At 38.5% G+C, this 57,299-nt stretch overlaps 1 protein-coding gene across 3 annotated transcripts; it reads left to right on the top strand.

Annotated features, from left to right (window-relative positions):
• The first annotated feature begins 6,492 nt into the window (after positions 1-6,492).
• Positions 6,493-33,307, top strand: qrfpr (pyroglutamylated RFamide peptide receptor). 3 transcript variants are annotated; one of them, XM_031901573.1, is made up of 7 exons: positions 6,493-7,075; positions 7,126-7,477; positions 18,055-18,213; positions 19,103-19,164; positions 27,934-28,169; positions 30,586-30,683; positions 32,809-33,307. In XM_031901573.1, exons 2-7 carry the CDS (start codon positions 7,138-7,140, stop codon positions 33,180-33,182), a joined length of 1,269 nt encoding a protein of 422 aa, XP_031757433.1. In that variant the 5' UTR covers positions 6,493-7,075; positions 7,126-7,137; the 3' UTR covers positions 33,183-33,307.
• Positions 33,308-57,299: the final 23,992 nt, after the last annotated feature.

Raw genomic sequence — 57,299 nt, 5'->3', positions numbered from 1 at the left:
TCTGAAACTGCAGATAAATATTCTACTAGTGAATGTGGGCATAATCTTGACATGCCTCCAGCCATTTCTTGGAGTGAAGACGTTCAGAGAATAAATGAGTGGTAAGCTATAAGAGAATTAAACCGCAATCTGTAAAAGGGTGTCACAACTATACATATTCATAGGCCTTTTACCATATTTTACAGAAAGGTAGGCTAGTGCCTAATGGTTATGGTTTTCAAGCATTCAATGTAATTATTTGGTTGATAGGGTCTTGTTTACTTTAACCACTAGGCTGTGCTTTAAAAAAGAGACTGGAATATGAATAGGAGAGGGCCTGATTAGAAGTAATAAAAAGTAACAATAATAATAAAATTGTAAGCTCACAGATCTATAATTCTTTAGCTGCCCCCATTTGAAAGCAGGAAAGATGTAGAAGAGAATATTAAATTGTTCAAAAACTATAAATAATATAAATAAATGAATATAAATAATGATGATCTACTATGTAAATACAGCCATAAGCACTCACAGAAAAGCTGCACTCCTCTATCAACAGAAACACAGGATTTCTTGTCTACTTTTTCAAAACATATTCTTAGGGTATTTGATTCCCCTCTCAGAAAAATCTTTCATTCCCGGGGACAGAGTCTGCACAGCTCTCTTCTCTCTCCTGCACCCCCCTCCCATAAGAATTCATAAAACACACTCCCCCCCTCCCATAGAAATGTGTAATCTGAGCTACCAACGACTAGAGCTGCAAGTGGGAAGCTACTTAGAATGGCAGCTGCTATCTTAAACAAACAGAGAAAGCTTCTAGGGCTCTTTATTCAGGTATTATAAAGCTTTCTGCAGAATAAATACAGTGTTCTAGGTGGCACTAATGTGCCCGCTGCCACCCCCACCCTTGACAAGCCTGGGGTGTTATTATTACTTATGTGGTCACAGTAGTCACTTTTGTATTTTTGCCACATTATTTTCACAGTATGCACACTTTATGCATGTTTACATCGTACTGAATCAAGTAAATTAAAATGCTGATGTGATTCCAGCAAAAAAGTAAGCCTATGTAGGCAGATTTAAACATGAAAGAGATAATCAAAGTCCTGTTCTTTTCTGGTAAAAGAACTATTGCATAGTAACCCCTTGACACTGTTGGGCTGATTTGTTAACATGGGTGGTAAATTGCACCAATACAGTTTCCCATAGCAATAAAATCCCTGTAGCTAACTTTTCAAATCTTTTGATGATTGGTTACTATGGAAAATTACACTGGTGTGAATTAGCATCTATAATAGTAAATAAGCCTCTGATTCTGTGGAACATTTCAAATTGTATAAATCTTTAAAATCAAGTATTTAGAAATAAACAAAGTACTTAACATACAATTACATTTTCAATATTGAAGTGGAGGCTTTTTAAAAATATGAATGCATTTGGCACTTGCCAGAGGGCACAAGCTTCTTTTTGATTGTTCTGATTTTATATTTTTTTGAATTTAAACATATTACATTTATAATTCAAGTATAAATATATGTATAACTTTTAATTTCTTGAAATAGGGCAAAGATAACTACTGTATATGTCAGGTTTAAGCTTTTCCCATTACTTATATAGATATTAATCTACAGTAGACACTGCTATTAAAGGAAGATTATCTCTGGCTGATACAAAAACATGTCACTTTGGGTCCAAGAATGCATTCCTGGGGTTAGACAATAGCTAGAATTTAATACTAAAAAGATATGAACCTGCCTTTTGTCAAATGATTAGAAACATATACACTTCTTTCCAGTTAAGGTATATTGATTGCTAAACTCTACAATAAATACAGAGTAGTCTGTTCTTAGTATTTCAATATAATTTAAACAATAAAATCGATATGCAAGATAGGTCTGCATTGTATATACCATACATTGTGTTAAATAGAAGTGTAGAAGCTATTGTATAAACACTACATACAGTAGATGCAAAGAAAAGGCAAAATGTATAAAAAAAGGTTTACATTAAAGGACATATTTAGTATCTGCTAATCTTGGTATATTGCTCGTATATAGAATGCAGTTTTGCCAAATATGACACTAATGATTTCCAAAAGGTTATCTATCTATTACATGCAGAAATGGTTTTATATCCCAACAGGTAATTAAAATAATGAATGTTTTTTTGCCTGTTGATCATGGAACACCAGGAAAAATGCCTGCCATTCCTGTGGGCTTTGCCACCCAAAATTGCAGAAGAAAGCAAGAGGTATAAAGGCATTGGGAGCTATTGATGGAAATTTTTTATAAAAAACTTTCCTTTTACTCTGTAATAAACCTGGTCAACCGTCTTTTGTGACTCAAAACGCCTCTCACCACCTTATGCAAAGTTTATACATAATTGATATGTATTCACATTTTTACAGTATTTATCAAAAGTTGCAGAGATAATGCGCCACAAAATTGTCAGATATGTATTTGAAAAGCCTATACAGGTATGGGACCTATTATCCAGAATGCTCTGGACCTGGGGTCTTCCAGATAAGGGGTCTTTCTGTTATTTGGATCTCTATACTTTAGGGGGAGTTACTAAAACTCATTTTTTAGGATTTTTATTATTTATTATTAAAAAACCACATATAAACTTATTTCCAGAAATGGCAGTCATTTATCAAAAGAACTAAAAAATTATGAGTGGGAAAAAGTTGTGAAAACCGCAACAGTTTTGATGTATCACACAAAAGCCAAACACCCAAAAACGCAGAAAACCATGAAGCAAAGAAATATCTTCCAGTTGTAAAAGGGACATTTGCCATTGACTTCTAGATTTCAACAGGTTTTAGCTGGCAAATTATCCCTTTTGGAATTGTCACGGTTTTGTTCAGGTTTTCGGTAACAAAAACCTTAAACCAAAAAAACCCAAATGCCCCCTTAAGTGTTTAAAAAAAAAACAAAAAAAAAACTTTAAACATTTAATAAACCCAATAGGATTATTTTGCCTCCAATTAAGGTAAATTATATCCTATTTGGAATCAAGTAAAAGGTACTGTTTTATTATTTTAGAGAAAAAAGAAATCAATTAAAAAAAAAACGAGTTACTTGATTATAATGGAGTCTATGGGAGATGGCCATTTCATAATTCAGAGCTTTCTAGATAATGGGTTTCTGGATAACAGATCCCATAACATATATTCATATAAATTAATTGAGTTCTTTTGGTGAATTTTTGTAAAGCATCATCTCTACTTTTGACTATTTTTTATTGTTTTCCAAATGTCCCCACATACTTATGGATACATGCATGCAATGTAGATACATTTTAAATCACTTTATGCTCCTAACTTGAGACGCATGGGTGAGCCTAAATAATCTGAGGTTGAAAGAGTGGTGGTATAAGGTCTAGATAGATGGGAGAAGGGGGGAGGGAGAGTTAAATAATGTGGGGGTAGAGGAGGTAAATAAATATGCCCTTTTCCTCTCTCTGTCCTGAAATTTTTACTTCTAGTTCCAGCAACTGGGCAACAATCTAAAAGAGAAGCAAAATGTGTTTTTTTCCTATTGTATTTCTATTATCTGTTCCCTTTCCTATTATTCCTTGAGGCAAACAACATCTGGTGGCTATAGTCACTGACTCTTATCAACTAAATAGCAGATTAAAGGTCAGAGTGGATGAATGTTGACAAAAATTAACTCAACATGAATAAAAAAAAAAAAAAAGAGCAGGTTAGTCTTACCTTAAGGGTAGATTTATCAAAATGTGAATTTTGCAGGGTTTCATTTAAGATTCCTTTTTAATTTTCCTAAATTTAGGTCAGGTCTATCAGACTGGTCTATATGGTCTGATTAATTTTACAGGCCAGTTCTATTGATCTGATCAAAATCGATATTTATCTTTGACCATTTATAAAAGTGTGTGTGTATATTTATGCCAGACTAACAAAACATCAATTATTCTTCATTATATTATTATTGATACACATACAATACATATACATAAGCATATGTTTTAATCCCCTTTGAGACCTTCTACAACCTTGAAGAACGACTCAAGGTTTACATTTCCGCCCTGAAGCACCCAGGACTTGATAACCTTTAAAGAGTGTCACCATTTGTTGTCACTTATATATCATAGGATACCCAGAATATATTATATATTTCCAGGATTTGGAGTCAGCTAAATACAAAAAAATTATGGATGGACTCGGCATATCCTTTTTATATATAAATGTGTAAAAATTCATAATTGAATAGATTCATCTTTTTTTCCAACTGTGGTTTTTATTTCATAGTTTATCCTTAATGTGACAGATTTACTAGACTGACCAATCTACAAAATGTTTCCTAATGATTACAAAGCCACACAAAAGAACACCAATCATATGCAACTTTTCAACAATAAGTTTAGAAATTAGTTTATAGCATTTGCCATTTGTAAACTTTTAGCATGTAATACTTTACAGTATTTTTCATTTCCTTTATTACACTTATATAGGTGCCAACTCAAAACATATATATTGTAAAGTATAAAGCAATAAAATATGGGCAGTAAAGTATTTGTAATACTATAATTCTTTAAACAAGGCACTGCCTTAAGATGTGGAGCATGCAATGAGCAATTTCATCCAATACTAGATCAACTCAGGGATACTGTATTAGGGCTCTTATAGTTACCTAAAAATTATAGACTCACTATAGCACCCCACTCATGTTCAAATACTGTAACTTAGGGCCTATTATAGTCAGAGCTTACTCAATCTTGTACAACATTAAAAGAGCTATTTTCTTTTTATTTACAGCTCATGCAGTAGGGCATTTGTAAATTGCCAATCACACAGGGGTGTCTTGCCCTACTCTCTCCTGCGGTGGATCTCTCCTGTGTTCAACCGCAGGAGAGAGCAGGATGAAATGCAGCTAATCACTCCCTATTGGACCGTACTCATTCAGGTACAAGCAAGTACAATGCTTTCCACAATGCAGGTAAAATGCATGAAGAAATTCTCACATGTAAAAGTCTAAGCATTGCATCAGTATACTCGCCTGAACATAATTGAGCAGAAAATGCTTCCAAAGGGGTGCCAAGCTGCCCAGGTGCATTTACCCTGCCCAGACTCTAAAGGAGGTGGGATAACCCAGTGTGCATCCTCTCTTGTTGTCTTCAGAGTGCACTATCATTTAACATCTGTATCTGCATTGTGAGTATAACCCTGTTTATTAATTTGTCTCTGACAATAAACCTGTCTATAGTTGAACTGCAAGCAGTGTCGGACTTGGGTGGCAGGGGCCCACCAGAAAACTTTATACTGTGGGCCCACTCTTCAAAAATGTTTCCTTCACTCTTAACTCACCTTCTTAATTCTCTTAATCACATCTCTGTGCATATTATTACCTATCCTCCCTTTCATTTCTTCTTTGTTCTCATATAGAAATGAGGAATGGCCATGGTATAGGCATGCAAAGCAAATGGCTGGGTGAGCCTTTAGGCCCACTGACTCCTGGGCCCACCAGGAGTTTTCCTGGTACCCTGGTGGGCCAGTCCGACACTGACTGCAAGAACCTTCTGGTTTCCATCTTTGCTAATCTACACTGCACACAGTATTGAGTTGTAGTTAAGCTAAACCCCCAGCTCTGCAGGTCTCTTCCATATACTGAAGGCCCATCCTGTCTAAAAGAGTTGCATGTACCCCACGCTCTAACGCCTATCCTAGCAGGGGCGGGCCAAGCCGACCGGGCGCCCTAGGCAACCCGGTCGGCAAACTCCGCCCACCTCCCCACCCCCCCGAACGGCGCATGCGCGCCAATGCACAGGAGGAGGTGCAGGGGGGGCGGGGCGGTTAGTGCGGTCATTGCCTCCGCCACTAATGACAAGCGGTGGAGGCAATGACAAAGTAGCGCTAGGGGTAGGCAGGAGAGGCTCCTGCCTCGCGCCCCTCCATCGTTGCGCCCTAGGCAGCTGCCTCTTCTGTCTACCCCTAGTTCCCGCCCTGTATCCTAGCCTGGGTTTTACTATTTTATAGCCAAATAGGGGTTACACTTGCATGCTGCTAAGTGCACTGCCACTGCTGCTAACTCAGCTAGCCGCCAAACCTAAAGGTATGTCTGATTTATGGAGTGCACCTGTGTGCTGCTAACCTAGACTACTGAAGCACAGTCCCGAACCGCACTCTCCTCAGGACTCTGTGGCGTGGGAAATACCTGTCCCGCCCCCGGAGTGTGTTTAACTAACTTCCATTGCCTGCTGGTACATGTAGGGCTGCTGAGAACAGTTTAGCGCGCTGTCTGGTATATATATCAGCAGCCCTACATGTACCGCCTCTGGGTAATGTAGTTTTCATTACGTTATTGTTTGGGGCTTTTTGTGAAATGAAACTACTAACTATTGGGCAGGTTTTGAAAGTTCAAACTCGCAAACTAGCCCAAATCCGTAGATTGTCGGGTTTGGACTTTTAAAACCCGCCAATAATTTTTAAAAGTAGCCCAATTTGGCAACCCTACCGCAGAAGCGCAACTTCTGGATAAAGTAGGCGGGGCATCGTGTCCGCTGTGGGCTCTGATTGGCGGTCGGAACCAACATATGCAAAGCCGCGCGTTCCCTGAGCAGGTTGTGCCGATTGTCAAAAGACTCGCAGCTCTTTAGCTTCTCCACTTGTTTCCGTTTATCTGTGTGACTGAGTCGTTTCTGCTCCAGGGCTACTCGTTTGGATTTGGGTACTTCCTACATGTGCCACAGTATTGCTCTCACTGCCCTGCTCTAATGTTCTACATGGAACGCTGCATTAGTTTGCGGGACGGTGCATCTGTACTGCGTTACTGTGAGTGTTTTTGACATCGGGGTAATTTGAGTGGTGCTAATTGTGACACTGACACGTTGGTGTTTCTTAGGATTCCGTACAATGTGCTGCCCAGTCCTCCTTATTAGTATTGTCAATGTCAACCTTTCCCGCTATTCCATGAGCGCATTCTGCCGCCTCACGGGGTTTTGCTGAGCCCTTTCCGTGTCCTATAGGATTGCGCCTATTGTACTCAATCGGGCACAGGATGGCACCGAGGGACCGACTAAACTCTCCAACATCTCTCCGTGATTGCTGCCAGCTGACTTAGTTCCCACAATAACTTGGGTTTATGTTCCCCCATAGGGACTTGTTGGATATTTCATATAAGCGGCTGGAGCTGGTACCCGATGCAGTCGCTCAATATCACCCCCGAGCAGTTTGCCAGGCTCCTGCAGGAGAATAACGTGACCAGGGAGCAGTTCATTGAGCTGTACCAGCTGCAGCCTCTCGTTTATATCCCGGAGCTTCCCTTCAGGACCAAAATCGCCTTTGTGACAATCTGTGTGCTGATATTTGTGCTGGCACTGTTTGGCAACTCTCTGGTTCTTTATGTGGTGACCAGAAGCAAAGCAATGAGGACTGTTACCAACATCTTCATCTGCTCTCTGGCTCTCAGTGATCTACTCATTGCCTTCTTCTGCATTCCCTTTACCATGCTGCAGAACATCTCCTCCAACTGGCTGGGAGGTGAGTATTGCCCCATAGTATTTGCTTTCTATTATATGGCAGTATTGCACTGTAGTATATGTTTTTATTGTTTTCACCTTATATTTTCTGAGCATTAAAGTTATGTGACAACATTACTAAATCTCTGTACAGATGATGTCCCTCTACTTGTGATAGTAAAGGCATAGTACCTTACTTGACCAAGGAAAGATCTGATTGATGGGCATCAAGACTTTTGGCCAGTATTATTCTCAGGCTAGTGAACAGGCAATAAAAGTGCCCTGAGGTCCAGATGTGCCACCTTGGATCTACAGCCACAAGCACAGAAAATCCTTAATTGATAAAAGGCCAAACCGCAAGCAAAAAAACATCTTAAAAAAAATCTTAAACATACCAGCTTTTTAAGAGAGATTGCATAGCACTATTTTCTAAGCCCCAAGGAACCATGCTACATCCCCGACACTGGACCCCTGCAAACCACACCATCCCCACTCCCAAGTACTGCCTGTGTTTATACCTGTTGCATTTGGAACTGCCATCTCTGGCTGCCTGATGTCATTTTCCCCGCCCTCTAGGGGCCAGGGGCATGTGCAGTTGAAACTGATGCGGCCCAGACTTCAGCTGTGCAACATCTTCAGAGTGTTTTACAAAAGGGATCTCAAGCCAGCTCCCTGTGCTACACTACACTACTACTGAGCAAGTTGGTCAATATTGGTAAGTGAGGGCTGTGCAGTTAGAGAGAGGGGCCCACAGTATGCAAAGGTATCCTTGTCCATAACATCAAAGTAAAAGAAGGCAAAAACATCAAAGTGGATACAATGTATGTTATAGAGCACTTCTAGTTGATTATAATGAGTGGGCTGTTAATTTGAAGAGATGCTTCATTTAAAAGTTACAGTAGATAAAAAAGGTCTGATGACTGGCTTATGATGCCTGTGCCAATTCATTAGAACAGCCCTCCCCATAGTAAGCAACTGGCCTGGCCTAAAGCTAATGCAACACTGAGAAGCAAAGTCACATAAATAATAAGCCACAAACCAGTAGAAAGCAAAACATCCATATGGGTGCTAGGCATTACATAGGATCTTGAATAACCCTGGTGTGATTATGTCATCAACACTTATTTGCCACCTCAAAAATCCAAGCATTGCAAAATTAATTATGTAGAGACTTCTGGATATTCTGCTCTTTAAGGAACAGTAACACCAAACATTTTTGAACCCTTTTCCCTTACATCCCCTTTGGATTTTTAAAAAATCTTTAGCTTGAATTCGACTGGCAAAGTGCCTCACAAGAGAAAGGCAAAAAGGCAATGACCTAAAGCACCTGAGCTTATTTTTTCAGTGTCTGCAGCTTAAAATTATGTTTCTATCTTTTTGGACAGCTTTGGGGGTAATGATGTGACCCTGAAAAAAAGCTTAGGTTCTTTAGGTCATTAGCGTGAAGCAGTACCTCCAAGTGTGACTCCTGGCAAGAGCAAGCAGAAACAGTATAGTCACCTCTGGAGACCAAAGTAGTCTCTGTGTAATAAATTTAGAAGGCAACAACATCCTGTAAATTTAATTTGTTTGTAGTGCTCTGACAAGTGTAAGTGATAATATAACAGATTTATTATATATACTGAATTCCGTGGAGTGATATTCACTGCAAGGGTTATACAGAGTTTCAACATCTCCAGAAAAAGCAGAGAGAGTTATTGGTATTTCTGCACTGTGTTTTACACTCTGTGGGAAAATCCAGTTGTTTGGTCTAATTTTCCCAAGGATATACATTGATCGCAGAGACACCAAGATGCAATTCTTTCCTAACTTTTAGAAAAAATATTTCAGATGAACAAGAGAATGAAAAGAATCAGTCACTCACTGGCAGCGAGCTGAATTACAATAGAGCCCCTTTTAAAAATCAGCGTAAAACGCAGCATATAAGAATATGGCTTACCAGCACCAGGCTGGTTCTAGATGATGTAATTTCAGGGAAACCATAATTTCTGTGGATGTAAAAGCAGGATCCTACTATTTCTCCAAGTCTAACCCTTTTTTTGTTAAGTTATGAACAGTATAGTTGGCCAGTTATAGGCTGACTGACTTGATCTGTTCATTTAGTCTCTACACGGAATGAACATTTTAGGGGCCATTTACTTACTGCACCACAGTTGCAGGCCAGAAAAGATTTTTCCGCTGTAAGTTGCACACAAAATCCCATTTATTAAAGGTATGTTAAAAGCGTGTCTACATGCGCTCCTTGCACTTCAGTATAGTTGTACAAGGTTCCAGCCACGCCACTGCCTTCACATTAGATTTTTGTACCAGTTTCATAATATTTTAACCCATGTGACTACATCCGACTTGTGCAATGTGTTTTGTTGATCCAACACCATCCAAAAAAAGTGATTGCGGAGTTTAGCCCTTAAACTACCTCTGGAAGTTCAGTGATGATGGAATTCTGGGAAACACCACTGCATTGTGAGTAAAATAAAAAATATGATGATTTGTGTCCAAAATTGCACTTTGCACACTGCACTTCTGGTCATAAATGACTGACCTTGTGTGTATGTTTTACATTATTACATAAGCATAATTGAACTAACTAGTATCTCAGGTCAAATGAATAACCTTTAATATTTTATCATTATTGGTCCCTTAAATAGTGACTTTCCACTAATCAACACTAATGAGCAGTGCAAGCTGTGCTAAGATCTATACAGCTATGCAGTTTAATCACTTACCTGTCGAACACTGCAGTCTCTAGGTGCCAACTGTCAAGTACCTGACTGGCAGCACAAATGATACACACACACACACACAGAGCTATACAATCAAACAAAACATTTATAAAAGCTATAGAAAACATAAATACGCTTTTGAGCTTTAGAATAGGGCTTATGGTGATTGCACATACTAAATCTCTTCCAACATGGACAACAAAATGGGCAAAAAACCTTGTATTGAAGTTGATCCGATAAAACATTTGAAACACATAATCATGTAAAAATGTGGTTCCACGATTCATATGTTTTCAGGGAACACTTTCGTACACAGGAAGAAAAGTGGAGGAAAACGGATCCACTCTTATGCACACACCCCTGTACCTTTGTTAACAGGCCCAGTGCCAGCTTTTTTGGAATAACACGAAATGGATATCTACACGAAAAATGCATACATGTGTGTTTTTGTGCTGATATTCACTCCAGGTAGCTCCACATATGCCTGTTAATGAAGTTCCTGGGGGGTGTGCATAACTGTGAATCCACTTTTCTCCTCCTCTAAAAAAGAAAAAAAAACTACTGTGAAGGAAAGCGGACAATCTGCTTAGTGTGCCCTTGCCCTTAAGACATTATGGGGCCAATTCACTAAAGGTCGTTAACGCTTATCGCATAGTTTTTTGTGTTAAAAAGTGTACGATAATTTTACTGATTCATCGAAGTCATTTCGCATGCCTTAGCACTCATATTGCATGTGCAAAAAAACGCATTATCGCAAAGCGGTATCTGCATCGCACTGCAGTAATTATCGAATAGAAATAATTTTAACGCATAATTCACAAACACATATTAAGCGTTAAAAGCATAAAATGTGGCGATAATTACTGTGAAACTTGACGCCTCCCAGGAGTATGTGTTACTAAACAAAATTGCAGCTGATGATTGTCTATGGTGACAAGATGGAGTTTGCAGTCGGATTTTTTTCAAGTATGTGATCTTCCTAGAGTGATGCATCCTCCAGTTTTCAGGGAAATGGTAATTTTCAGAACAGTAGTTTTCAGAAAGTAACTGCTGCGTGCGTAATAGCGTGTGTTAATATCACGTGCTACGAAATAATGCATTAATATATTGCATGGTTTAAAATAGCGCATGAAAATGTCATTGCCAGATAAATAACAACAAGAACATCGATTCGTAATTCAGACAAGTGTCCTTTTAGTGAATCGATTGTTAACTCGCAAAATATAAGAAGTGATAATATTTTTAACGCGTTTTTCCGGACTTTAGTGAATTGGCCCCTATGCCTCCCATTCTGGAGAAGATTTAGGGTGAAGACAAGTAGTTATTAGTTGCCATGACTTTTTAAATATTAGGCACCCCCCAGTGATTGTAATCACTTACTTGATACCCTAGGCCTGTGCCCTGTCTGCAGAAAACAGCCCAACTCGGAGTACTTGTGCACAAGCGATCCTTTTCTTCATTCTTAACAATCCCAGGGCTGGCGCATGCGCAGTGGAGTGAAAAAGCCGGCTTTTTTTGTTAGAGTTCGGCATTTCACTCTACAGTGCATGTGCAAGTGGCGTGAAGAAAGAAGAGGATCACTCGCTCACAGGTACCCCGGGCCGTTGCAGTTTTCTGTTAACAGGAGTACCAGCCTGTGGTATTAGGTAAGTCAGCGCTATCCAACTTTTGTGGTAGTGAGGGCCAGAATTTTTCTGGCCTACATGGTGGAAGGTTGATAACTGAAGCTAGTTTTGGCCACTCTCTTTTTTAAACCACACCCACTTTAAAACCACACCCATATTAACAAAAACATTTTTAAGACCATATTCACATTAATGGTGGTAGCACACCAAAAAGACAAATGGTTGGTGCTTCCTGCAAGGATATCAAGGATATGAAAAAAGTTCATATTAAGCCACACCTTTAAATCCAAATGCCTTTCCTGTGGATAGCACAGCAACCCTCAGCACATAATTACACACCTTAGGGACCATATAATGACTATTTCCAAATGCCAACAAACTCCTAGAACACTGCCAGGTTCACTTCCCACAGGTAGCATAGGGCAGGCAGAGCATGGCACACTCAGGCAGCATAGGGCAAGCAGAGTATGGCACACAGGCAACATAGGGCAGGCAGATTATGGGGTGGCCTTTGGTGCGCTGATCGTTTTTATGGGAAAAAGAACTTCCCCTATAATCCCCTCTAATGTACTTGTACAGAGTAATCGTGTCCCCTCGCAAGCGCCTTTTTTCCAGAGAAAACAATCTCAACTATGATACCTTAGTTTAAATCTTCCATCACCTTTACCAGTTAAATTGCACATCTCTGTACTCCCCAGCTCATTAATATTATTCTTAAGGTTTGGAGCCCAAAACTGCATTGCATACTTCGCTCCTAGCCCCTAGGCAACGAGCAGAGGTGGGTAACGAATGGCCCCTGGGCGCGATCCCCCAGGGGCCCCATAGGAAAAGGCAGGCACGTAGTTTCTATATGCCTGCCTTTTCCTACTCTCCCCCCTCCCTTCCTGCGCACCCACTCACCGGATTGAGACATCCCGGGGTCCCTCTTGCGTACCTCCTGCGATCTGCAGCCTGCTTGTCCCAGGTTAGTTTCACATACACACACTCATAATTCATAATTTTGTATAGTAACTGCTAAATTCAGGAAAGCATTGCTGTTTGGTACTTAGGAGTTGGAAGACATGATTACCCATTTCGGATTTGGCAGAATGTGTACCGTATTTTTCGCCGTATAAGACGCACTTTTTCTTCCCCAAAACTGGGGGGAAAAGTTGGTGCGTCTTATACGACAAATATACGCACACACCCCCCGTGGATGGAGGTGAGCACGGGTGTGCATGGACAAACACTGAAAACAAACGTTAAATAAAATCTCAAAATCTATCAGAAAAAAAATATAATATATGGAAGAAAATGATATAAACGATAAAATTCGTACCAAGTTGAACTATAAGGCCCGGGTGTGGACACCCCGAACCTAACACAAGTATGAAGAGCTGAAGCTCATAAAGTCTAATGGTAATCGATTCCACTCACCCAGGTCCCAAAATGGTCTGGGTGCTCAGGGCCCCGAACCCGTAGCCAAGGTGACAATTCCAATATTCAAACGAAAGAAGCTCCAAGCACACCGGATTAAAAAGGAAAAAAGCTCCAAGCACACCGGATTTTTTCCTTTTTAATCCGGTGTGCTTGGAGCTTCTTTCGTTTGAATATGGGTGTGCATGGACACGCGTCCGTTCAATCGCGCATACCTCCCCCGTACCTCCCTCCACTTGTCCTGCCGACACTTGAGCTGAAGCTGAAGATGTAACGTGCACGCACTCACCTCCGTCCACAGGGGGGCAGGGTGCATGCGAGCGCGTTACATCTTCAGCTCAAGATCACTACACAGCCAATCACAAGTTGCTCAGTACAACCCAGTCGCGCTGCATTTTGGGATATGTAGTTCTAAGGAGGCGATTGGGGCACGGATGGGCTTGTCATGAGTGGCAGTCTCCGGCCGTTCTTAAGGCAGTGGGGGGCAAGGGGAAGCAGGATGGGACCAGCAAGGGGCAAGTCATTGGTGAGTAGGAGTGGAAGTATGGTGGCCATTGTAACTGTGTAATAAGAGTGTAAGCTCTTCGGGACAAGCCATTAGTTTAGTACAAGTAACCCCTTCCCCTGATCTACCTACCAGCGCCTATGCACCAAGCAAGTGCTTTTCACACTGCCTTTTGCAGTATTTGGTTCAGAATCTTTTTTTCTAGATTTTCCTCCTTTAAAATTGGGTGCGTCTTATATTCCGGAGCGTCTTATATGGCGAAAAATACGGTACTTTTCAAAAATATATGGTTTCCTGGGGTAAACCTAATGTTCCAGGATTTTTGGCTTTGGAGTCTAAAGTTTGCCGTATTCTGCTGTAATGCTTTAAAAATTTGGTAATTTACTGCTGGGAGTTTTTGATCTATAGAAGTCAGAAATCTCCATAAAGCTATACATATCTGGTATTGGCACGTTCGGGAGACATGAGACTTTCCAAAAAAGTTGAATTTGTCCATAAAATAAAATATGTTTCTGGTATAAATCCCTATATCATGAAAAAATATAATTTTTTTTTCAAGCTCTAAATCTTGTTCCAGAAGTGGAAATATACAAAAACTCGGGCAGATTTGGAAAGCTTGGGTTCTCATGAAAAAGCAATATATAGTTTGCCTACCTAAACTAACCCCCCCCCCCGTAAATGCCCCTAAAATGAGAGAGCATGTTTACAAAACATCTGGCACTGGGGGGAAAATATGAAATTCTGCTGGCACTTGAGGGGTTAATCCATTCAGAAGAAGATATTAAAGATAACTTCTCTTTAAAATGTTTACACTGCCCCCATTCATACCCATGTTATTATGTTTAATATCCGCTATGTAATAGTTTGTGCAACTTTAATACATAGGAGTGAAACAGCTGTCAATTACAGGAAATAAGAATCACAAGGGCAATGTGTAACCTCTTTGTATAAACCCAGATATGCTGATATATATCCATCTACAGGTATGGGATCCATTATCCAGAAACCCTTTATCCAGACGGGCATCTCCCATAGACATTTTAATCAAACAATTCACATTTTTAAGAATTATTTCCTTTTTCATTGTAATAATAAAACAGTACCTTGTACTTGATCTCAACTAAGATATAATGAATCCATATTGGTGACAAAACAAGCCTATTGGGTTTATTTAATTTTTAATGATTTTTAAGTAGACTTAAGGTATGGAGATCCAAATTACGGAAAGACCCCTTATCCAGAAAACCCCCAGGTCATGTGCATTTTGGATTCAGCTTCACCGTTCACATTCCTGTATATACATATCTATATGGTTAAACACACAGACTCACTGTTAAATTTTACTCACTTTGGCATTTCTGTACAGATGCTGCCCTTGTTTAGTCAATGTCATAAACAGAGAATTCACCATACTCAACGCAAAGGCAAGTGGAGAAAGGCAGTTTTGGGGCGTTCTGCCAGCTTCTATTTTTTACCTCAGCAGCCAAAGTCAAACGTTTCATAGCCCTCGGGGGTTAGTTATGCCCTTTTCTACATGGGTTCAATAAACAGGGCTTGTTCTGAATTTTAACTTTAATCATAAAAGTGTTTTCTTGTTGTTTCATGAGCTATAAGGGCTCTGGCACACGGGGAGATTAGTCGCCCGCGACAAATCTCCCTTGTCACAGGCGACTAATCTCCCCAAACTACCATCCCACCGGCGAAAATGTAATTCGCCGGTGGGATGGCACACGCTGCGCAGGTGATTTCGGCAAATCGGCGAAGTTGCCTTGCAAGGCATTTACGGCGATTTGCCGAAATCGCGCGTGCCATCCCACCGGAGACTTATATTTTCGCCGGTGGGATGGTAGTTCGAGGAGATTAGTTGCCCGTGACAAGGGAGATTTGTTGCGGGCGACTAATCTCCCCGTGTGCCAGAGCCCTAAAGGACAACAAGGAAACTGAAGCTACTCCATGTTTGGTCCTTGTGAGGTAGATAATTAGATTAACAGTGAACAGATGATCCCCCTGCATAGTGAACTCCTGCAACAAAACAGTCACAGTAAATGGGAGGGGGTTGTGTATTGGTAATTTAATTATCTAGTTTTCAAGGACTAAACATGAAGTAGCTTTGGTATCCCTGTTTGCTCTGCTTTGTGCAAGAAATAACAAAAACCATGATTAAATAAATAGGAAAAACTACCTTCAGCATCTTGCATTTATGTTGATTAAGGGGGTATGCTGCCTTCTAAGTCTAAAGCTGGCCATACATAATAAGATACACTCATTTAGCAACCTAAGGTGGCCAATATTGGACTGATCGCATTGTTTGACCCAAGGGTTCCAAATGATTGTATCACAACAGGGGGCATACAGACCGTCAAGGTGAGGAGTGCATCAATGAGCCGACAGGAAACTCAAACCTGTCCAATCCATATCTGTCTGATATACACAGATAGATAAGCTGCCAAATTACCGAATTACCATCTTAAATCTGCCTGGATTTGGCCAACGTTACTTTTAACCAGCTTAAAGGAGAACTAAACCCTAAAATCAAATATGGATAGAAATGCTGTATTTTATATACTGAACTTACTACACCAGCCTAAAGTTTCAGAATCTTTATTACAGTATTGATTCAGGCCTTCAAGGCTGTGCACAGGAGGGCACTGTCTTGGATTTTGTTAGGAGTGTCAGTGACATTGCACATGATCAGTGTGTGTTCTGGGAAGCTGTTGTAAAGCTAAGCTTAGGGGTCATAGCAAATGATGATACTACAGGACTGATAATTAAATTCTGATGCTAATTATGCTGGTTCCAAGGCTGTTATATAATGAGAATCTGAATTAATTAGTAATCCCATTTTGTGCATATTTATATTCTATATATATACAGTATAATGTCAGTCAGTCCCTAAGCTCAGTAACTCACAGCAACACAGAGCACGTGCAGTGAAAAGGAGATGGGGAGTTACCGGGGCATCTATGGGGGCACAGATCTTCCCTGTTAAAGGCACTTGTCTTGGGCTGGTAGAGAATTTCAAGCCTAGTTCCTTGTTGAGTTTTCCTTTAAGTCTTAATGGTCTTTTGCGTCTATATCTTCTCTGTACATTAGTATTTTTAAAGGAGAAGGAAAGGCTAGTAAAGAGTTAATCCCAAGCTGCAGGCTTACCTTCAGTTGTCTCAATAGCGCCCTTAAGTCTCCCCAAATTGCAATCGTTCAGATGATCAGAAGCCAAACAGGAAAAAAAACGCTGAGCTGGGTAAAGAAAGTTCCCATAATGCATCGCTCCTGCAAGGACTCTATGACCAGGACTGTAGGCGGCGCATGCGCAAACGACCCTATGCAGCACAAGCAGGCGCCACCCTTCAGCCCCCGCTACTGCACAGACAGGCAGGTGCGCTCCGGTTGCCATCGCGATGTGCGCCTGCTTGTGCTGAAGGGGAGCGCGTGCAGGGAGACAGAGTTTCTTCAGTCTGTGCAGTAGTGGGGACGCAGCCAGCAGGTGCGGGGACGGGAGGGGGGGGGGTGGCGTGGGATCACAAAGACACAGCCTGCAAGTGCTTCAGGAGGGGATGGGGTGCTGACAGACTCAGCCTGGCTGGGGACGCATATGCAGTACAGAGTAGTGAGGTAAAGGAAGTGGGCATCCCTATTAAAAATGGCGGGGCTGTTCACTGAAATGAGTCTGTAGTATGTAGTAAGTGTAAATTTTTCTTTAGGCAAGCCAGAAATATAGCGTTTCTACATAGCGGTAGTAGTACTATTGAATAGTGTGCTTAATTGATTTTGACTTTCCTTGTCCTTTAAGAGAAATTCTCCATATTCATTAGGTTGTTTCACTTTGCTAATATATATACAGTATATATAGCCTTATGTTAGGTTGGTATGTTTGGGAAGACCTCCTCAACCTAGTAACTGAACAAGATCTGTGCCAGTTAAGTTAGCACTGAGTAGACAAAAGACCCATAAAGGCCCAGACATATTCAGAGCTGTAACAAATCCCTCCAATGCTAACCAGCTAAAAGCTGACCCTGAAGTGACGCAGATCATACAATCTAATATCTGTGGCACTGATTTTCTCATTTTTTTCTTTTCTTCCCAATTTTTGTTCTTTCATTTGACTTAATTATAATAATACAATGACAAAGCTGTATATTGACCTATATATTGTTCGTTGTGCAAACCTCTGTAACTGGTGCATGTTTAATGCCATTTTTCAAATGGAAAAATTAATACTAACTATTGGGATAAGTAGGGGATAGTTTTGATAAATTAACTTTGTTTCTCTTTGCTTGGGAAGCACAGGGGCATTAAATAATAACATATTTTTTTCTTAAACATCTTGCAGGAGCTTTCGCTTGTAAGATGGTTCCATTTGTTCAATCTACGGCCATTGTTACTGAAATCCTTACAATGACATGCATTGCTGTGGAAAGGCATCAAGGGATTGTACATCCTCTGAAAATGAAATGGCAATACACCAACAGGAGGGCATTTACAATGCTTGGTAAAAAGGATTATGCATGTTTCTTCTTATATATAGATAGATAGATAGATAAGCTGTACTTTGAGTTAGCATACAAGATATGGTAAACCTTTTTGAAAGTAAAAGGTTAATTTAAAGGGCATAAAAACCCTTCATAAAACTGTCCCACTGCACCCCTTATTTCTATAAAGAAAATGAACAAAAACGTAATAACAGAATTCACCAATAAGAATGCTTCTTAGCATCAAAATGTCAGTCATCTTGTGATTATGCACATTTTTCATAAATAAACACTTTTTGCATTTGATAAACACAAGATTGCAAAATATTTGTGGCTTTATGATGTTACACTGTTATTTAATATCAGGAGGGAGGAAATACTGCTGTTTCATTGTTCTTTGTTCAAAAAACTGTATTTAAAGATTCTAGCTCCAACTGTAGGAACAAAAAATAAGGGGCCACATTTACACGAGGTGGAATTTTCATTGGTAGATTATTTTACATTTAATGGAAGGCAAACCCGTATAATTTTATTGAATAATGGTTTCCATCAATCATGATGCTGCTGGAATACAGCTCACAGTATGCATTATTAATGTGTGGTCGAACAAACCGTGTTTAGATACCTCTCACATTATCTGACATAACTTTGTTAAAAAATAAAAAATACACATATACCATTCTTCCAATTTTCCCATGTTATTTGCATTTAAAGGGGCTCTTTGAGTATCGCCATAGTAATAGAGAGTTGGGATTTGTTAAGTTGCTGGGGAAATACCTGGTCTGAGCCATGGTTACTTACCATTTAATTAATTATTGTGGTCCAGATATTTTCTAAGGTTTATGGCATTTACTAGATGTATAAGGACATAAGGAATATTTGGTTTAAATGTGTTTTATATCCTTATAGGTATCGTGTGGTTAATTGCAGCAGTGGTTGGTATACCGATGTGGCATGCACAGCGCCTAGAGGTAATTATAATTGTTTTAAAGAAGAACAAAAGCTTGATAAAAAAGAGGATAGAAATACTGCAAATTATGTTTTGAGACTCTGTACCAGCCCAGGGCAACCACAGCCCTTTAGCAGGGAAGATCTGTACCACTGAAGATGCCCCAATAGCTCCCCATCTTCTTTTCTGCTGATTCACTGCAAATGCTCAGTGCTGCTGTCAGTTACTGAGCTTAGGGGCTGATGCTCAATGTACCGCATTTACAAAATGTAAAATTTACAATATAAGGCTAATTAGTCATAAATTCAGATTCTTATTTACATGGCAGCTCTGACACCAGAGTATTACTGCATCAGAATCGACTAAATCAGCCCTGTAGCATCAGCTTCTATAGCAGATGAACTTTATTTTCTGCTTGATAATTTGCAACAACCCTTAAAGGAGAAGGAAAGGCTAAGTCACTTGGGGGTGCCAAAATGTTAGGCACCCCCAAGTGACTTTAATCGCTTACCTTGTACCCCGGGCTGGTGCCCCTGTTAGGAGAAAACTGCACCAGCCGGGGCACCTGGGGTGATGCGCTTCCTCATTCCTGTTTCTGTTAAAGTTCGGCTTTTCACTCTACTGCGCATGCGCGCGCGGCAAAGAAGGAAGCGATCGCAGCTACCCCGGGCTGGTGCTGTTCTCTCCCAACAGGGGCACCAGCCCGGGGTAAAAGGTAGGCGATTAAAGTGACTTGGGGGTGCCTAACATTTTGGCACCCCCAAGTGACTTTGCCTTTCCATGCCCTTTAAGTTAAGCTTCTCAACCGCAGCCCTGGCCTGGATTCTAAAACTTTAGACTGGGGCAGTAAGTTCCACATATAAAACTATATTTCTATATTATATTTCAATATAATATTATATTGTTTTTAGGGCTTAGTTCTCTTTTAAGTTCCTGACAATACACTATTACCCAAAACATTACTTTTGCTATCATTATAAAAGTGCATTTGTATTCTGCTTCCGCAATGTAGCATCCTATCAAAGTAAGTAATGTGACATTTGTATATGTACTGAAATGCAACAAAACCGTTACAACAGCTATAGGGAGAGAAAGATTTTAGGTTAAATGCAAAATTGCCATATCTACATCAGTGTTAAAGTGAGCATTTCACTGATCACTACATAATGCAGAGATGTTCTTTATTACTGTCTATATACAATATTCAAACATTTATATTAAAATTGATTTCTTGCACACACAAGTAGGATTAAATGGTAAATATAGGTACATACCAAATCATTTTGAATTCTAATGGGGGAATGTAATAAAAGTCATAAACGGAAAGAAATGCGCACAAATAAGAATAAAATTCATATTTCGCAGTGTAATATTGTTCATTTGACTGTTATTGCATTGCGAATTATATTTGCGCATTGCGAACTTTTTAAGGCATGCTTGAATCGTTATCATTTAAAGCAAACGTAACAACTTTTTCATTCCACTGTCAGAAGTTGTCGCTAAATTACTTCCGCGTTTACAAAGCAAAGGCAAATTTGTTTGCACAGAGGCATACATTTTCGCATTGGGAATAATTTTCCCATTACTGACTTTTATTACATTCCCCCCTAAATGTTATATTTTAGTTGTGTTTCTCCTCTAATTATTATGCACACTATTAGAACACTTTTGAATTAATATCCCTAAGAGATTTAAAACAAAACAGGAATGGAATTTTAATGCGCCTTTAATAAAAATGTCAACACATAAAACACTGCTGCATAGCATTTAAAATGGGACTCAAGTCCCATAGGAGGGGTAAGATTTAAGGAATGGGTCTTCAATAAATAAACTTGTTCTGCTTAAATGAATATAAACAGTGTAGTAATGCAATGCATCCAAATCCAGACACAGTTGACTTATGTGTGACAGGCTTAATGTCTTTTCCCCTGGGCCTTTAGTGCTTAACTAAACTCTGTGGCGCATCACGCCTTAATGGGCACCCTACATTTGTTTCCTCACCCTCAAAATTGTTTGAGGGAAATAATAGGTTTTTTTTTCTTTTTATTGCCCCACCCACCCAGTGGCAGGCCACCTCCCCAGCTGTGGGCCTCGCACACCAACTTTCTCTTATTATGTGCATGTGTGTGACATCCCACGCATACATATAATAAGGGCACCACTAAACATGGCTGTTGTTTTGCCATTAACATGGCATTTTTTTTTCACAGAGAAAAAAACAAATTGAAGAATTTTTGTCTTAAATGGACTTAATGGAAAATCCCAGTGTTGTATTTCAGAGCTCTCTGGAAGATGGGTTTTTGGTTAATAGATCATGTGCCTGTACTTATTGTAAAGGTGAAAAAAAATATATATCTATGACATAAACTCATTATTTAACTTATTTTACATGAATATGATATGGCTAGTTAGAAATTTATAACTGGTTTCTTTTATATTTGTGAGTGCCCAGAATTCATGTACATGTATGGGATCCCTTATCCGGAAACCCATTATCCAGAAAGTTCCGAATTATGGAAAGGCCATCTCCCATAGACTCCATTATAAGCAAATAATTCTAATATTTAAAAATGATTTCCTTTTTCTCTGTAATAATAAAACAGTACCTTGTACTTGATCCTAACTAAGATATAATTAATCCTTATTGGAGGCAAAACAAGTCAATGGGGTTTATTCAATACTTGAATTATTTTTAGCAGACTTAAGTTATGGAGATCCAAATTATGGAAATATCCCTTATCTGGAAAACCCCAGGTCCCGAGCATTCTGGATAACAGGTCCCATACCTGTATATGATAAATGTTTATGCAGTCTGCCAATGTTTTCCTTAGATTACTCATTTTTATTCTCACATTCTTGTGATTCAGTTTGTTTGACTGAATATTTGCTTTCACGGCGGTGTTAATATGCAGACAAGGGAAGGTTTCCGGGGATGTCTGCTCTGGCCTCAAAGACCTTTTCAGGCCAGCATTTCCATAGTAACAGAGTAGAGATATACATCCCAGCTAGGCTGTAGATTATACAGTTAGTAAACATATATGTCAGTCCAACCTGTGGTATTTGAGAATCAAAAAGGTTCATTGCTTGTGAGTCCTTGAAAACTGCAATTGGGCAGCCTGTTGTTTGTACTAAATTGACCACTTAGGGTGGTGGTTTAGGTAACTACAGGGGGGCTTCTGTGGAGGAAGACACAATATACAGATAAAACAGGCTTTAGTAGTGCATTCAGCAAAACAGTGCAACAGGAGACCTAAATGTCTTTCCCTTGCATTAAATTGTGCTCCACTGCTCTGTGAACTAATATTCTGTGGCTCTGTGTGTATGCATGTTAAGTCTGATACTTTAGCCTTTGTATTATGTGAATTAATTGCTTTGGGAGCATGTTTGACTGGGACAGTACCCCAACTACATAAGGAAGGGTATCACAAACGGCCAGGCTTAGCTCTAGAGGCACTGATGAAGGTGTCTGCCCTGTACATGTCTGACCCTCTGTGTGCTACAGGCAGAGTAGAAATTGTGTGAGATAAATGCGGCAAATTGCAACATTTTTAGACGATTTTCTGAAATGTCATAAAAACCAATAACTTTAGGAAAGCTCTGCAGATTGGTACTTTGGTGTAGAAAGGACTCTTTACCCTTGTTGGATTTGTCAGAATGTGTACTTTCCAAAAATATATGGTTTTGTGGGGGTCACTGTATAGTTAGGGGAAGTTTCGGCACATAATACACTGACAGGGGGCTCTGTGTGCAAAAGCTGAGTTGGCAGGCGAGAAATCCTTATGCGCTATTTTCATTTTGGGTTCCGTACATACCACAGACTTTGGTATATCTATGTATATTGGGCATCAAACTGTTCAGTAGACCTTAGGTGTTCCTATTTGGGGTGATTTGCCTTTATCTGATCTTTATCAAGAAATTGTGAGAGATAAATGCGGCAAATTGCAACATTTTTATGCGATTTTCTAAATGTCATATAAATCTGCAAATTTAGGAAAGCTTTACAGCTTGGTACTTTGGAGCAAAGAGAAATGTTTACCCATTATAGATTCGGGGGGGATGTGTACTTTTTTTAAAAAATATATGGCTTTCTGGGGTGAGTGTACTTTTTTTGTAGCATTATCCCACATAAAGGATGTAAATGTGTTGATTTTGCAGGAGCTGAAATGATAGATCATATGGGGGTATGTTCCCATTGGGGCCCCTACATGCCACATACTTAGGTAAACCTATACATATTGGGCATCAAACTGTTCAGTGGACCCCTGGCGTTCAAATTGAGGGTGTTTTATCTTGGTACCTAACACTATGTGGGAGATAAGATGCTGCAAAGTGGAAGCTTTGAGGGGATTTTTGGAAATGTCATCGAAATTGCTAACTTTATAAAAGCTGTGTGGCTTGGTACTTTGGAGTAGAAAGACATGGGTACCCATTTTAGATTCGGGGGAATGTGTACTTTCCAAAAATATATGACTTTCTGGGGTGAGCGTACTTTTTACTAACTTTATCCCACATATAGTGATGTAAATGTGTTGATTTTGCTGGAGCTGAAATAACAGAAATGATTAATCATATGGGGAATGTTCACATTGGGGCCCCTACATGCCACATACTTAAGTAAACCTATACATATTGGGCATCAAACTGTTCAGTGGACCCCTGGCGTTCATATTTAGGGTGTTTTATTTGGTTACTTTATGACCTGTAGGAGATAAGATACTATAGGTTGGAAGCTTTGAAGCGATTTTTAAAAAAAAAATCACAAATTTTTATAAAAACCAATAACTTTAGGAAAGCATTGCGACTGGATAGTTTGGAGTAGACAGACAGTTGTGCCTATTCTGTATTCCCCAGAATCTGTTCTTTCCAAAAATGTAAAATTTTCTGGGATAAACCTTCTGGTAGTGGAATTTTCGACCTTGAAATCTAAAGTATGCAGCTTTCTGGAGCAGTGCTTTGGAAATTTGGTAGTGTACTGCTGGGAGTGTTTGACCTATACAAGTGAGAAATCTCCATAAAACTATATATATTTGGTATTGGCACGTTCAGGAGACATGGGACTTTCCGAATCAGTTGTATATTCGTGCATAAAATCATTTTTAGACATTTAGAAGCCTATATCTTGTTACTGGGTAAACTAAAAGTCCCCCCGAGGATAGGCCCCTAAAGTGAAACAGTGCAAAATGTTCAAAAACTGTCTGGCAATACTAGTTCCGCTTTGACCAAAATGGCTGGCAGTAAAAGGGTTAAAGGAGAAGGAAAGTCTAAGTCACTTGGGGGTGCCAAAATGTTAGGCACCCCCAAGTGACTTAAATCGCTTACCTTCTACTGGCTGGTGCCCCTGTACGGAGAGAGCTATAATTATCAACAATATAACAATACCCCTATGCTATTTACAGTAAGACAGTAAGATTCGGAGATGTGGAAGCTCCAGATTCCTAACAATTCAGGGGTGATTTGTCCCCTGAGTTTTGACATCGGAGCCAAAAAGAAAAAGAAATAAGGAAAAAGAAATTATTTTTAATGAAATACATTAAAGTAAGACATTTATTGTTCCTATACGTTAGCAGTATATTTATCACTATTAAATTTTGATGCACTTGATACACTAGAGTATATTATGGAAGTATTACTATGACATACACATGTGCTGTTTTAAATGTCTTTTTGCAATTTGAAAACTTGATATGTGCAATTTGAGACTTTATATATTGAAAATTTGTATATTGAACACTATGGGTTAAATGGAGGGCTGGAGTGATGGTCCCTCCCTTTCCTGTGGGTATATAACACTTGATTGTATTTGTATGATTAGGCTTGATAAAGGGCTGGTTTAAGCCCGAAACGTTGCTGTGTGCACTTGAGTAAAGTCACTTTTTTTCTACAACATTTCCGGAGTGCTGCTGTTTTTTCATTTTATCCTGTACGGAGAGAGCAGCACCAGCCCGGGGTAGCAGCGATCGCTTCCTTCTTCCTGATCACATGCGTGAAAAGCCGAACTTTGAACAGAGAAGTCGGCGTTTCACTCTACTGCGCATGCGTCTGTCCCGGACAATTGGCTGCAGCGTGAATAGGGAAGAAGGAAGCGCTCGCTACAGGTACCCTGGGCTGGTGCTGTTTTCTCCGAACAGGGGCACCAGCCCGGGGTTCAAGGTAAGCGATTTAAGTCACTTGGGGGTGCCTCACATTTTGGCACCCCCAAGTGACTTAGACTTTCCTTGTCCTTTAAATCGCCTACTTTGTACCCCGGGCTGGTGCCCCTGTTCGGAGAGAACAGCACCAGCCCGGGGTAGCTGTAGCGCTTCCTCCTTCCTGTTCGCTCGCGCGCATGCGCATTTTGGCACCCCCAAGTGACTTAGCCTTTCCTTGTCCTTTAAAAGACTTTAGTTTTCAGCCGTAGTAACCCCTGTATATTCACTTTTGCCTTTTATTCTCTGCTTTTCATTTACATTACCCTTCTGCATGTACTCTACTTCCCTACTGTATCTACAGTTGCCACATTTTTGTAATTAAACAACAGCCTTTGGGTGAGGGACTAGGAGGTGCTTTCACACTGGGGTTGAGGAAATGGGCAGAGTGGCTGTGGAAATGGGCGCAGTGGACAGGGCATAAGAAGTACAATCCTTATAAGGGGGAATTCGGCAGCAGAGAAGGTCAGGGAAGGAATGGATTCCTAGGGTATTACAAATTTACAGATTACATTGCCAGTAAATTTGTAATTCAAGCACTAGCTGGTGATATACTGGCTGGTTTGGTCAACTACATGCAGGGTGGCAACCCTATATTTACATTCTCTTATTACATCCCTGCATATTATTCCCCAGTTCTTTATCTTTGGGAGTTCATCTGTATGTCTCTCTTCCTATCTGTAATGTCTCAGTGATATATTATTATCTATTAAGTCTAGATGTGACGTAAAAATGAAGTAACCCCACAGAGCAGCATGCCAATGACATATATGTTAGATGACATTTGGCTTCTGTACCTGAGAATATGCCCCCATGGCTGACATTTTTGGGTCAAGCTTTTATTCTTCTCTGGTCTTGCACATACCTCTAGTTATAAGATACACAGGTATCCGTATGTTAGTGCTGGAATCTTAAAATAAACTGTTACGTGGCATTCATTGATGGAAGAAATGGTCACCTACTTTTCTGAGGAACTCATCTTGATTATTTCTACCATACTACACACATTATGCTTTTCACTATGCCTTTGCATCTGAATTTATCTCTGTTCCCTGCAAGAAGCTATTTTCAGCCTTCTGTGTAACATTTTACGTTCATGAGAAGAAGCTAGAATTAAATTAAATCTCAGTGGCAAATAACCTATCAAGCAGCTTCCAGGGCTTTTAGTGTCTTATTGGCACAGCAATGGGCTAGTCCTGCATGCTTTCACTTGAGATTATTGTCTTTGAAACTGATCTATGGATTAGCTTTATGTGATGAAGTGCACTTGTTACTCCGTACGTAAATCCTCAAGTGCGTTCGCATTTCCAGGAAAAAGCATTGTCTGCTGTGTAAAAGCAATTCCATCTTCACTGATGTCAGCCTTCAAACTTTCTTTTAATCAACAGTTTACAGAACTTTAAATCAAGGTTGATAATTTCTCCTTGGCTTGGATATACAAATGGCTTTTCTAATCCAAGTGACCTGTCTTATATCTGGAAGTGTCTTTGCATATACCATATATCTGATACAATAGATCATGTTGTTAGAATCGGTGATGTATAATTCATTTACTCAGGCTAGTTTGCATAAAAACTGTCCAGTGTCTTTCCATTATTAGGGAGGAGGGAAACAATTCATCAAAGTACGATGATATGCTGTATCTCTGCTTTTGTTAAAGGGGTACTATTTATTACTTTTCTGTCTATGCAGGCCCTCTCCTGTTCATTTTTCCAACTCTTTTTCAAACCACTGCCTGGTTCCTAGGGTAAATAAAACCCTAGCAACCAGTTAGCATTGAAATACCAAACTAGAGAGCTGCTGAGAAATAAGCTAAATAACTGAAAAACCTTACAAATAAAAAAAAAATGAAAACCAAATGTAATTGCCTCACAATATCAAGGTCTTCATCATGCTAAACTTTTAGTTCAAAGGCAAACAAACCCTTTACATAAGTTCAGCAAAAGAAAATAGAATTTATAGAAAAGAGTGAAAGTGCTTTGTAGGAATGGGGCAATTTTCAAGGCAATGTGAGGTTGAGTGCAAAGAATCAAGACAAAAGGAATGTATTCTGCTTAGGCTACTTTTATTTTACCTCCCCAAATGAAGACTTAGCAGTACAAAGTGTCTGCCAAATAGCTAGTTTCTGCTGCTGAGTATCTTGAAGAGTATATGAAAAAAAAGCAGAGGTCTAATTTTGGGGCTACACGATTGTGTTTCTGTATCCTATTCAGTCTTGTACGAGTTATAAGGATAGACTGCCAATAAAACAGTTCTTTTGAAGGCTTAATTTGGGAAGTCATTAAAGGAAACATTTTAAAAGATCAGCTGAAATTCAGCAATAAAAACAACCATTATGAAACTGAAGTAGTTTGTTTTTTTTAATGATGCTCTGAATGCTTAGGAAAAACACATGACAGATGGCTTGATTGTATGTGTATATTCATACTGAAATTAAATTGTTCTTTTAATATAATATTACTTCAGGGCTGTAGGTCTGTGGTGCATGTTCCTGCATTAGCTGTAGGCCTAGTTTACAAACACTGTCTGTGGTTCACTTAGTTCTGTACAGTGCATGACATTAAGCCATATTCATTACATGTTTGATCCTTATCTATATATTCCAGGTTAAATATGACTTTTTATATGAAAAACAATATGTGTGCTGCTTGGAAGCATGGAACAGTCAAGTTCACCAGAAAATCTATACCACTTTCATTTTGGTGATCCTTTTTTTGCTGCCACTCACCGTAATGCTCCTGCTCTACAGTAAAATTGGCTATGAGCTTTGGATTAAAAAGCGTGTTGGTGATGCTTCAGTACTGCAAACTATTCATGGAAGTGAAATGTCTAAAATAGCCAGGTTTGTATAAGTTGGTAAAAATACCTTGCCGTTCTTTCTCCAGTGTAGTGTTAGTTTATGTATGCTGGGCACTAGTGATGTGCAGGTTAACCCACAGGACCCATGGTTTACCCTTAGGTCATGTGGGTTAGAGTTGAAATTTGGGGCGACCATTGCGGGTTCAGGTTGGGTGCGGGTCACACTAGGAAATTACACTTTTCCTGTGCTTCAGTTTCCTGACCTGCACATCACTGAGCATCTTTATATGCGTAAGTTGTTGGCAATAGACAACTACACATGATGCAGTATAGATGAGTGGAAGTAAAAGGTGGTATAGTTTTGTTTGCATACTATTAATATACTCATGGGACTCAAGGGGCTTATATATTAACATTGGAGACAAACATGGGTAAAGTTTCCCATAGCAATTAGATTTGAACAGTCACCTACAAGTTAGAAAACAAAAGCAAAGATATTATTGGTTGCTATGATAGACAACAACACCAGTGATATTTATCTAAAATTTTAATAAATACACCCCTAGCTTTCCCACGTGCAGTAACACATAGCTACCAACCAGAAGGTAGCATTTTTACTGGTTACCTCTTTAAAAGGAAACAGCTTATTGGTTGCTATGGGCTGCTACACCTGGGCAAACTGAGTACATATAGAGTTAGTTTACTATAATGAAGAGACAATATTAAAAAAAAATATTTAATATTTGTGCTTGAAAATTATGTGCAATGTTTAATAAAGTAAAGTAGATTTAGAAAATATTGCTTTACTTTTTTTCCCTATATGTCTAAGAAATAAATGGCTTTGTATCATACGTGCATCAGCTAGTCAGAGCAGGCAAAATCTGTGCACGTAGAAAATTTCTGTGCTTTCCAATTGGTGCACATCTGTCCTCACTGGGTGCATGATCTTTCAGTGGCTATAGGAAGCAGACCTTCCTCTATAGTTATACCACTAAATAAAGCATTTGATGTAGGGAAACACCCCCAAATTGGAGGTTGGAGTAATACACAATGTGCCAGGCTGTAAAGGCTGTTGGTGCCCACTATCAATTACAATTGATGAAGCCAGTGAATGAAAAACCATTATACCTAATATTTTGGGCATGATTTTGCTATGCTAAAGCTCCCAGTCCTCACTACATGCCCACCAATGGTCTGTATTTTGGCAGGATAGTCAAGAAAACAGAACCCCAGAAAGGGAGGGTGCTTAGCAGAAATTGGGGTTGTTTAAAACCACAGGAAGGATTGGTTTGCATTGCAAATTAAAGGAGAAGGGAAGGTTAAAAACTAAGTAAGCTTTATCAGAAAGGTCTGTGTAAATACAGCCATAAGAACTCTGTAATAAGTAATAAGCCATAAGTAAATCTGCAAGATTTTGTGTCTCCTTTTTGTACACATGTTGTTAGGGTATTTGACTTCCTCTCCTTTAGGGCTCCTTTAAGTTTGGGGCACGAGTCTGCTCAGTTCTCTGCTCTCTCCCTCTCCCCCTCCCTTCTCCTGCTCCTGCCTCCCATAAGAATGCATAAGAACTCACTCCCTTAGGATTGAGTGGTCTGAGCTACCAACGGCTATAACTGCAGCAGGAATCTACCAAGACCAAGCTAAAATGGTAGCTGCTAACAGAGGGAGCTTCTAGGGCTCTTTACTCAGGTATGGTAAAGCTTTCTGCTGAATAAATATAGTGTTCTTGGTGGCAGTAATATTGCGAATGTATTGGCAGTAAAATGCCAAAATTACTTTCCTTCTCATTTTAACTTTTAGTTTGTTATAGAATGTCCTGTTCTTGGCAACTTTTCAATTGGTCTTTATTTTAAATTTATAATAGTTTTTGAATTATTTGCCTTTCTCTTCTGACACCAGCAGACAAAAAGACTATGCATCTATTGAATTGTATTGTTATTTTTTATTATTCATCTTTCTATTTAGCCCCTCCTCTATTCATATATCTGTCTCTCTTTCAAACCACTGCCTGGTTGCTAGGCTAAACAAGAAGCTAAATAATTTAAAAAACACAAATAATAAAAAATGAAGACCAACTGCAAATGGTGTCAGATTAGCACTCTCCACATCATACTAAAAGTCAATTTAAAGGTAAAAAGCCCTTTAATGTTGGTAAGTTTGAGTTCTCTATGGCCATATGATATAACTAAGAATCTAATTTGTATGACTCTACAGCAAGCATTTATACAGCTTTAGAGTCATAAAAATGACTGAAATGGAAATTCACTAATATCCTTAATATGGTTAAATTAGCAGTACCCAAAAAATGTGCACATCTATTTGAATACATTCTTGATTGGGTGTGCTTGTTAGTTAATGGAGTGCATTGTCACTGTAGTGGCAGCAAATGACTGATTGAGCACTCTGAGTAAGATGCTACATGGTTAATGATCCCAATAACAGCTGCTGCATTCATTCAGGAAGAAGAAGCGCGCGATCATTATGATGATTACTGTGGTTGTCCTTTTCGCAGTCTGCTGGGCACCATTTCATGTTGTTCATATGATGATAGAATACAGTAAGTAAATGGTTTACTATGTTATCAAGTGTGTCTGTGGCCTAGTGTAACTTACTTACTTATTTAGGTTTATCTAACCTGCTCTCCAGTCACCGCTGTTACCCTATAGCTAACAGGAACCTCCAAAATCAAAAGGCTGCTGAACTAATATTAGCGTTTTAGAAGGTATCTATCCCTGCTTTATAATAATGTATTATTTTCTTGTTACCCCCAGAGAAGTAAACATGTTTGCCTCTTTTCATATTTTTACCTTCAGCGTCCTTTTTTATTGTGAGGCTGCCCAGTACATTGTAACATTACAGAACCAATCCATAACAGCACATTGGCAACTCAGCATGAACTCAGTGTGTGATTATAGGGCAGCAGCCATTGCTTTTAATTACCTCTGTAATTTCCTTAATCTGACTCCCTCATCAGAACAGCTGCATTTTTCACTTTCATTAACCACACTGCTTGTGAGCTATAGTCATGTGCCACCTTTATGCTTTGCTGTAAGTTGGAGGGGGAGGATTCTTTCTTTATAATAAGTCAAAAACTGCTATTATTATCAGGAACAGTTAAAAAAAAGTTTAGAGCACTTTACATTACTTACTTGGTTAGCTCACCTTTACATTCACTTTTAGAATGTAGACAGTGATATTCTGAGACAATTTGCAATCGGTTTTCATTATTGAATTATTTCGCTTTTTGTTCAGTAGTACTTCAGTGTGAAAGCCGGCAAAATGACAGTACAGGTATAGGACCCATTATCCAGAATGCTCGGGACCAAGGGTATTCCGGATAAGGGGTCTTTCTGTAATTTGGATCTCAACACCCTAAGTCTACTAAAAAATCAATAAAACATTAATTAAACCCAATAGGATTGTTTTGCATCCAATAAGGATGATTTATATCTTAGTTGGAATCAATTCCAAGGTACTGTTTTATTTCTACATAGAAAAAGGAAATCAGTTTTACAATTCTGAATTATTTGATTATAATGGAGTCTATGGGAGACGGGCTTTCCGTAATTCGGAGCTTTCTGGATAATGGGTTTCCGGATAAGGGGTCCGATACCTGTATTTTTATACATGAAATTAAACTTTGCATATAGTTATTGATTGACAAAATTCACTTAAATGCAAAAAATTTACTAACAGAAGCAAAATATTTCTGCTAAATGTGTAACTTACATTTAGGGGAAATTCTCATAATGTTATAACCTTGCTCTGAATGCTTTAAGCTTGCATTTTTGGAGGCACGGTGAGAGACTTTCATGAGCAAAAACTCACAATTCTGCTTACTACTAATTAAAGGGGAACTATCATAAAATCAAAAGGTACAGACTGAAAAGCTTATTAATTTTATTAAATATGTTGTTTTTATTATTTTTTGCCATGTCCACTCTTGCTCTTCATTTTCTTGCCTTGCAGATGGTCATCACCAACATGAAGATGTGAAAAACATATGCTTCAGCCAGTAGTGGAATCAATTTGAGATTGTAAGCTCTTTTGGGCAGGGCACCTCTTGTATTGGTTATTGATTGCTTTATATGTTACTCTGTATGTCCAATGTATGAAACCCACTTATTGTACAGTGCTGCGGAATATGTTTGCTCTTTATAAATACATGTTAATAATAATAATTGACAAATCGCAGCACTTCTCACATTGTTTCTGACATAATAATTTAGTGCCACAGTAGTTATTTGGCTGATAAACACTGTGCAGGGCTTTGCACCTGGTAATCCAGTGATATTATTCCAAGCTGCCTAGTAATATAATTGTTCCTTGTTACTTCTCAATTGTGTGCACGCGTCCTGATGCTCATGTCTGGAAGCGCACACGTCACGTGGCAAAGAAAAAAAAATCAAGTAAAGGAGTGGAAATAGCAAAACTAATGTATTATCTCTTAAATTTTTGGTTTATACCATCTGATTTTATGATAGTTTCCCTTTAACTTTATAAACATCACAGTGATGTTCTCTTAATATGTTTGATAGAAATGACTGAATTCACTTTCATTTTTCTACATTTGTCTTTTTCTCACTCCCTTTAAATGTCTTTATTCTAGATGTTATTCTTTATTCTAGCATATAGAAACACATTTCTATTTCTCATTCTTAAAAGTGCTTCTCTCTTTCTAGGTAACTTTGAAAATGAATATGATGATGTCACAATAAAGATTATATTTGCTATAGTGCAAATAATTGGATTTTTCAACTCCATTTGCAACCCAATAGTTTATGCTTTTATGAATGAAAACTTCAAGAAGAACTTCCTGTCTGCCCTGTGCTTTTGTTTTCTTAGAGACCCTTCTTCTCCCTCCAGAAGGCCAGGAAACTCTGGCATCACGTTAATTCAACAAAAATCAAGTTCATCTAGGAGAGAGAACACATGTGAAGACACTCGGAGGGAGGCATTCAGTGAGGGCAACATTGAGGTCAAGTTTTTTGATCAGCCTGTTTCAAAAAAACGACACCTTCACTTGTTCACATCAGAACTCACTGTTCACTCTTGAACCTGCAAAACCCAGAGACTACATAATTATTTTTATAGATATAGCTTGTGGCACTAAGGAACTGATTGACTTTGAATTTACTTTATTAATAACTGTTCTGTAATAATAAAATATTAGTAAAAATATGTTGCCTTACATTTCTGAATTCAAATTTTGGACATGTGATCTTCAACTTATTTAGGTTCCATGTAAAGGCAAGTCATGGTTGTGAAAATGGTGTTTGGGGGACTTTTTGTCTCTATACAATTCCACCTGACCTGCCCCCCCCCCATAGTAAGCACTTTTCCCCCTTAAATGGCCACCTTTAGCCCACTCCACTGCAGCTAAAGGTTACCCACAGACCACCTGTACTGTTGGGACCATGGCGGAGGGTGATGTTTTTATTTGGGGAGGCTAAGGGGCACATTTACTAATCCACAAATCCGAATCACGAATGGGAAAAAATCGTATTGGAAACGAAAATTGTGGAAGATCGCAAATATCACGAAAATGCTTACGAAAAAATCGTATTAGTCACGATAATATCGTATTGGCGATCCGAAAGTCACGAAATTTTCGTACCGAACAATTGTAAACAGCGGTAAAACCTTTCCGATTTTTTCGTGCAAACGTCTGAAAAAGTCGTGCACCGTACGAAAAAGTCGTGCGGACGCCCGAAAAAATCGGCAAAAATACGCTCGGAGCGTTCGGGCCTTTGTAAATGTGCCCCTAAGTATAGACACACAAGCACTGACTTAAAAGGGGTTGTTCACCTTTGAGTTAACTTTTATTATGATGTAGAGAGTAATATTCTGAGACAATTTGTTATTTGTCTTTATTATTCGCATTTTCAGTTCAGGAGCTCTCCAGTCTGGAGTTTTAGCAGTTATTTGGTTGCTAGGGTCCAAGTTACCTTAGCAGCCAGGGAGTGGTTTGGATGAGAGACCGTTATATGATTAGCAGAGGGCCTGAATAGAAAAGAAAGTTACAAAAAAATAACAATAAAACTGTAGGCTCACAGAGCGAGTTTTTTCCCTTAATTGTTCCTCACCTATGGAAAGGGGACATTTTCTCGGGATGTTAATATATTAAAGTGGGGGTGTGTACTTTTTATTTACAATTTCTAAAACACCACCAAGACCCTTTTGTCACCTGTCTTTTTCTACATTATTATCGGCAGTGATCAGCAAATAAGCTTCTCATAATCAATATAATCCACTAACTTCTTTTGATTAAAAAAGTGTGCAGTGAGTGCAATGTTATAAAAAAAAAACTGGAGTGAGCTGACTACTCCTGCATGGTTTCAGTGGTGCATGTAAGTCAGAACCAGCAGTGCAGAGAATAGCAAAGAACAGGCAGGTCACATTTACAATAACTATAAATCACTGAATTTTTTAAATGAATGTACACAGGAAATTCACAAAATTCCAGATCTGTGTTTACAACCCATTTAACTACTATTTGCTATTGTTGGAGAACATTTCACTGTACATGGTGACTCCCCTAAATAGCTCAGGGGCCCATTCTGGAATACTGACCAATAGGTTAAGAAACCCTGACATTAGAGGTTTCCACTGTCTCCTTGCTATTTTCTGGAAAAGCACTCACTTATTATTAACTCCTAGAGGTCAAAACCATATACTGTGCCAGGTTCTATACTGAAGTTAAACATATGTATGTAAATAAATATATATATATATATACATAGACACTGTATATCTGCCACAAAGCTCAAGTTATTCCCTTGGTTTTAGAAAACCAGTTGCGAACCATTGCAAGTGCAAACAGGAGTTCTATTTCAATCTTGGGGAAATCAGATGGCCCAAGGCAGATTTAAGTAAGGAACTACCTAGAGGATGTTTATTTTCACTGAGGTAATGTAGTTTGCATAATAAGTTCAAGAAACCTGATTTCTTTTTGTAGGGTCTCCAAATAATAATGAAAGAGTTTTAGGACTATGCAAAGGGAATGAATACTGTTAGAAGAAAAGCTCTTAACACCTTAGAACCAATTAGCCTTTATTCAAAACTTCATTATTAGGCTAAGAGTATGTGGGAATTTGAGTTTGAGGCAATGGTTCATTGCCCCGCACTGTTTAATTTCTGGTAAAAGGAATTTAAAATACAGAGCTTGGGCAATATAGATAATACTGTTAATACATAGCACTAGTGCCATTTGAAAACCTGTGGGGGGGGCGGAAGCCTTGTTTTGAGAAAAACTCCAGGATCACCATTAACAGAAGGATTCATTTTATAAGCTCAAAAGAATAGTAACATTCTTTCTTCATTGAACCCAGAACACTGTGATACATATAAACATGATTATTTTTAACATTTACACTGCCATACATATTCTTTCCATAAGCTCATATCTATTTTAACAGGAAAGGGCATACTGTACTTTCATTATTCTCTTTCTTAAACGTATTTCAAGGTCTAGTACTAGACCTTGCTGATTCTTTTGTTAACATGAGAAGTGCACTATGCCAAATACGGTTTCCCAGTAATCTTCTCCAGAAATGTTAATGCCTGACCTTGTCATCTCCTTGAAATCCCCTGTCTTTAGCATAGTAAAGAACCTGAGGCTAGGATAGCTATTCTTTCTCTCAATCACTCCTTACTTTATACACCTGAGATGTTCACTTGGCTTTCACATAAAAATTCAATTCACTCAAAGATCTACTTCTCCGGTGACTGAAAACTCCTAGTTCAAATAGTTCTTTATTCTCTAGAAAAATATGCCTTTGTGATTTAAAAGTTAAAAATAATAATATTGCTACAGGGGCAGCCTTTTCCTTTGTGGTCTCATTTCAGCTGGTGTTTTCCCTAATTGCAAGACATTTGTGGATATCCTAGTCTGGCTGATGGTTTGGCAATTTATCGGTGGAGAGTTAATATTGTAATGTAGTCATTAATTATTACAGAAGCTCTCTGGTCCCTTAAATGTTCTACCTTTGTTTACCTGTTTAAAAGATAAGTAAGCCTATTATTTTGCAATCCCCTAAAATTACCCTAAATAACTGCCAGAATAACACATCTTTCTCCCTGCATTCATTTGTTTCTCTATTACAAGCAGCTGAACAATATTCCTTTTACTGTCTTCCTTATCAAGTTTAAAACTTCACCCCCTTTTGCTTTCTGAGCTTTGCTTCTTTCTCCGAATATGAAGACCTCAAAGAGGTGACTACTGGGCATGCTCACTGCCTCTGCTCCAATTAAAATTAATGAGCAGAGAGAGAAGGAGGGCTCAGAAAGCAAAAGGGCTTCACACTAGAAAAGGAAGTCAGTATAAGAGATGCTGTTCAGCCGCTTGGAACAGAGAAATAAAATCATTCTGAATGCAGGGAGAAAGGTGGGAGATTTTGAAAATAAAAAAGGTGTACTTATTCTTTAACAGATGCTTGGTTACAGACCCAGGGTGCATAGCAGATGATAGATAAGCCCTGTAGAACACCATTGTATTCTTCAGATCTTATCTTCTATGTAACCTGGGCCTCTTTCTACTTTTTCAGACTGCAAGACTGCCCCCATGGCTACACAGTAGGACATTTATACATGTATAAACAATAACAGTGCATAGGTTTTACCAGTGCAGTGCAACATTACAGTACATTGTAATTACTTTAAAACACTTACATTTTTTTATATTAAGGCTTCTTTAAAGTTTCAATGCTGATCCCTCATCCAACTGGACCTTTGAAGCATTACACAACTAAGTAAGTATGTATTAAGGGCTCATTCAACAGATTGGAACTTATTTTCCCAGACCTCTATCTTGTGGATAAAAGATAGGGACTATATTGCAGGTATTTATTGCATCCAGGAGTTTACACATTACATATATTCTGGCCAAATTAGCTCTATCTGCAATATTGTGAAATTATTTGCTTGTATCTCAAAAGGAGATTGTATTTATGTATTGAATAATGCTATTTATCCACTGTTTTCAAAGAGCTACCCTAAAGACATATCTTGGTGTCCCTTGGAATTTAGTATCAGGATGTGAGCCCTCATACCACTAGACTTCCAGCAAGCCATTCTAGTTTTTTATTTGTTATTAAAATCTCTGAAACATTTGAAAAAAAAAAACATGCCCTATAATTTCATGGTACTGATTACTGTCACTGCTGTCTGCCATACAGTAGGCGTTAAGAATAGGGAACACTGGGTAACCAGTGTGCCTCATTTGCCCATCTAAATTATGAGAATATTAGGTGGAGGGGAAGCCTACATATATATAGCACTGCTGGACACTGGCAGAGCTGTATGTATGGGTGGAAGTGCAGGTCTTTGGGTGCAAAGAGCTACAGTATGGTGCAAAGTACTGGGATATACAAAAACATGGTGGTTTGTGACTGTTAATTACTTTTTTTCACTTTGCACCCTGCCCTGCACAATGTAAACAACCCCTTATATCTTTTATCCATTTCATATGAAGTGGACAAGATGTTACAACTGCATGCACCTTCTTGTATCTTTGTTTGCCATCTTATTATTAATTTATTGTTAATGAAACATTCAGGGTTAAAGCCTGCCCCTTGCACCAAGACCTATATAACTAGGGGGACTTTTTAATAAGTAGAGAGTATGAATCCAGAAGAGTTGGACTAGGGGGATTTTTGTTTTTGACCATTACTATATCTATGAAACTAGAAATATAATCTTGTGGTTACCATCTCAAAATATTCATATGATTTGCTAAAAAATTTAACTTTACAAGCTGCATATAAGTTTGTAAATGATCCCTACTATCACAGAAGCATGCAAATGTTTTCTTAGACTACGCAGTGCGTATTTTTTACCGTTATAAACCATTACAAGTCAATAATCACATATTAGCAATACCTGAGGCTTAATTGGATTTCCTCTTATCTATAGTCTTTTCCGTGCAAAGTGTATTGGTTTAATTAAGCCATGCACAGTAGTGTTTCTACTCATTCTAAGAATTCTTCCCAATACTGGCTAAAACCAGAATCTGCTGCTTTGTTTATCGAGAAAGTTCCGAATTACGGAAAGGTCATTTGCCATAGATTCCATTATAAGCAAATAGTTTTAATATTTAAAAATGATTTCCTTTTTCTCTGTAATTAGAAACCAGTACCTTGATCCCAACAAAGATATCGGCAGCTATAATCAGCCCGTATATGGCCACCTTTAGGCACAATTGTGAGCATCTGCTAGCATTGGGGACCAGTTCACTGACCTGTTAGTAGTTCCACTGGGGGTGTTATGCATATTATGCCTGTAATTGTAAGAATACCATCCAAGGGAAAAAAGCATCTGAAGCATTTATGAAATGATATATGAGTGTACCGAGTAACAGCACCCACAGAGACTGTGTAACATTCTAAAAACAAAAAGCTATTATTTTGCTTTTAGAACCACTGCACCCGAGTTTATTTGAAAGATCAGCTCTGTGTGTGATACAGAGTGAATAACCCATCTTCCACAAATACAGCAAGGGCCCTCCTGAGTGAAAGAGTTGCATTGGAACACATGCTAAGTGGGAGTTGCAGGGAGTTGTAACTTGTCTGGCCAAGCCTGAGGATCTACAGATATCCAGAATGTGAACAGCCCATCAACAGGCCACTTTTGCCCTCTAGTGGGCGTAACACTGGTTAATCTTGTAAATCTTCCCACTGGTGGGAATGGGAGAGTGGAGGTTTTAATAGAGGCTGAATGGCAAGAAATTTAAATTCCCCCCCCCCCCACTGAAAGTCAACACTTTCAAAAACACACTTCCAGTCATTTTTCAAGGATTTTCCCATCATTCCATAGGTCAGTCTTGCCCTCTAGTGTTGGGAGAGCAGGCTTGCCACTGGTTAATCTTGTTATCCTTCCCACTGGTGGGAGTAGGAGAGTGGGGGGAAAGGGAGAGCTCTGCTGGGGGGAGCAGGGAGAGGGGGGGGTTAATAGTGTCTGAATTGCAAGAAATTTAAATTCCCCCCCACTGAAAGTGTACATGTAAAGAGTCACCAGCTCATGGAGTCTCTTGGCAGTCTGTAAGCATATTGCAATCTTTAGCTCTGAAATGAGATTGATCATATTTATTATGGCAGGGGAGTTTTTTTTCCCCTATTGTAAAATTGTGAATATATTTAAACATACTTATGCTGCATAATATTATGCAATGTACAGTAAGTAGTAGATTAGGGCTTTGTGGCCTTTATTATCTTAATAATGTAAAGCTATTAATGTTTACAATATCCTGCTCCAATTGTGTTGCACAGCTCAACAATACCAGATTATAGTTTGTCCATTTGACGGCAGCTGCTCCAGCTGCAGTACAAATCATATACTATATGTGTATATAACAATGGGTTATATTCTTAAATACATTATATTAAAGCACTGGCCACTGTTTAGGTTCATTGGACTGGGTTTTTTTTTTCCATTAGTTAAGGGAACTGTGCTACAGTCTGTATATGACTGATGCTACCTATGACCTTTCAAAATGCTTTTGTACCTTATTTAAAACTGCCTTGTGCGACTATTTGTTCTGTTAGTTGTCTGCCATTCTACCTATCATCATGTTTATCGTCATAATTTCCAAATTAAGGCAAAGCCTTTCGCAACTACTTAATGATCCTAAGTAATCATGAATTCAGACTTACCACTGTGCCATTTAATAATTGTCATTATTGTATTTTCTCCCTATCTCAAAATAAATCCATGGCAACCACAAGTTTACGAGTCTCTTGGCTGGAGTCATCTATTAATGCAAGAGCATAACATAATGCCAGACTGCAACAGACCTATGACTGCTGCAGTCAAAACAGAAAAAAAAGCCTGTCTGGGTAAACATTTGCCTGAACCTGTAGCACAATAAATGGTATAATCTTCCTTTGAAATATGTGGTGAGCAAAGGCTTTGTCTTTCTCTTGTTGCAAAGATGCATTATTTGTAACCTGGAATAATTTTCCCCAGGGCTATTTGCTAAATGCTCTGTAAATAGGCACAAAACCTTAGACAATATTTATGTGATAGGCTAGATACACCCAGCAGATTTCCAATATGCATAAGCCTTAAGTGTTCTTATAGGTACTCATTAATCAGCAAATTTGAGACCTATAAAACCTCAAGCAGTCATATATGATATGCTATATAAGGCAGACTCTCTGCAGAAGGACCTGCACATCATTTCCTCTGATAAAGCCCTCAATGGCTCAAAATGCGTCAGGAGGAAGTGGCCAGCAAGGGGGATGCAGACTGGTAGATTACACTATAATGTGGTTTGTGATATTTATTAATTGGTTTATTGACTTGATATGCTGGGATTCCTTGCACCAATAAAACTTTATGAGAAGGTTACTGAGCACTAGGGTTATTACTTGATATTTAAAAGTACATTGAGGAATTCAGGGTTTTTAGAAGATGCCTCCGTGCAATAGATTTGGTTCTTGTGATTCATGACAAATTATCCATAAGATTCATGACAACAAAATGAGAGCCTTTAAATTGCAAATTGCAAAACAGCATAGGATGCCTGATGAGCACTAAATCACATGCTTTTAAGATTTTATTGATTTTACTGGTTTTAACAAAAGGCTCAGGGTAGGCCCAAATGAACTGTAAATATTTTTACAGCAGCTATAGACTTTACAGTTTACAGAAAATAAATGTTGTATTGTATAAGGATTATCTGAACAAGACTGTATTGAGAACAGAATACTAAGAAGTGTATTAGGGCTCCACACAGTGTGTAAAGTGCAAAAAAAAAAGGCTGCAATTGCCCATTTTTTTGCACTTTGACCATTGTATGGCGCATTTTGCAAATAGCCGAAGGCGTCTGTGCTCTGGACTGCTCTTTGAATAGATATAAAAGGGGCAGACAGGGGGCACGTAGATGTCGGCAGGAGGCACAGCCGTCCCTTAGCACTTTTGCACTTGCACCCCTGGGGTCATAAATAACCTCTTTTATCTGTTACAGTACAGAAATTATAATTTCAAGCTAAAACATCAAATTGCCATTGGTGTAACCTTAGCTTCCTCACCGGAGTTCCATGAGTAATTCAGTCTCAAGCCTATGCCTGTTCATGTTAGTCAAGTTGCCTGGCTTCAAATTATCTTGCTTGTAAATTGTGAGCAAGGTCTCCGTTCCAGTGCTGAACTGTGAATTCATAATGAAGGTGGACACAGACAAGTAGCTGTGAATTAATAGTGACCTAATGGCACTTCTGTTAATAAGCAGAGCAGTGCACCACTTCCTAACAACACTTAGATCAATGACACTGAGATATTTCCCCTGACTAGTATTCTAGCAAATTGACTTCTTATTATCACTGAAGGAATATCATATTTTCTTTTTTAGGTAGCCTTCAGAGCTTGTTTCTTAAACAACTACTTTCCCTGGACATAATAGTTAGATATGTGTAATTACAATTTATCCTCCCACATCCATTCAGCGGTCTCCAAGTTTAGAGATTCTTTATCCTGTTTCCATGAGCAATCATCAGCAATATCTCCCACTTTGTGAATCTGTCTATTCCTTTTGGCTGATTACAATGTAACAGCATCTGTCTGTAATGTGATGCCTTAATCTTTTTTTTTTTTGTATTTCAGCAAAACTTTATTGAAGTTGCATAATAATTGTTACAGTTACATTTATAATAATTCTTGCATAATAGGCTATTTGCAAATATAGATTAAATTGTAGTAGTACAAAAAAAAGAAGGTAAAAAGAAAAGAAGGGAAACAGAGAGCAAGAATCTTATAAAGCACAAGGAAGTGATTGGAGGAGCCATGGACTGCCTATGGAGGAAAAAGAAGGGAAGCCATGTGGGGGTCAGACAGAAAGAGATGAAGAAAAGAAAGAAAAGGAGAAAGCTGAAAGAAATAGGAAGCCTGAGGCTGGGGCTGGCTGGCACATATATGGTAAGTGGTAGACGTATCATAGGGGTACAATTGTAATGTTAGTATCAATTTACAATGCATTATGGGATTGTAGGTAAGATACCCAGGGTTGCCAGGTCATCACAAACTCCTGTTGTTTCTCTCGTAGCGAGGAGGTAATCTCCTCCATTATATATATATCTTTTATAGCAGTGAACCATTCTTCTATAGTAGGTGGGTTAATATCCCTCCAATGTCTCGGAATTAAAATCTTTGCTGCTAGCAGCATTGGTAATAAAAGACTGTGTTTAAAAATGTATTCAGGCATATCAGTACAGTGTAGAAGTACTAATTGAGGGGTAAGTGTTATCTGGCAACCCAGGATATCTTGGCATGTTATTTGTACAGTATTCCAAAAGTGGGACAAAACTGGGCAGGTAAACCAAATATGGGATATAGATCCCTGGTCAGTGTGGCATCTCCAACATTTATCATTTGGTAATAAACCCATTTGGTAGAGTTGGGATGGGGTCCTATACCATTTTGAGAGGATCTTGTATGCATTTTCCTGATATCTGTTACTAATGGAACATTTAGCTATAAGTCTGAAAATCTTCCTCCATTCTTCCTCCTGCAGGTCTAGTTGGAGTTCTTCGTTCCAGGCACGTGTGAAATAAGGAAAGTTGGGATATTTTTTTGATAGTACCAATTTATAGAGCCGTGAAATCAAGTGATTGTTAGGTATTTTAGAGTCGCACAATTTTTCAAAGTCCGTGGGGGTTCTGTTTGCTTGTTGTAGGTTAGGGTTCTTGTATAGGTAGTGTTTTATTTGGGTATGTCTCCAATGGTCTCTGTTGCTCCATAGTGAAGTGTTAACTTTTATCATGGAAGATTGACCTGGAGGATCCAGCACATGATGCAATTGTATGTTTTGTAATCCAAAGGCAGAGGGGAGGCCGTTGTCTATTAAGCCAGGAGGATATTCCGGGTTTAAGCTTAATGGAATCATTGGAGAGGGATAAGGGACCAGATTGTATTTCGGATTGAACCGTCTCCAAAATGTAGTTAAGGCTTGAATCTGGGGGTTGTTACCCACGTATACTTTAGGATGGATGTCCTTATTCCATAGAATGTTTTGTACAGGGATTGTTGCCCAAAAATTTTCCAATGTTTTCCATTGTTTGGTTACAACAGCCTGTGCGTGTTCAGTTAGCTTAGTCAGTAAGGTTGCTTGGTGATAAGAAAAAAGGTCAGGTAGGCATAAACCCCCTGAATGTTTAGGCATATATAAAATGGATTTCCTGAGCCTGGAACGTTTTTTGCACCAAATAAACCTATTGATAGTTGTTTCCAGTGTTTGAAAGAAACTTTTTGGTAGGCAGATGGGAAGTGTCTGGAAAAGATAGAGGATCTTGGGTAATATCGACATTTTAATTATATTGATCCTACCCGTCCAAGTGAAGTGTTGAAGGTCCCAGTTCTGAAGCAACTTCTCTACTGTAAGAAGCAGGGGTTTAAAATTATATGAGTAAATATTGGCTAAGTTCTGCGGGAGAAGTATTCCCAGATATCTAATTTTGTCGCTCTGCCATTTAAACGTAAAGTTCATTTTCAGCAACCTTTCCGTTTGTTTGGGTAAGTAAATTGGTAGCACTTCTGATTTGGACATGTTGATCTTATAATTAGAAATGTCTCCATAAAGTTGTAACTCCTTCATGATGCACGGCATAGAGATATGGGGTTTCGTTACACACAGCATAAGATCGTCTGCAAACACTGCTGCTTTGTATTCATGTATTCCCACCGTCAAACCTTTGATATCTTTATTTGCTCTAATGGCTATTAGCAGATGTTCCATACATAAGACATACAATAAAGGGGATAACGGACAGCCCTGCCTAGTCCCGTTTCTGATATGAAAAGGTTCAGACCTGATACCATTGATTTTTACCTGCGCCGTAGGGTCTGAGTATAAAGCCATTATTTTGATGCCTTAATCTTTATGTAAAATTGGTTGCACTGGTTTTAATGCAAGCATTCACATGGACTGACAGACCTATTCTATTCTAAATTTCCTTTTATTTCTCCATCTCTTCATTAGGCTGGCCACCTAATACAAGTCTGTCAGCACCCGTGAAACATGTATTTAACTAGCTATTTTGAGTTAGAAAAATCACATGTATTTTGTGTTAAATTCAAGTGTGTAAGTATGTAAATATTAAACCTTTTGTATATATTGGAAATGGCATTTGTGTTAGCTGTATTGCTGTGAAGGCTTTTTAAAATGCAGCTTATCTGCAATTGCAGCTTTAAACTTAAAGGAACAGTAACACCAAAAAATGAAAGTGTATAAAAGTAACTAAAATATAATGTGCTGCTGCCCTGCACTGGTAAAAGTTGTGTGTTTACTTCAGAAAGTCTACTATAATTTATATAAATAAACTGCTATGTAGCCATGGAGGCAGCCATTCAAAGGAGAAAAGGCACAGGCACATAGCAGATAACAGATAAAACACTATTGTATTCTACAGAACTTATCTGTTATCTGCTATGTAACCTGTGCCTTTTCTCCTTTTTTCCAGCTTGAATGGCTGCCCCCGTGGCTACACAGCAGCTTATTATATAAATTATAGTAGTGTTACTGTAGCAAACACACCAGTTTTACCAGTGCAGGGCAACAGTGCATTATATTTTTATTACTTCAAAGCTCTTTTATTTTTTGGTGTTACTGTTCCTTTAAAGTATTCCCATACCTGTGATCCAGATGGGTGTGGCAGGTTGCACCTCCAAGGGCAAGGGCATATGGTGCATATATCTGCATCTCTCAGCCCTGTATTTTTCCTTGCAAGGCAGGGCTGTGAGTATGGGCACACAGAGTGGAGCGAATCGGAGACTCAGACAGTTAATGTAGTGTGCATTGTAGGCAAGCGGATCCACTTCTCTCAGCCTGAAGGAAAAATGCAGGGGGAAGCGGATATACACGTGCCCTTGCCCTAAAAGGCAGGCCAGCAGCACTTCTTGAAATTTAAAGGGAATGCTGCATTGCATTGTGGGAACTCTGACTCCTATAAAAGGCTGGAGGGTTGGGCAAGCAAGCAGTTATTGGAAAGCACAAGTACTGATTCCAAAAAAGAGAAGCTGTATGTTATGAATATCAGTCTTTTTGTAACAAAGTCTGCTTTGCAAGTCTATGAAGTGTGTTTAATAAGAGTCTTGCTTGTTTGTGTTTTATGGTGGGCTTTTAAATAACATAAATAAAAAGTTTTGCATCAAGACAAGAATTCTTTTTGTGAACATGCCTTAAATGGTACACCATCAGTTTCTCTACTAGATATCCATCAAATGTGGTCAATAAAGGAACTTAGGGCTGATTCACTAAAGTGCGTTAATTTTTATCGCACGCTTTTTTGCATTAAAATAGACGCGAAAATAACGTGTGATTCACTCCAGTATTACCACGTGCGTTAGGTCGCACATCGCATGCGTTAATTTGCGCACAGAAATAACACTAACACATGATTCACAAACACTTAGATGCGTTAAATATCGCATTAGTCTGTGCGAAAATTAACACCTACTTGGGGCAGGCGGTAATTATAGAAAAGTACAGTTAATGAGCTTTTGGCAACACAATAAGGACTTTGCAGTGTGATTTATTCAAGTCTGTGTTGGCCCTAGAGTGATGTAGCCTCCAGTTTGCAGGGAAATGGTCATTTTCAGTACAGTTATTTTCCGCAAGTATTGGCATGTATGGCTAATATGGCGTGCATTTATTCGCACGACTATTTATATGCGGCTACTATTTATATGCTACTATTTTTATGAGGCTACTATTTATATATGACGACTATTTTTATGCGGCTACTTTTTATATGCGGAGACTATTTATACGCGGGGCGTTGATTAGCACATGTACCATCAAATACCGCACTAAAATAGTCTTCGCGACTAAAATAACGCATGCAGTATCGCGAGTAAATTAACGCAAGTATGCTTTTAGTGAATCGTGCGTTAAGTCGCGAAAAAATTAGATGCACTAAAAATTTTACCGCATGCTATAAATAGTGCTCGTTTTAACGCACTTTAGTGAATCAGCCCTCTTGTGTCTAAAGCTGCTCTTTGCACCCAGTACTAATTGGCTCAACTGAGGCAACTTTAAAAACAAGAATTCCAGTCCAAGAAAGCCTGCAGAATTAGTAGGCATAAGACACAGTCAGCAATTGTTAATCCAATATATAGGCTAAAATGGAAGTGAAAACATAGAAGGCCATAACAAAGACCTATCCTCACACAGGCACCACACTTGTCTAACGAACTTCAGTAGTAATGACCAAATGAACCCTTTGGTGTAAATGAATGTTTAAAATGCTATAAACTTGAGTTTAACATGAACTTGCTGGTGAACTCATTAAAAAGCTTTATTCACAATCTCTTGTTCAGATCATCCAGTTCACTCAGTAGTTCACACAATTCCCAATACCATAAATATTCCCTCATTTGTATTCCCTCTCATGAGTTCTACATTACAAGATATGCTTAGAGTATAAATTACATTTTAAAGTGACCCTTGCCATCTTCAATAATCCCCTTCAGGGTGTTAATTACAATCTTAAACAGAACACATGCCTTGCGCCAAGGATAGCCCTTGTACTCTCAATTGCTTCTGCAGTAAATAAATACAAATTTGTATTGCATTGTATTTATATATATCTATTTATAAAGAGTTAATTTTATACATAGCTATATACATCTTTACAGTACAGCAAAAGCACTTTTTTAGTATTTTTATTTTAAAAATATACAGAATGAAATTAAATCTCAGTGTCAATTAAAAGGGCACTATATCCTCAAATTGTGCATAATTGTGCCAATACAAGAGGAATCCCTGTTTCATCCTGGAATTAATGGTTGGGTATATGCTTGTGTGTGCAGCTTAAAAGGAAGCTGGCAAAGGCAAGGCCTTGGTTGGTCCTGGGCAAAGATCCAACTCAGCATATTAACCCCAGCTGTTCCGGTATAATCACTGAAAAATACCCAATACGCTCTTCATTACCTCTATACATGCCAGCAAGATCACTGTAAAATATCCAATAAGCACTCCAATATACACTCCAGACATGCCAGTAAGATACAGATACATTGAAAGCATTACCTACTCTTGCAGTAGCAGAATACCAATAGCCAAGTTTTCTTCTTTCATTCCTTTCCTGCTTGGCACTCTTTCTGCCTGGTTAAATGATTGTAAAAAAAAAAATCCAAGATGGCTGTTCATTCCACAGTGGAACGCATAGCCATCTTGGATTTTCTCAGAAGAGCAGGGAACAAACAGAGACAGAGGCAATGCGGCAGGGGTAAGGGCAGCAGCAGAGGCATGGTGGGTATGTCTAAGGGGCGGGGAGGGATGGAGGAAGGGAAGAAATTTAAATTAAAAAAAGATATAGTGCCCCCCAAATCCGTGGGCCCTGAGCAGATGCCCCTTTGGTAAAGTGGGCCTGGGCAAAGGCATACAAAGCAATGCTGTTCAACTTCTGTACTACCAAGGACCACAATTTTTCTGACACACCCTTAAAACCTATTTCCAATTGCTAACCAGGCTCACCTTCCACATGCAGTGTAGGGTAGGCAAAGTATGACACACACAGTTAGGGAGAATATGGCACACACAGGCTGCATAGGGCAGGCAGAGTATGGCACACACAGACAGCAGAGGGCAGATAGAGTATGTCACACACAGGCAGCATAGGGCAGGCAGAGTATGGCACACACAGTCAGCATAGGGCAGGCAGATTATGGCACACAGTCAACATAGGGCAGGCAGAGTATGGCACACACAGGCAGGGTAGGCAAGCAGAGTATGGCACACACAGGCAGCATAGGGCAGGCAGAGTATGGCACACACAGGCAGTATGTGTCTGTGCCATACTTTATATGTTTATATAATATAGCAGGCATACGAAAGCAAGAACTGACAACATACCTGCTCTATGCAATGTTACATAGGGTTGAAAAAAGACCATAGTCCATCAAGTTGAACCCATCCAAGCAAACTCAGCACACACAACCTATACTTACCAATCTATACACTCACATACATAAATTATATATACAACCACTGATTCTAACTGTAGATTAGTATCAGAATAGCCTTGGATATTCTGATTGTTCAAGAACTCATCCAAGCCCCTCTTAAAAGCATTAACAGAATCTGCCATTACCACATCACTAGGAAGGGCATTCCCCAACCTCACTGCCCTCACCGTGAAAAACCACCTACGCTGCTTCAAATGGAAGCTCCATTCCTCTAATCTAAAGGGGTGGCCTCTGGTGCGTTGATCGTTTTTATGGGAAAAAAGAACCCCCCCCATCTGCCCATATTCCCCTCTAATGTACTTGTACAGAGTAATCATGTCCCCTTACCAGGGACCTATAAAGAGGCAAAATTATGTTTTCATCCCTAGAGTCAATTAACTTTTTTATACAAGACAGCACTTTATTTGCTTTAGAAGCCACAGAATGACACTGCCTGGAATTAGACAACTTGTTATCTACTAAAACCCCCAGATCCTTCTCCATTAAGGATACCCCCAACACACTACCATTCAGTAGATAGTTCGCGTTTATATTATTTCTACCAAAATGCATAACTTTGCACTTAACATTGAACCTCATTTTCCAGTTTGCTGCCCAGTTTTCCAATTTTGTCAAATCGCTCTGCAAAGCGGCAGCATCCTGCATGGAACTTATAGTTTTGCACAATTTAGTGTCGTCAGCAAAAAGTAGATGACATCAACTGCCATTCCAGCATCGAGGTTCCTGCTCACCTCCTCATAATATTAGTCTGGCAAGATCTGTTACGCATAAAACCAAGCTGGCACAAACTAATAGTATTGTGAACTGCAATATATTCAAGTACCCTATCCCTTATTACCCCTTCCAAAAGCTTTCCTACTACTGATGTCAGACTAACAGGCCTATAGTTTTCAGGCTGAGAACGGGATCCCTTTTTAAATAACGGCACCACATTAGCAATTCGCCAGTCTCTCGGCACCATGCCAGACCTCAACGAATCCTGAAAGATTATGTGAAGAGGCTTGGCAATCACAGCGCTAAGCTCATTTAGTACCCTGGGATGAATCCCATCCAGTCCTGGACCTTTGTTTACCTTTATATGTTCAAGTCTCTTTTGAATTTCCTCCTGAGTGACCCATGCGTCAGTAGCTAAATTATTATTGTATTTGTAATCATACCAGTCTTTCATGGGAGCTACAAAAAGAGGCCCTGCTCCATATTAACTTGCCAAAAAGCAAATGACATGTTGTTAAGCAGTGGTGATGAAACGATTAATACTATTTCAATTATGATTTCATCCCCCTAAACCCCAATCTTCATTAAAGCTGCAGGAATATGTTGTGGAGAAGGAAAGAGGCATGAGAGATATCTCAATATAAATATACATATGGACTTACATTCTTGCTGTTTTGGCTACGTATCAATAGTTGTTGGCCTGTGCCTTGGGTCTTTTTGGGAGCCTACAATGCATCACAGCACTTACATACAGTATGTATATACTGATACCTATACTAAACTAACTGGATATTGGGCTTGTTCAAGAACAAGCCCCTCTTAAAGGCATTAATAGAACCTGCCATCACAACATCATTCGGAACGGCATTCCCCAACCTCACTGCCCTCACCATGAATAACCACCTACGCTGCTTCAAATGAAAGTTCTGTTCCTCTAATCTAAAGGGGAAGCCTCTGGTGCATTGTTCTTTTCCATAAGAAAAGAGATCTCCTATTTATCGTCTATAATGTCCTCTAATGTTCTTGTAAATAGTATTATGTCCCTGTGCAAGTGCCTTTTCTCTAGAGGAAAAAACCCAACCTTGACAGTCTTTCCTTATAACTTAAATCCTCCATCCCATTTATCAGTTTAGTTGAATAACTACTGTACTCTCTCTCCAGCTCATTTATATCCTCTGTAAAGATGTCTGTCTTGTTAAGGACATTTCAAAATTCATTCTGCTTACTGTTTTAATTTAAACAACTATACTTTTTTTTGCATGAAGAAGTTCAGACAATAAATTCTAGGAACACTTTCAGTTGAGATTAAAGAATTATTTCTCATAGAAGAAGGTGTGCAATCAGTTTCCTTCTATGTTAAACCTCTGAAAATGTAATTCTTCCTTATCTATAAGTCTGAAACAATAGCAGGAAAAAATGATTATGCTGAGGTGATTATCTGTTAATAATCAGCTCAGTTTTTTCCAGATGGATATGGTAGTCCAAAAGCACAAGCATAATGTATTTTCCAAATCAGACCTTTTTATGTAGCTCATGTTGTTGATAAATATATGCAGCCACTTTAGAAACATTGTAATGAGTAACACCACTTGAAAGATGATACTTACACACAGACGGTCACTGGTGCTGTGTTGGTATTAGAATGTGCCTCTGACGACATTTACATAAAATGCATAACCATATTTGTTACTATTGAAGATGTACCTTGCCCTATCTTATGCTGATCTACAGTTTCATCTAAATCACAATCTACACATAAGGGTTATGTAATAAAAGGGACTAAGTTTTCCCAGGAGAAGAACCAATAGTAACCATCAGCAAGTAGCATTTACTGGTCTCCTGTTTATATGCAAGCATCTTATTGGTTGCTATGGGTTACTGCTACTGGGCAAACTTAGTGCCTTTTATTACATATGGGGGATAGAGACAAGGGCAGATCACCCATTTCTCTACTTGCAAAGACGTTTGGAACCTGAGCACATAATCCTCAGAATACTGATCCTACATTTAACACCATTATAAAACCATTTATAAGTTTTAAGTTATTATAATAGAAACATTAAATTTGCATTATCAGCTTCCTAATGCGTTTCACACTCCAAAAATACATATTGGAGAAAGACATCTTTAATCGGAAAATGTTATCTGTTAATAGCCAGACTTTTCATTATAAGATACATTGTAAATATTTAGCCAGCACATTCTTGGAGCTGGATTTTTAGATAAGGTGTAAAATGACTTCAGTTATTAACCAGGCTATACTATATCCACACACAAATGTAAAAGATTTGAATTGTTTCCAATTATTCATATATATTTATATTTGTGTTCTTTATCTATTGTCAGAAGCTTTATTCAAGTGCAAGATTTTAAGAGAACAAACAAATAAAAATGTAATAATGTTTGATTTCAACTGTGACCTTATCTACTTATTTACAGGCATACTTATACTGATGTAACCTCGCCATACACACTGTTATCCATCCTTTGATGACCTCTGTGGCTGATAAAGCTAATGGGCCGAATTGAAATTTTCTAAATTTTATCCCCTGGGGCAACAATAGGATCACATAGGTTGCTCTATGTAGCTCCATAGGGAGAGGACTGCATTCATGATCTTGACTGAGGAAATTTGCCAGCCAGATCAATCAATATATAACCAAGTACTGATAGAGAGGCCATCATTTTGGCCACATATATGAAACAGTAGGCTGCCAGCTCTGTCCAGTGTGGAAGCCAGTGTATGGCCAGCATAACATACAATAGAGCACAAATAAATACCCGTATATTATCCAAGAGACAACGGACCAATTAAAAAATGTCTTTCTAGAACACCTCGCATACTGTTGACTTGTTGCAACTATTATATGTCTGATATTAGCAATTGTCACCTGTTGCAATTGTAGCAATTGTCTACTCTTATTGCACTACCGATATATGCCTACTGAGAGTTTTAAAAAGACATCCATCAAAACTGCTCATATATTGACAAGGATGGAAAATAAGCAGTTCAGCTGTCATTTCAATGTCACAATAATCACAATGGATTCTCTGCTATCTGCAAATTAGAAATCCCTAGTGAAGTAATCATACCAATGAGTGACTGAAGTTCAGAGTACAAGTCACATGACTGAGGGTACCTGGGAAACTAAGAATATGTCTACCCAAATGTCAGATTTCAAAATGAAATATAAAAAAAAATCTGTTTGCACGTTTGAAAAATGGATTTAAATGCAGGATGCTGCTGGAGGAGCTCTATTAACTGATGCATTTTGAAAAAACATGTTTTCCCATGACAGAATCAAAATTGCTTAATTGTTGGTTTGGGAAGAATTCATGCAAAAACTTGAAAAAACATCTATTTTCTTTCCTCTGTCATTTACAAATGTTCTGATTTTTTTTCCCCTGAGATTTACTATGCATTAAAATGGCTAAAAATCCAAATTCGCCAGATAAAACTTGCCGAGATCATGGTGAAGTCAATGACAGATGCCCCTTCCCTTCCCTAGAGGATCCTTTTTTTTTAGTAGTAGAGATTTCAGTACGACAATTCAAAAAAGTCACACTTTCACGACTTTTCTGTGACCTTTTCCTACGCATACTTTTTCAGTTCAGACATTTTAATAAATGTCATACATGTCAAATGTCAAACATTTGTGAAAACAAGTTTATTCAAATTTAAAAAAGAAAATATGAGAAAAGTTAGAATTTTAGTAAATCTGCCCCTAAGTGTATATCTGTATATACTTAGGGGGCACTACACTGTCACAGGGTTCATCAATACTTGACTGAAGTACTTACATATATGGAACCTGTTATCCAGAATGCACGGGACCTGGGGTATTCCGGATAAGGGATCTTTCCGTAATTCGGATCTCCTACTTTAAATCTGCTAAAACAATTATTTAAACAGTAATGAAACCCAATAGGATTGTTTTGGCTCCAATAAGGATTCATTATATCTTAGTTGGGATCAAGTGTGAATTATTTGATTAAAATGGAGTCTATGGGAAATAACCTTTTTGTAATTTGGAACTTTCTGGATTATGGGTTTCCGGATAAGGGGTCCGATACCTGTATAGATACATCCCTATGACTGCCACACATAGAGAGGCAGATTTATCAAAGCATGAATTTTGGATTGTTAAAAGTACGATTGGAAAAAATTTGGAGCAACGATGATAATTTCTGATGCGATCCGTAAGTTATCAAATTTTCGTATCTGAACGATCGTAAATGGCACAAAACCTTTCTGGCTTTGAAACTTCAATGCATAATGTTGGAAGCCTTCCATAGGACTCAGTGGCACTCTGCAGCTCCAACCTGGCCAAAAGATAGTCACAATACCAAAGCTTGAATGAATTCCGAAATGTTCGTACTCATTGCGACAAATACGATTCATTTGTACTCATTCGGACTTTAATGAATGGGCCCCACAGTGTGCAGTACAGTGAACATATTTGCCATGCTGTGTTTATATTTATGAAGCTGGACAAGACTGGTGCACTTAAAGTGCAAACATAATTGCTAATTTTTATTTGCAGTGAGAATGTCTTTAAAAGATTTTTAAAAATAGCATATTCACAAATAGCGAAAATTTATGAGCACACTCTGCCTCCGAGTTACGCCACAACTTTGGTGGACGAAAAAAAATATTTGCTAAACTGATTTCGTAAATTGCACATTTATATTTGCATAGTGAAAATTGGTGCTATATTGATGCACAATAAACATGCTCAGAGGGCATGCTCATAAAGACTGCAATTGTATTTGCAAATTTTTGTGCACAATTCTCATTTCACTATGATTTCCCCCAAAAATGGATAAATGGGCACAGCAGTGCAAAATGTGAGCGTTTAGGGGAAAACATGCGCAAAACAACCATTTGTGAAAAATATATGCGCTGTACGGACTTTATAAATGATCCCTGTGCCTTCTACAGCTTCTATATTAATTAATTCATTAATTCTGATGGCTTGGAAAGCTGAAGAGCCTCCAGTGCTGAGCATTTTGAAAAAAAAAAAGCTGACATACATGACACGAGCCCAGCAAAGTTTGGGAAAGTATGGGACATATAACAGGCTGGCTGACACACAACAGGAGACCCATCCTTCTAAAATCCAGGACAGGACCACCTGCATCAAAGTGATGTTTGTAGAGACCACACAATTCCTTGCACAATTCCCCTCTTTTTCTCAGCTTCTGCATATACTCACTTTTAGCTCACTCCTAATTCCAACTGTTATGTCCCTTTTTTCTAACCTGTCCTTAGACTGTTTGAATGTTTAATCATTCTTCCTCCTTCGAAAATAATCATTTCAAAATATTCAATATGTACAGAAAATGTTGTGGTTCCCATGTTAATAGTATGAGTAGAGACCAACATTATTTCAGGACATGAACAGCTTAAGCAGTAATTATGTACCTGAAAGTTTGAATTAATAATGCCTGATATTTTATGCTGGCAAAAACTTGTGCTTCATGTTAATCTAGGGGTCATAACACCACTCCCTGCTTTAGAGTTATAATTATCCACCAATACATTGAAAAAAACTCCTCAGGAATTCAGTTGCTGTCATTTAATGAAAACTCAACACTTCACATGAAGTCACCTTTTGTATTTTGACCTCATTTTTTTTAATGAAATCAATCATACAAGGAGTTCATATTAGGCCAAAAATAATTCATGTAAGATAAGTGATTCTCCAAATCACTGCTGCATATTTCCAGTGGAAGGTTCTTTTATTCATATGGATGTGCAAAAGTATTTTGTTGCTAGAAATTCACTGGTTTGAAATAAACATTGTTATTATAATGGCAGTCATTTTAAAACAAATTCACAATCACTAGGTAATTTGTTTATATTTTTGGTATGCAAACATTTAGAGAAACAGGAGTGCCAGACTTCAGCTCCATGCAAGAAATATAAAGTGTGAATATACTTGTTTATGTAAATATTCTCTCTGATTTTACTTTGCAGAAAGTTATTCAGAGGCCAAATTAGGTCAGATTCCTGAGACGAAGTGACTGTGAATTATATTATTTGCATCTCTTTTCGCGTTCTGCCTCTCAATAAAGGCACCCAAGGTGTTCAAATGCTTAATGGCTTTTACTGCGTGAATTTCATGAAACATCAAATATTCAGTCCTGCTGGAGCAATAAAACTGCCTCTGCTTCCCACAGGGAGTGGAGAACTCCTACATTTTAGCACTGTGTAGGTGGTTCATGGCAGGGTACCAGTAATATAGCAGTCAACCGAATGGAAAAGTAAGATTAAAGCTCAAACAGTTGAACAGTTGTCAGTGGGTTTGTTTTATATTCATTACAAGCCTTTTTTTGCATTAAGAATGTTCTTGTCTACTTATATATTCATTTTTTTAATGCCTTAAGAATAAAACTAATATTAGTATTCAAAATGTCTTTGTATCCTACACTGAGATGCTGAGAAAACACAGCATGCACTTATGTCTATGTTATATAGGCTACATAAATGCTATGGCATTTTCCACATTCTCACATCAAAATGTTTATTCTCATACTGCTCTGGAGAAATGTGATTCTGAAATAAAAAGTAAATCCTTCTATTATGGTAGCCACATAGTAACACCATCACTTAAGACTGACATTTGCCCTGATGTCATGTAAGATTTAAGAGTTAAGGCATAGGTAATACTCTGGGCTACTAGTTCCTGGTGGTCCAACCCTGGAACAACTAGGAGAAGGGGTGGTTATTTTATGTGTATGTGGGGCTTTCATTTTTAGACATATGCAAATAATAATTTTTTTAATTCAGTCTTTCTCATCCTGTGTTAATGAACCCTCTTAATTGACAAAACTTAAGGCACCAAGCCCACCTATCTAATAACTAAGATATGATAGATATACAGTACCTAAACTCTATACACGATTCTGTACTCAATATAGGAATGTTGTGCCTCTCTTGTCTTCAAGATGTCCATAAATGAAAATCGCAGCAAATTCAAATTAAAGGAACAGTGACACAAACACGAAGAATGAACATGACATATCAGTTATTTTTATTCAGTGCATAGAAAAATGCTCCTCTAAATAATAAGTTCTAATACATTACAGCGGGGCTGGAACTAGCAGCAGAAGAGGCACATGCCTAGAGTGCAAAAGTTGGGGGGTGCCAGGCATGTACCCTTGCTGCCATCCAACCCTGAGTTCTGGCTCTCCTATCCTCTCTGTAGCTCCCACTCCTCTGGCCCCCAATTCTCACTGTTGAATTGAAGAGAAGGAAGGAGCGGGAGGGAAGACGACGTGCAGGGGGCATAGCGACCTGGGTGCTGCTGTGTGGAGGAGCTGGACGGAAAGTGACAAGCGCTTGGGGAGTGGGCGTGGTGACCTGGGTCCTGCCTTGGGCTCTGAAAAAACTTGGCCCATCACTGCATTACAGTAGTGGCCACCATCCTATTCAGTCTCAAGTTTCATAGTTTTCAGTGGACCTTTTCAGGTCTTATGGAGAAAGTTTATAGTGTGGATTGTCTGTTAAATTATTTAATGCATTTCTTTCTTTTTTTGTATTGCTGGCATGTTATTGATAAAGATTTTTTTTCTTTTCAGCACAATGCGAACAATTTTTCCCTTTTCTGCATGCCCACAAAGTAACTGTGACACATCAGCTACAGGAAAATAGATTGCATGTTTATGTCTGACACCAGTTCGATATAATAACTGTCTAACATACCATATTTCGCTGAAAAATGCAATTTGGTCATTCTTTACTTGGCACATTATTATTCCTTTTATGACTATTATTCCTTACCTTCTTTAGTTTGCTGTCCAGAAGATTTATATATACCAAAGATACCACCACCAGATAAAGTAGAATAAGCTACAGGTACATATGGATAAGTTAAAGTAACTACGCTTTTTTAAATGAAACAGCTCTATTAAGAATACTCTTGACTTCTATAGTATTCACTGTTGACAGACTGTTTCCCAGCATGAATATATTTTATCTGCTATCAAATCAGTATACAAACAATGGATTGTACAAAAAAATCCAGTTAAAAATAAATGGAAAAAGTAATAAAAAGATATTCTAAATACTATTAGAACAGTAATATAGTTTAGGCCAATCGCCATAGGACTTTTACAGCTCAGCTTTACAGATTTAGCAATTATATGATCATGAAGGAAAGTATTAATTGAAAGTAAAAGAAAAGCAGTGAAGCAAGAACATATAGAAGACAGGGCAATGCCATTGTCCTAGGGAATTCATGTGAGAGATGGAACATTGCTGCTCCACACGAGAGGAATTCAAGTTCAGTATCTGGAGAGAAGGCTTTTCCGTGGGTGGTTTTGTTTAATTGTCACTCCTTCTGCCATATTCCCATAAGCATAATATTCCATAAATGTTCTTATACATGAATATGTAGATTTTACTTAGTTTAATGCCTTTCTAAATGTTCACAGCATAACAATATGCCACCAGTAATGTCCATTAACTTGTAGCTATTGTTTAGCATACATTTTATTA

Source organism: Xenopus tropicalis, chromosome 1 (genome assembly GCF_000004195.4).
Source record: "Xenopus tropicalis strain Nigerian chromosome 1, UCB_Xtro_10.0, whole genome shotgun sequence".
Classification (NCBI taxonomy): domain Eukaryota; kingdom Metazoa; phylum Chordata; class Amphibia; order Anura; family Pipidae; genus Xenopus; species Xenopus tropicalis.
This window is presented reverse-complemented; position numbering and strand designations above follow the sequence as displayed.

Excerpts from the sequence above, each read along its gene's own strand:
- qrfpr (XM_012965103.3), top strand. The coding sequence starts at position 6,712 with ATGTTCTACATGGAACGCTGCATTAGTTTGCGGGACGGTGCATCTGTA. Across the intron at positions 6,770-7,093 it reads TGCATCTGTACTGCGTTACT|GGACTTGTTGGATATTTCAT; the intron begins GTGAGTGTTTTT and ends GTTCCCCCATAG. Across the intron at positions 18,214-19,102 it reads GAGGGCATTTACAATGCTTG|GTATCGTGTGGTTAATTGCA; the intron begins GTAAAAAGGATT and ends ATATCCTTATAG.